This window comes from Drosophila ananassae, chromosome 3R (genome assembly GCF_017639315.1).
Source record: "Drosophila ananassae strain 14024-0371.13 chromosome 3R, ASM1763931v2, whole genome shotgun sequence".
Classification (NCBI taxonomy): domain Eukaryota; kingdom Metazoa; phylum Arthropoda; class Insecta; order Diptera; family Drosophilidae; genus Drosophila; species Drosophila ananassae.
Genome location: NC_057930.1, coordinates 12,473,098 through 12,527,753, shown reverse-complemented (window position 1 = coordinate 12,527,753; position 54,656 = coordinate 12,473,098). Strand labels below are relative to the sequence as shown.

At 40.0% G+C, this 54,656-nt stretch overlaps 4 protein-coding genes across 4 annotated transcripts; 1 reads left to right on the top strand and 3 right to left on the bottom strand.

The window, feature by feature from the left end:
* Positions 1–3,666: 3,666 nt before the first annotated feature.
* LOC123257412 (chitinase-like protein Idgf3) lies at positions 3,667–5,604 on the bottom strand. Its single transcript, XM_044716361.1, has 3 exons — positions 5,342–5,604; positions 4,723–5,274; positions 3,667–4,496 (listed from the first exon to the last, which is right to left on the bottom strand). The coding sequence occupies exons 1-3, from the start codon at positions 5,457–5,459 to the stop codon at positions 3,841–3,843; spliced, it is 1,326 nt and encodes a 441-aa protein (XP_044572296.1). The 5' UTR covers positions 5,460–5,604; the 3' UTR covers positions 3,667–3,840.
* A 660-nt stretch (positions 5,605–6,264) lies between these two features.
* LOC6496822 (chitinase-like protein Idgf2) lies at positions 6,265–9,266 on the bottom strand. Its single transcript, XM_001963293.4, has 3 exons — positions 9,018–9,266; positions 7,047–7,604; positions 6,265–6,989 (listed from the first exon to the last, which is right to left on the bottom strand). Exons 1-3 carry the CDS (start codon positions 9,124–9,126, stop codon positions 6,334–6,336), a joined length of 1,323 nt encoding a protein of 440 aa, XP_001963329.3. The 5' UTR covers positions 9,127–9,266; the 3' UTR covers positions 6,265–6,333.
* Positions 7,805–54,434, top strand: LOC6498687. Its single transcript, XM_014906759.3, has 4 exons — positions 7,805–8,269; positions 49,362–50,381; positions 50,441–50,799; positions 54,301–54,434. Coding segments are annotated over exons 2-4 (1,350 nt in total). The 5' UTR covers positions 7,805–8,269; positions 49,362–49,392; the 3' UTR covers positions 54,303–54,434.
* Positions 9,595–11,109, bottom strand: LOC6496821 (chitinase-like protein Idgf1). Its single transcript, XM_001963294.4, has 2 exons — positions 10,398–11,109; positions 9,595–10,339 (listed from the first exon to the last, which is right to left on the bottom strand). Exons 1-2 carry the CDS (start codon positions 11,056–11,058, stop codon positions 9,681–9,683), a joined length of 1,320 nt encoding a protein of 439 aa, XP_001963330.1. The 5' UTR covers positions 11,059–11,109; the 3' UTR covers positions 9,595–9,680.
* Positions 54,435–54,656: the final 222 nt, after the last annotated feature.

The window sequence follows — 54,656 nt, the reverse complement described above, 5'->3', positions numbered from 1 at the left end:
TCATTTAATAAGTTTAATAAAAGATATTTATGATATAAACTCATAATTATTTAGAGGGAGAATACCCAGTACCTGCGTAGTAATGCCTTCTAAAATATTTTAAATATTCCCCACTTATAGCATTAACATATCAACCTCCTCCAACAGTGTTGGCTCTCATATAATTCATAGAGCCACACACGTTTCTTCATTAAATTCCACGTGTTTATTTGTTTAAACTAACCTTTTATGAGGCAGTGGCGCTACAGTTAGCCGCAGACACACACAGATACATGGCGTCGGGTTATCTATCAGATACATATAGATATATATACATATATAGAACCATAGAGGCGACTGCTGCTGACAGCTAATTGAATTTAATTGGTGTGAACAAAAATTTACAGAAAATATAAACAAAACTTTCTTGTTCTCCCTGCAGTTGTTGCTATATTTTTTTTGGTGTAGCATAATTTTATGAGTTGTTTATTTCGTTAAACAAGAATAACCTTAACTTGTTATGGCACATTTTTATTGTCGCTTGTTTATGAATAAAATTCGAACCGAAAAGATTTGAACTGAAAAGGCTAAAGAACTCGAAATCTTTCTTCTCTGGCATTTAAAATAATTGTGGTCAGACGAATTCACGATCGGGGCGTTAAAAATCTATAAAAACTGCAAGATGCAGCATCGCAGAATATCTCTGATACTCTATTAGAGAGGATGGTTATGTTTAAGAAGGATTTAGAAATAAATACAATCATATTAAATATTAACTGTAAGCTTAAAAACATCCTCAAAGAGAATAGATTCAGATTTCTATTCATATCTGAAGTAATCAGAATCTTCCATCAAATGAAATCTATCTTTAAAATCCAGCCCAGAATTTTAATTTTATTTTTTTACATTTTTTAGAGCATTGAAAAGTCTTTTTATTAATGTCCATCTTGGTATTATGGCCAACTGCTCCCACAAGAATCACTCTTGGCCAACTCTCGGTTGTTGTGGCGCCACTTGGCCAAGGTCCGTCCCAGTGATCGTCATCTGTAAATCATTTTGTGTGACAACCCGCTGACAATTGAACGAGACTGATCCTTCTCCGTCTGAAAAGAAGTAGACAGCTCAATTCGGATTGCTCAGAAGGTTGGAGCTCAGTTCTCTAACGAAGTTCCTTTAACGAGGACAGCAGACTTGTGCGAACGTAAAGTCGCGTGGCTTATTTAAAATTAACAAAGCAATAAAAATGCAAACTCAAGGCAAGCAAAGCGATAACAATGTGGGAGAAAAGATGGTAGAGCCGAGGCAGGGATAGCCTCCAGTAAAACAAGTTCATTGTGTGGGAATAACAGAGTTAAGAGTCATTCAGGGCTCTAAGCCCTTCTTCTAATCCCGACCCCCGATTAAAAAGATGGAAATTAAATAAAGTATAGCAACTTCCATGGAAATCTTTATCGGTGGGGCAGCTTATCAAATCGGCAGCCAACATACCCAAATCCCTGACCAGTCCACATGCATTTTCTTATCGCCATCATCGCCGCGTTTCGACCTGGCCAAAACAATGCAACGCGCAATCAGCGACACTTCATCGGCCACCGAAAAAATAAGCCAAAAAAGTCAGCAAATAAACAAAAGGACTCGGCGCGTAATGAGGGCGAAAATATCTTTATTTAAAAAGTCACTGGCCACAGACTTGCCTTAACTTTTGCTTCCTTGGAAGACAACAGCAGTCTGGGCTCTCGAGCTTGGGACTTGGGAGTCTGAGGACTGGTACCTGAGACTCAGGGGGCTTGGGGATTTCGAGTCCCGCCAGCATATTTGTCATTCGCCGGCAGGCTACTGGCAGCGATATAACCATGGGGCAATAATCATGAACAGATCTTGCAGACGCCGCCGTGGACCAAATGCTCCTTAATTAGATGAGGCGACAAGCCAAATCCAGGAGCTTGCAAAGCCTCGTCCTAGGAGCACTGCGAACACGATCAACGATATTTTTTTAATGCAGCTTACACTCGAAAAATTATAAAGATTGAAGTGTTTATGGAATGTCTTAGTCCTCTAGTCAACAAATACCTTTTACCTTTTTAGGTTAATACATTTTCCCAAGTGCATTTAGTTTAGTTTCTGTTTTGGTATATATATTAGGGAACAGTGGCCAAAACAATGCCGTGTTTACAACTTGTAAGCTATGCAAGTGGCATGCTCATACCCATTGCCATTGCCAGCCATCTCCTTCCTCCTCAAGACCCGAAAACCCACATCCAAACCAATGGCCTAAACCATGCCCTTAGGGCCCTTAAGTCGCAAAGTCTGGGAAGCTGTTCGGTTGGCCAAGTCTCGACTTCTGCCACTAATGGCATATTTTGCATTCCAATAAGGCATTGCGCCAATTGCAAATAATTTCCGAGTGTATAGGCCCCGGCTTAATAAGATCACGATTCCCCAGATAAGCCGCCTAGATAGCAACTAGAACTTTGGCTCAGACTCCTCCAAGGGCTTTTCGGTTTGGACTTTTGGTTAGAGTAAGTGTGGGAGAAATAAACATAAACAGGCGAAAAATTTTCATATCTAAGGACATTCTCAGTCAGGTTCACGATTATTAGATTAAAATATATAAGAGTATAAAGGTTAATTAAAATTGTAAATAGTAATATTAGAAAATAAATATTTTTAATGGTAGAAAATAAGTATAGACCATTGATATTGTATAATAAAATATATTTTAAAGATATTTTTCGTATAATGATTATAGAGTTTCAGGTTCGAACTTCTCTAAAATGCTTTAATGTTTATAGAAACACTATGAAGAGTGTTAATAATGGAAATTATTTCCTTGGTAAGATTAGGTAAAATAGATATAAATTACTAGTATGCTGGAGTTGATCTTTTTTCTAAAAAAATATCAATTTCTAAACTTTCATTTTTATTAGGAATTATAATTTTTGTAGAGTACCCAAATATCGACTAACAACAAAATAGCTAAGCCCGGGAACAATAACTTAATTTAGTTGTCTTACATCGTGTCGTTGTCGTCGCCAGTGGAGGCAGTCGATACTGTCCGTCCCGTCCGTCCAGACACCCTCGGTCCTCGTGGCCACAGTGTTCACTGTGGTTGTTCGAGTGGCAACCTTTTGCCTGGTGGTATGTCAACAATTCTGTAAACGACGACCCGGCCATTACGGGGTACGCATATGGATCGCGGATCGAGCTTTTGGATGTCGCGTATGTAGCGCCAATTACATAAGTCGACTTCTCCAGCTCTCTGTGGCGAAATCTGTAAATCTAAACCGAACAAAAAGAGTGGAAAATCGGCAAAAGCCACCAAAAAAAAAAAAGCCAACAAAATGCCATTTGACCAAGAGATGGGCCAAGAACGATAAAGCCAGCAGAGTTGGCCCAGACGTGGGCGCCAAACAATTCAATGCTAAAGAGGCAATTAAACCAGTGAGATGGAAGCCAAGACACTGAGAAAAAATAAACTAACTTCATCTTTAAGACTAATATTTAAATTAATATCCAATTTAAATACATCCTTTTAATATCTTGAAGGCTAATCATAATCCCAAAGATTTAACTTTGGAAATGTACATTATTTTTAAATAAAAACTTATGCTTTTCAGTGTACTTGTCCTTTCCCTTCCCTCCATTCCCCACTCAGTGACCAAGCCCATCGAATTAATTTGCGGTGCATTTTAGTTTACAACTTTGTAATTAATTTGCAAAAAGGGACAGACACAGAAGGAGACCTTAGGCCGCCGATTGGGTGACATTTGTCCCCCTCCACTGATCCTTATAAATATATTTTTTTTTCAACATTTCCTTGCTTGCTTGTGACATTTAGTTGGTAATATATCTTTATAATCCTTAGAGAAGTCGGTATTTGATGGCACGGAGCATGGGGAAGCGATCGTTGGTGCACTGGCCGCGGAAATCGTCTTGGGTAATGTCGAAGAGGGCCACTCCGCCCAGATTCTTGACTCTGGCATACTGAGCCTTGCTGGAAGCCGAGTCCGGGTCATCGTAGCTAATCCACAAGCCATGGTCGCCATTGTCGTCGGCCGGGCGGAAGGCATAGCTTCCATAGCGCTTTGTGGGATCCAGAACCCTCTTGACTGGGGCGTTTGGTCCTTGGGCATTCCTGTTGCTCGGGTTCGGCATCAGTTGGCATATCTCAGCCCAGTTGAGCAGGCCAGCCTTTTTGCTCTGGGCTCCTGCAGTGGCGGGTCCTTCGGTGGAGTGGACCACCGGATCACCCGAGTCCCCGGAATCCTTGGTCATTTTCCAGGCCCTGCCATAGGTGGCAATACCAATATTCAGCTTATTGGCCGGGACGCGTTGGAGCAGCCAGTGTTCCATCTGAAAGTTGACGTTGTAGTGGCCCAATCGGTTCTGGCCAAAAGCCTCGTACAGTGGTGCGGAGAAGTCAGCTTCCTCGGGGTTTCGTTCGGGAGTCAGAAAATCGAAAGTTCCCAGGTTAATAAAGTCCAAGCTGTTAGCGATTGAAGGGGCATCGTAATACCCTGTAATGGATTAGAGGTTAATAGGTAATACTAATAGTTATCACATTATAAGTATGTAAAAGTCGAATATAGATCTAGGTACATCTGTGTATCATATAACCGATTTTACTTTGTTAAGTCAGCTGTTATAACATATTTGCAAAATCATCGCTTTTATGACTCACAAAAGCAAAAACGAATTAGTGAAAATAATTAATCTGACTTTCTAAGTGTGGAGTGTACTTACAGCTTGAGTTAACATTGGGAAGAACCGTGAGACTGACAAGCAGGTTGTTTTGCTGGAAGGCAGCACTCAAGTCCCTGATCAGGCCCGTCATTTGTGCCTTATGGGTTTCCGAATCTTGGTCCACAATAAAGTCCCCGGTGAAGAACTTCTTGAAGCTCTTCCAGGCCGATCCGACATCGCCGTGAACCTTACGCGGCTTATTCCTGGGAAGCTGGAAGGCCAAATCCAAGCCATCGAAATTAAAACGCCTCACAATGTCGCGGGCCGATTCGATGAATCGCTTGTGACCTTGTTGGCCCGATTCGAGGAGATGAATGTATTGATTTCCCTCGTTGGTGTCGGCATCGCCACCCACACTCAACAGGAACTTGATGTGTGGGTAGGACTCCTTTAATTGGGCCACTTGAGCCAGGTGACGTTGCTCGAAATCGAGACGTTTGTTGATGCTCTGCAATTCAAAGTTATCGGCATTTACTCCGGCATACCCGTAGATCAAATGGGTGCAGAACTGCAGGGCCAACTGCATGTCCGTCATGGTGAATTGGGCCAGGCCTTATCAGTTTTATTAATTAGTTCAAAAATAGATAACAAAGATAGTGATTAGGGGGTCAACACTCACCCTGACGCTCGTAGCCCCGAGAGTCATAGAAACAAACGAGATTGGGAGCCGCGTTCACTGGGAATTGATTTAAGAGCACTAAGCTCAGGCTCAAGCTGAGCCACAGAGAACTGGTCATTTTTTTGTATATATTTTTTTAGAGAGTTATATTCAGAGAGAGCTCCAGCAGATACTCTGAGAAATAAACAAAACAATAGCAACCTTCACAGGTAGTATTTACAAGTGGACCGCCGCCGGCGAGGAGCGAAACTAAACTGAAACTGAATTCGAAATGATACTGTGGGCAATGGAAATGTCGAGCTTTATTATTTGTATTGTAGAAAACGTCCCCGGCTTTGGATTCCCCGAAACGAACAATACGTGGGGCTTGGGGCTTATTATCAACAAAATTGTTTGTCTCAAGTGACAGCCGACATCCGAGTTCAATGAGATCACTCTCCCCTAGACAAGGAAACTTTCGTATGTCCACCAAAGACTCATAGTTTAAATAGACAAATCTTAAAATCTAGTGATAAGTCTGCACTTTATAAGACTCTACTCTACTCAGAGGCGTTGGGGAATTAACAACAAGGCCGCTACTGTACGAGTCATATCCAAAAATATTATGTAAATATTTTGGCAGAAAATCGTAAAGTTTTACGGGGGAGCTTGCCATATTTATGGGCAGATTATAAATAATGTCGTTTCAAGGTTTACTTAAATTACTTAGCGAATAAGTGTAAAATAAACAAACCGAGTAAATTATTAATGTTTGTTTAAAAAGCTTTTTAAGTTTTTCATCAAGTTTCTTAAATTTTAAATCCATTTTTTTAAATATTCTCCCGAAAAGAAAAGTAACCCAGACTCTGAATTCTTATCTTAATTTTTTTATTTCCACTTTTTGTACTAATTTTATAAAAAACAACGATAAGAAAACCACAATCTTTTATACTCAAAATCATTTATAATTTATTAAAATTTTTATTTTTTTTTTTATTTTATAAAACATTCATTCAGAGACGATATTTCACGGCCCGTAGAATGGGATACCTGTCGTTGGTGCATTGGCCGCGGAAATCATCGTAAGCCAGGTCGAAGAGTGCCACGCCTCCGAGGTTCTTGGCACGGGCGTAGGCCGCCTTATTGGATGCAGAGTCCGGATCTTCGTAGCTCACCCAAATACCCTCAGTGATGGCTCCATCCACTGGCCGATAGGCAATGGTTCCGAATCTCTTGGTGGGATCGGAAATCCTCCTGAGCGGAGAGTCATTTCCCTTGAGATACTGATTCTGGGGATTGCTAAGCTTGCCACAGATTTCTGCATAGCTCAAGAGTCCGGGCTTCTGGGACTGAACGCCTTCGGGGGCAGCACCCTCAGTATGTGCAATCACTGGCACACCCTCAAGTCCCGAATCCGAAGTCAGCTTCCAGGCGTTTCCATAGGTGGCGACACCAAGATTCAGTTTAGTGGATGGGAAGCCCTGTTTAAGCCAGTAATCCACTTGGAAGTCGGCATTATAGTGTGCCAGGCGATCCTTGGATCCATCTGGGTGGTAAATGGGAGCGGTGTAATCAGCCTCTTCGGGATTGCGGGCGGGAGTGACAAAGTCAAAGGCAGCCAGGTTGACAAAGTCCACCAGGCCATTCAGGGATGGGATGTCGAAGTACCCTGTAGGAAAGTGAATTTTAAAACATTAAAGTTCAAAAGTAAACCAATTTCACTTACAGGTGGAGTTCACATTGGGCAGGACAGTCAAACTGAGCAGGAATCCATCGTTTCTCAGCGAATCCTTGACGTCCCGGACGAAGGCTGTGAACTGCTCTTTGTGGAGCGCCGACTCGGGATCCACGATAAAATCTCCGGTGAACAGTTTCTTGATGCTCTTCCAGGCAGAGGCAATTTCGCCGTGCACCTTCCTGGGCTTGTTCCGGGGGAACTGATAGGCCAGATCGAGGCCATCGAAGCCGTAGTTCTTTACCAACGCATACGCCGACTGGATGAATCCAGCTTGACGCACCTTCTCGCCCTCCAGGAGCTCGATATACTTGTTCGGATGCTCCACATCGATGTCACGATCACCGCCCACACTGAGCAGGACCTTGAGGTGGGGGTACTTGCGCTTCAGGGCGGTCACCTCGGAGAACTGGTGCTTGTAGATGTCCAGGTTCTCGTTGAGACTGTGAGCCTGGTAATTATCGCCCCGGATTCCAGCATATCCATAGACCAAATGGGTGCAGAATTGCACACCAATTTCCAGATCGGGGTTTAGTAGCTTGCCCAGGCCTGGAATATTCCCCAATAAAGATATATAAGTTTTATGTACGTCGGAGCTGAGTCCCCAAAACCCGAACTGCATTCGAATGACAAATAATCGCCAAAGGGGGAGAGCAGATCGCCAGACACTATCTGAGAATTTTGATCCAAACATCATTACTCTCACTCTCAGTTAAGCCACTGAAGAGAAGATCGCGGTTGTGATCCACCCCCTCACCGCCTCCCTCAGTGAGTGATCCATTGTCTCGCCCGCTGCCGTCAGTGGCTTAATTGAACGCCAACAGTGTGAGCCCAGCGAGCGGTTTATTGTTACTCGGCCTGGGTGGGGAGCACAGTGGGTGGAGGTTGTTTGAAATGTCATAAAAATTATATTAAAATTAAAGACTTTTAAGCCATATCTTTGGGTAGGAATCATAATCAAAAGAGCCTTGCTAGTAGATTTTTTTTTTTAAAGTTATCTTGTGAAGAGGACACTGTGCTCCTCTGCTGAGTCACTTGATGGGCTCTGCTTGCCACTTGCTCCGATCGCTTTTGGTGCGGAGTCTGCTGGTGGGCAGTTGTCGCTCTGGACTCACTCTGTGTTGAACGCTCTAGTTATCGTTTTTAATGCGTGGATCAACCCGATTAAAGTCATCCCCAGCCACTTATTAAACACTAATATTACCTTAATCTTGGTAAGTTAACTCTGCTCTAATTAGCTACTTAATTCGGTCAACAAAGCCACCAGAAAAATCTCAGCTGGAGGGGTAATATCGCTCTTTGTCACAATGCCTCTGTTTGTGGAAGCTTGTCCGATAAGCCACTGACCTCCCCGCCTCGATTTCCGAGGCTTAGAACTAGCTTTAGTTCTCTCTTTATCGCACAGTCTGTTGGCCTCTCTTTCGCACTCTTTCGAAGCGATAAGTGACTTGAATTAAATCCGAGTTTTGTTTTGAATACACAAGTGATTATGTAACTCGATTAGCAGTTTTTTTTTTGTTTTTGCGTTTTGTTATTTTATTTCATTTGTTTGACTCGGTTTTGATTTGGAAATTTGGCACAAGCTAATCAAGGCCTGTGCTAGTTTTGGGGCCTTACAGATTACTAAATAAAGTCATTTTTATAAAATTTAATATTATTCTCAAGGTATTAGGGTTTAAAATGGGGTTAGTTCTAGACGATGTAGACAAGTAATTCCAGTTCTAGAGGCTCTAGAACACATCAATAATTCAGTTAAACTTTGGTTAGTAAAGCCTTTTCTATAAAAAAACTTCCCGAACCTCCTAACTTAATCGAAACTTAGACCAATTCCTTTTATTTATTTTAAGAAATACCCCTATGTTCTAATAGTTCTCCATGAAGTCTTTTAAAGCCGAAAATATCCACAATTTTCCCTTCACTTTTTCCACTTTTTTGAAGAACTTTTTCCATTTATTTACTTACCTTCTCTGGTATAACTCGAAGAATCATAGTAACACACTAAGTTCGAGGCGGCTTCTGTGCCAGCCGCGTAAAGGCACGCAACGAATCCAAGCCAAAGCCACTGGTTCATTCTCACTGATTTCCTCTGAAATAAACACAACCGCAGCTCAGATCAAATGAAATCGAACTGAAGCTGAGTCTGTATATGAAATGGAAACCGAACTCGAAACCCCCACAACAACAGAAAAAAAATAAATAGCCGACGACAAAAAGCTTGGCCAGAGCTTTGTGGGGGGAGAAGAATAATGAAACCAGACCAGAGTCGAATTGAAACCAAGTCTCGGCTTCACTTATTCCCGCAATGACTTAATTGTGTACACACATCTTAATGTTAATGACGACGGGACGACAGACACAGGGTCAAGTTTGAGAGGTCATCAAATATATAAAAAAAAGTAAAAACAATCGCATAACATTGAAACGCGCTCGCTGATTAGAATGAATAATTTTTTAGTAAGAATTAAATTTGTATTAAAATATGGAATAGTGGGGGGAAATACCCATGAGGGAGGAACTATAAAATAAAACTATATTCTGATTAGTATTCATCAAAGGAGACTATATTGTAGGACAAAAATAAATTTTATACTTCTAGAGAACACCTAAAAAAACTCTTTTATTTATTTAACCCATAAAATATTTAATAGATCGTATAGTTGGAAACTTCTGACCGGTACACAGGCCCCGGAAATCATCGTAAGTCACATCGAAAATAGCCATTCCGCCCAGGCCCTTACCCTTGGCATATGCCGCCTTGATTCCAGCAAAGTCCGGATCATCGAAGCTCAGCCACATGCCGTGCTCTCCCTCCTCGTTAGCCGGACGGAGGGCATAGTTTCCATACTTCTGGGTGAGATCTGTCACTTTCCTAAGTGGGGCATTTTCACCACGATATACAGCCGACGAGTTCTTGGCCAGTTTCGCACAAATCTCCGGCCAACTGAACAAACCCTCCACACTTGCGATCTGTAGTCCTCCGGGAGCTGGGCCATAGGTTCCAGGAACCACTGGCAGGCCACTAAGTCCCGAATCGGTGGTCAATTTCCAGCCTCGGCCATAACTGGCAATGCCCAGATTTAATTTGTTGGCAGGACAGTGGTTCTGAAGCCAGTAATTGATCTGGAATTCCACATTTAAATGGGGCAGGCGGTTTTGTTCGTCTAGGAAGAAAATCGGAGCCGTATAGTCGGCTTCCTCGGGATTTCTCAGAGGAGTGTTAAAATCAAAGGCAGCCAGGTTGATGTAGTCGACTTGGGGATGTAGTTTGTTGACATTGAAGTACCCTAAACCCGGATTGGTATTATAATTATATTATTATGTTGGTATTACAATCATACTTACATGTGGAGTTAACATTGGGCAACACAGTCAGGGTCAACATGAGATTGGCTGTCCGGAAGGCGTTCTTCAGATTTCCCACCAGATCCGTGAACTGTGTCTTGTGCTGCTCCGCTTGAGGATCCACTATATAGTCGCCCGTGAACAGCTTCTTGAACTTTTTCCAGACACTGCCAATGGAGCCATGAACTTTCCTCGGCTTGTTTTTCGGAAACTGGAAGGCCAAGTCGAGACCGTCGAAACCATTACGTTTCAGTAGAATCATACTACTGTCTATGAAGTTCTGCTGGACCGTGCGATTTGCTTCCAGAAACTCAATATACTTATTAGGATGGGCATCGTCGACATCGTGATCTCCTCCAACGCTCAGCAGGATCTTGAGATGGGGAAACTTCTGATGCAGGGATGTGATTTCCTTGTAATGGAACATATCCAAGTCCACGTTTAGACTGAACAACTCGTAGGTTCCGGCTTTCATGCCAGCGTATCCGTAGACCAAGTGAGTACAGAATTCCAGGGCCAGTTCGAGGTCACTCTTGAACATTTTGGCCAGACCTTGGCGCAAATACGAGGCCGAGTCATAGTAACAAATTAAATTTTGGGCTGCACTTGTGTAACTTAGTGCACTGAGCAGACCCAGAAAGGGCAACAGTTGGAGTTTCATCTTTTCGTCGAGAATACGTCCTGTCTTTATGGTTGATAATTAGCAACTGTTTTGTTGAAATCTCATTGGTGAGCTTTCAAGCTTCATTCTCTACGGGTCTTGCTCTTTATTTGAATGCTTATCTCACTGTTTTGACGATGATGCCATTATCAGGTTCTCAGGCATTACGTCGGAGGTTCCTGTCAATGTTTTCCTATTTTATTGCGTACTTGTCGGTTAATATTTAACACTGTAGTCACTCATGACTCAACTTTTCAGGGAATTTTTAAGAAATTGTGGCCATGATAATAGGTAGTGATTAAAATTAGTAACTTGAAAAGTCAACAGAATAAAAATAAATAATATTATGCATGATTTACGACAAAGTTTAGTGCTTATTTGACTATTATTTTTTGAAAAATTTTAATAATTAAACCATTTTTTGATGATGCTAATTTAAAAATCAATAAACTTAATTTTTATAGACTAAAAATTACGCATAAAAGGTAGCTGTTGAGGTACCTGGAGTTTTGCCTTTCTTCCCTGACATTTGTGATTTATTTGCGCAATTTCGGATCAAATGATGGATATATGTAGTTCGTAGACGAAGGTGAAAGACTTTCAATTACCTCAAAAAAAAAAAGAGTCTTGAAGGACAACCTGCTGGGCTACTGAAATCTTTGGCAGATGTAGGGGATTCTTTCTTTATTTTGTTGGGGTCCGCGGTGAGGTACTTAAATCAGAAATCAATCGAAGCATTAAATACCCCAAACAAAGCATCGCAAAGAAGTCGAAACAGCACCGCTAATGGCAACAGTCACAACAAAGGACGACGATGGCATCCTCGGCATATATGTGACACAACCAATTAGACAAAGGACATGGCGGGTCCTAGCAGATGAATGCGAAATAATCCTCACACGCTGCTTAGAGCGTTGACAATGAAAATAAAGGAAAAATCTCGAGGCAGGCGGGACAGAAAGGCGTGTTCGTGTTGAGAGGCGGTATTATCCTCGAATGTCCTCTGATATCGAGTGGATTCCCTTTATGTTTGTTGGTCTTATGTGTGAGAGTGTGTGTGTGTTTGTTATCCGTATCTGTGTCTCTCTCATTGTTGTTTGATTTATATCAGTTGCCCGGCTCATCATCATCTCATTGTTTACTCACACCCTCCCCTCGTTTAGGCTATATATGCCCCAGATAATACGACCTCAAACACTCCAAAAACCCATGCCGGTTTAGTGTCCACTAAACTACATTTCCATCTCTCCGTTTCTGTGTTTTGGGGGAAAACTATTTGCTTTGGTCATTTTGTTAGATTTTTGTGTGTTCATTTGGCCAGTATTCGATGCCATCAATCAGTCAATCATTGGCATTGGTGGTTGGCAAATAGAAATCAAAGCCAAATAGCCTAATGTGTGAATTAATGTGAGCCATTTGGGAGGATTGTATTACATTTATGAGCTTTGCTTGTTTGCCTTTCATTTAAGCTGCCAATAAAATAAACTTTTATAAACATTGTGAGATTAGGGAATTTCATAATTATTTTTTTTTGAAACCCCTTTTTGGAACATCCCCCATCCAGTTGGAAAAACTTCCAAATTGGTTACCATTATTTCGCATTCTTTGCCTCACAACTCGACTTAACTTGGCTACAATTAAGTCAAATAATAATTTAAGAAAATACCTTTTGGTTACCATTATTTCGCATTCTTTGCCTCACAACTCGACTTAACTTGGCTACAATTAAGTCAAATAATAATTTAAGAAAATACCTTTTCCAATTTGAAACAGGTTCCTTCTTTCTCGGTATCCATTCACCTTCAGCCTCATTATCTCTGGCAGCAGGTGCAGAAAACCACAAAACATTTGCCTTATTTCATATTTCTAATTAGACAGACGCCGCTACCGCTGCTCCTCCCACTGTCGTTTTTTGGCCAAAACTTTCTTGTAACCGGGCGGAAAAAGGAAAATTCAATTTTCACAAAACAATTGCCATTAGACAAAGGTTTCTCCTTACCGAATTGATGTGCCTAATCAGTTTATCTAAAGCACTTTCTGTGGCCTTCCGGGGGTGGCTTGGCCCAAAGCAAATTCATCATTGTCAAATGTGCGGCTTGACATTATTTTTTCTTTTTTTTTTGTAGGAGGGGGTGCTCTGAAAAAATGTAAACTTTTTTGAGGAAACTTTTGGCTTTTTTTTCGCTTGGGTCATTCCTTTTTTAGAGGGGTTGCCTTTGGCAAGAGCAATATAATTAGAAATTCATAATGAATTTTATTTGCTTTGGCCACAGACCAGAAAAAACGACAACGAATGACAACAAACAGAAATTACAGGGCAACGTCGCCTTGTCCAAACGCATTTTTTCGGTTATATTGACGCGCATTTTTGTGCAAATAAAATTAAAGCACCCCCATACCATCATTATCCCAATGATGATGAAGAACCCACCAAATAAACAGGCCCAAGCCATATCAAATTATCAGCCAAGGGCCGGGCAGTAGTCAGTCACTCATTCAGTCAGTCCATCAGTTAGAAACTCGGGGTCGAGTTTTGAAATTTTTTGTCCAAATTTTTGTATTTGTTTGAAGGTGTGGGGCTATGGGGGTGTTAATGCGATGTGCAGGTATCAAAGCGACGGTTGAAAAATGAAATTAAAAATTGTTGTTGATTTTAGCTCAGAAAGGAAATGGATAGAACCGAAAAAATTAAGCTACAAAGACATAGAAAAGGTCTAAAAACGAATCAAAGATACTCTACTTTATATCGAAAGGTATTAGAGGTATAGAGGTAGAGCATACAGTTCTGCATTGGTTTCTTTCTTACTTGAATGCTTCTTAAATATTTATTTACAATAAATCAAGTCAAACTTCAAAGTCAGCTTACCCCATTTCTACCTATTTTATAGAGTATCACCCCAAGAAAAATATAGCTCGTCTCAAATTCTAATTTTTTAATGAGTCAAAGAGCTTCTATCCTGTGCAAAGGACCCGAGGTGCATTCCTTAGAGCCAGTCAGTCCTGAAATTCCCCTCACTCTCCATCATTGAGAATTGTCATTCATTAAGCAAGGACACTGTGTTGCCGTCTTCATTAGACCCAGCTTCAAAGAAGATTTTTCTAGCCATCCTGTCCAGTCTAGGAATTGGCCAGGGAGCTTGTTGCCAGGTCCGGAAATTGCTTTGGTTTTTGCGGATGACAACGTGGCGCCACATGTCACCAAAACCAGAACCAGAACCAAAACCAAATCCAACATGAAAAAACAATGGGAACCTTGAAGGACTTCACTTTGGTCAAAAGGATGACCTTCGGCGTGTTGCTCATATTCATTATAAGCCCAAATAACTGTTGTTCGAGTGGCAAGTGTCAAAATACCATGGCCCAAAAGGATTGCTTCCCTGAATGTCACTCCTTTGCTCTTCGCTGGCGCCTTCTGGTTTTCTGCTCAATTTGTTCTGGCGTCGATTTTGCCAAGATATTCGCCCCCCTTCTGGTTCCTGGTATTTTTCCCATTTCAGGGTTCAAGTTACCAGTTGCAGCTAACTGAGTGCTTATTGGCCCGGTCTCGGTCCGTGCTGGCTTTTGGCTCATGTGATTTAGCGAGGTTCTTCTTCTGCTCAAGTGTCAGCCAAAAGGGAAACCTTAGTGGCGACTGGTGACTGGCGACAGTTGGCCCTGGCTTATTATTAGTGCCACATTTCCACTAACTGTTCTTGTAAATCAATACCATCGCTTTGTGGTCAATCAAAAAATGATTTTGAGTGATGTTTTTAAACAACAAAGAAGTAAAGAATTAAGTTTAAAAACTAAAAAAGTGGAATAAGAAATTTTAATCATTCTCTACACTCATTAATTAATTTTTATAATATATGAAATGGTGTTTAAAACAAAGAAAAGTCGTTACGGCATTAATTCATTGAAAAATATCATAAAAATTGAATGACAATAACAATGTCATAAATAATAATTAATGCCACTTAATATAGACTATTTAAAAAAAAGAGAAGCGGAAAACCCAACACTGAGATGCAAAAAAATGATATTATAAATAAAAATAAAAAAAACCAGAACATAAATCTGTGGAAAGAGTGAAAGCAGAGACAGACAGTTGTCCATAAAAATGGTTTATAAGTCTATAAAAACCAATTGTTTGCATTGTTCGTAATTGCATTAAAAACGCAGTTCCCGGCGAAAACTCCAATAAATATTGATGGGGCTATATGGCCACAAAAAAAAAGAGTCTCTGAAATCGAAGCACATACATTTTTAATTTCAGACTTAATGCAGCATATAGAATGTAATTAAAACAGAATCTGATTAAATAAAAACAAATTAAGTGGTTTGTAAATAAATTGAAAACCTAGTCGGTAAACAACAAAAAAATCGGATAAATAAATTTTGTGGCTTTTGTTATTGTTACATATAATGCGTAGAGGTATCCCCCATTTTTTTTTAATGAATTTTCATCAAACAATACATTAATAACATAAACCCGATGGCTAATATGATGAAGCAATGAACTTTTTGCGGAAACTGAAACACGACAGATAAAATTTTAAAACTTCCAGGGCACTTTTACTTAGGGCCAAAGTTAAAATAATATTATGAGAGGAATACCCAGTCTCAGTCTCAGGCTTTTTCCCGCTGCAGGCAAAATTCACAGACTATTTTCCTATGCAAATCGAACTGGAAAAGTGGAAACGGAAGACCCAAGGGTGTAAACCTGAAGAAGAACTCTCCTCCGAACAGTCCGGAAATCGTACAACCCTTAGAGCATTATAGCGTAAATCCAAAAATGTTTTCTTAAGCTTTGCTCATTTTTTAATTGTTAAGTTTTTATTTGGATCTCAACCCTTTTTTGTATTTTGGCCCACAAGTCCAAATCTCTTTTCAGTCTTCTCGGTACGACTGCCAAAAAGTTCAACGAAGTGTGTAAAGTTTTTCTTACAGCCTCTTACCAAAGAGGGTGGAGGGAGATGAGTGCCAGAGAGCTGCTTTTGCATTAAATTTGTGTAAATGGATTTTGCTAATGGATCCAATAATTCATTTACAGTTTTACTTTTTAGCCTGGCAAATGTTATTTGCGCCAAGGTAAATAGCAGCCAAGACAACTTCGCCGCACTTTTCTGCGGTCTTTGAAAGTGGTTAAGGGTGGTGTGCTCTAGATGGTGGTGGTAGAAGTGGTTCTCTAAGCTTAAATATACTTTCATGATTTAAGAAATAAATCTTTTCATCTGAAAAACCGTATCATCCTTGATTATTATTTATAATTACCATAGATTATGCATTTCCTCTATAATAAGTATAATCTTTCAATAAATTATTCAATAATTTTCCCACCTGGATCTGATGAAAGCTTTATCTGGACTCTACGCCCTTTAATCCTATACCCCTGCTAAGTATATAGCTTCGGGTCTTTGGTAACCTTTAGCCCGGAAAACAATTCCAAACACACAATTAAATATAATTTTTTACGCCCAATAAATTTGTTAAAAAATGTATGGGTCTACGTGAGGTCCTTTTTGTAAGCCAGTGTGTGTGAGAGTGTGGCTGCTGTCTGCTTAACAATATGAAAAATAAAGCTGACCATTTTTTCACACGCCAGACACGCAAAAGAGGGGTTTCGGGCGGATAAAGGAACCCAAAGAGTTGTGGACAGCGCGTGCTGAGGACCAAAAAATATATATATATAAAAATATATATGAAAGCCAGGACCCACAACAATGAACCTGAACGTCACTTTGTCTTTTTGTTGACACACACACACACACACATATTCACACCCAGCTGGACACTCCATGGAGTGTGACCCTAAGTGTGTGTGTGTGTGTGAAAAATCACTGCCGCATAACGAAGGTCCTTTATTATTGTTGTTGGTGTTGTTGCACCATTATTTTGCTTAATTATTTACATGAGTAAACAGTTGAGAGTTCAGTTCAGTTGAGTTGCGGCCAGGATGAGCTGCGGAAGTAATTTTTTTCGCCAACATGTCCACAGAAATGCACTAAACAGAAATACAATAAAGAGCCTGCAATAACTTATTTTTTTATGAAATAACAAACTATTTTTAAACCCTATTTTGAACCTCATTTGAGCTTAGATTTAGTAACTTTTTAATATAAATTAATGGCTTATTTTTCCTCAGTGCAGGCATGTGTAAATAACCGCAAGCAAGGCGTTTAAAAATTGGTCAAAAGCCCGCTTAATGGATAGCTCATTGTGTTTTTCTTCGGAGAATGAGTTTTCCCCGGGAAAATGCAGTGAAAGGGCTCTGATAAAAATTAAAAAAAATTAAACCTTTCATATGTGTGGGTTGCAACTCTCACCTCTCAAATGGGGGAAAAAAAAATTTTGTAAATCGGGCTACGCCTTCGACATTCTTGATTTCCCTCCTTTTCTGCTAATGTCTTTTTCTGCAGCGAATCAAATCGAAAAGAGCTGAAAGCCAAGCCATGCCACAAACTTTGAAGAAACTTCCAATCAGACTCAATTTGTTCCAACAACAACAAGAACAAGAGAAGAAGTAGAAGATTGTGTTTGGGGCAAGAACATGGCTCACATGAAGCTCCTTGTCTCACCTCATCCTTTCAACCTACCTACTTTTTCGCCGCCTTGGCAATAATAATTTCAAAATTACAAATTCACAAAACGTACGCGAAATTATGCGCAATGTCTGCACTTCGTTTCATGCCCCGCATGGCCTCAAAAAAAAAAATATAATCCCCCCTCTTTTCAGTGTATACTTCAGCCGCCTCCTTTGGTGCCTGCCCTCGTGTATCTTTGTATCTTAGTATCTTTGCATCTTTCAGCTGCCATCTGCCGCTGCTTCTGCTGCTGGAAAAAGCTGTGCCGCGCCTAAAGCACTTTTTATATTATATATATTCGCGTATATATTTGTGGCCATCTATATATATTTATGTATCTGTGGATGTGGTGTATATGTATCTTTTAGTATATGTGCCGACATGCCGCATCAAGGATTACATGTTGCGCAAGCATGGCCACATCCTCACCTCAGTATGAGGAACAGTGGATGAGTTATATATCTTTATAAAATAGAAAATGTTAAAATAAATAGTTGAAAATATTTTAAAAAAATATTTCAAGCAATATTTGAGCTTCTATTTACTCTAAAAACAAATAACTTCAAAGTCTTACCTATAAAATCTCATCTTAAACTTCTCTCTATAGTTAGTAAGCCCTATAAACTTTCTAACCACTGTGCCAAGTCTCCATTTTCATCTTGTATAAAATGCATAAAATTCACATTTAGATGTTGCTCTGCAGCCTGAAACTTGCGACTGCCGGCTTTCTTGGGGTTCAACTCCCCGCCGCCTTTTTCCGATCGAAAAATAAAGAAGGTTGAGGAACTGACTGACTATAACCTGGCATTCATCATTCATTCATTGCCTCGACTTGAACTGAACCCAAGCTCCAGCTCTGTTCCTCAGACTGCGATTTTTCATAGCAAATATGGCGAAGTTGCAGAACGCGAATCGCGAATGGCGAATCGAGAGTTGCCTGTGCGGCTTTTTCGCGTCTGCCAGTCTTCGAGTCAATCAAATGCCTCAAGTTCATTACGAACTGCCGGAGTGGTTGGGTGAGTAATAAGTGTCGGCTCTAGTCTTCATAATAGTTCAGGCTGTCTATCTGAAGAGTGCACTGAAAGAAAATGCAAGACAATAGGGAGATGTCTTCTAAGGAAGTCTATAAATGGCATTGGATAGGAGAAACAGGTCCTGCCATCATGGTTCTTTACAAATATTATTAAATTATAAGATCCTTATTTTATAAATATTTCCTCCAGTGTTATAGACTTGGCCAACTCATGGGCATAGATCAGGTTCGTCCATTTTCGGCTGCTACTTTGTTGGATGTTGGCTATTGGCCGGGTCTTGAGTTGTGGCTGCTGCTGCTTCTGCTGTTTGGTAGTGATGGGGATGTTGATGGGCTTGATGCATGTTGTGTTAGCTTCTGTTGTTGATTCGGAATGCAGTTTGGCGGTATAGCCGGGGGCCATATTTCCTGCTCCTGCTCCTGCCGCATCCGCCACTCCGCATTTTGATTACTTTTTTCTCGGCCGACAGTTGGAAGTTTCGATTTAGTTTTTGTGGTTATATCAAAATAGAAGGAGAGTATGAGGGATTCAGATGTTGATGTGGTAGATATGTTTTCTATAGTTCAAAATTTTCCCTGGGCCATCAAAAGGAACCGAAAATTCAGCACTTTGCCAACAATTGGCCAAAAAGGGAAACTTTTCGACTAACTTTTTAATGGCCACGAAGAGGGAGAGCTTTTAACTGTAATTAGGAAACGGGTGATGCAAAAAAAACACTTTAAAAAATTACCATTAAAAAGGATAAAATTTACCATCATATGACAAACAATTCTATTAATTTTTTTGCTCTGTGTAGTAGGTACGTATCTTTTATGAATAACCAAAAATAATAAGGAAAAATGTATCTCAATTTTCGTGAGTTCCGCTTGGCATGCAATTTGAAAATTTTCGCAATTTGGCTTCTGGTTGCTGTTGCTGTTTTTATCCATTTTTTTTTTTCGTAGTTGGTAGTTGGTGTTTCGAGCAATGACATAAATTTTTTTGGGTTTCTCGTGTTCGTTCGGTAGTTGAGAGTGCAGAGAAGTTGATGCCACAAAATGGCGTCTGGTCGGTGGAAATTGTTGCATGCATTTGCATATTTTCTGCATCGGCTTGGCCCGCAAAAGAGCGAGTGCGCGACATTTTATTCGGAAAAGTGCAGGCCCTTCCTTCTCTTCACCCCCAAAAAACCCCACCAGCACCACATAAAACATCGAAAGCCCTGTGTGCCAACATGGCCAAAATGGCGTTGGGGAAAATGTCAACCATGTGCAAAAAGGCAAACATCACTGGAAGAGGGTCGCCACCAGTAGCCAAGTACCAACCGGTTGAACTACGACTAGTGCTCCAAGGAACATTGGAACAGGGAATTTTTTTCAAGGAATTTTTAGGATATATATTAGGGATAATATAGGGAGTGTTCTCAAAGGATACTCACTTCTATCTACTTCTATGCTACTTTTCCTGTATCGATCCCAGGACTTCATTCTTACTTTAAATAGTTCTAGAATTCTTATAAAATTTTTAAAAAATTAAAACACTCTCTAGAACTATTATTTTTTTTGTTTGCTCTCTAACAACTAACTTAAATAATCTTCATAATTAATTTAGTTTCATTTGCCAAGATCGCGATCTTGTGACCACTGTGGGAATTGGGCGGGCATTCAGCCAACCAAAACGACGGCCATGCGATGTCCAATGCCCAGGCCACCAAGTCTGCTCCTCCTCTGCCACTGCCCCCTGTCTCCACCGCCACACCTCTCTACCCTCCCCCTATCCCCGGTCCAACCCCTTGTTCCGAGTAGAACCCGCAATTATGCTGTAGACCAAAGCAAAATAATTACTTTGATCGTCAAATGATATTATTTTGTCGGCCATGCGGTGTCTGTGGTGCAGAAAAGGGGCTGACGGAGTGGGGTGGTGGTAGGGCGGCGTAGTAGGCAGCCGCCACCCTATGGTGGCTAGTTTTGGGTGGAAAAAAAGGGGGAGGCAGGGCCGGGCCGCCCAAGTGGGCCGAGAGGGAGGCGTGGCTGGGTTTGCATGCAATTGAGCTGGTTGTGCTAATAAATGTTGCTGTGTGTGAGAGTGTGTGTCTAGGCAATGGCCGACGTAAAAACAGTGGTTTAAATGCAAAAAAAATATATAAAAATTAATTTAAAATAGTATATTTTAGTATTCGAAATTTATAAGAAATTTTAAGCCTATCATTTTAAAAAAAAGGGTTTTAAAACAATACTTTTTGAAAGAAAACTTTGGAGATTTTTTGATTGTTATGTTTTATAAAACTATATTATTATTTTAAGGAAACTACAATTTTAAATACTTCGAATATATTTAATTGCTCAAATGATTAATTCTTGTTTTTTAGTGAAATATTATACATTTCTCCATTATTTTTAAAGCACACTTCGTGGCATATTTTTCTTTCCATTAACTCAATTAAAACTATTTTTTCTTTCCAAATAAAAAACATCTAATGATTATAATTACGTTTAATTACAATGGAGTACCATTTGATGCATTAATTTCAATATTTTATTCCACCGTCCGCCATTGGCCGGCCATGATGACGTCGACAATGGCCGCCATTAGCCGAAAGTGCAATGTGCATTTGGCTAAAATTTGCATTCGTTGGCCGGCAGGCCAAACACTAGGAACTATCAAACACCCGTCATAAGCCCCCAACAGCCCTCTAAGCCCCACGTGCCTTAAGCCCCCAACCTTTCCCGCAGTGGGCCCAACCCCACCAGTTAATTACTTTTTCGTACATTTTCGATGGTAAGCTTCGCACTGAAAATTTCCGTCTTTTTTTTTCCTCGTCTTTATTTATTTCACTGCAAATGAAGCCTCCGCCTGGACAGGATGCCTCCAACCCACCTACCCCCTACTGACCATCCCTGAAACCGAAGCTACAGCTCCATTTGCAGTCGCAGCTCCCATTCCACATCCACATCCACATCCATATCCGCGTCCTGCATTTCGCTCCTCCTTTCGGTCGTTGTTAGTTTGAATGCGTTTTCGCATTTATATGCAAATTTTTTGGTTTGCATGCAGAAAATATTGCTTTCGACAAATGGCCGGTGAATGAAGAACGTAGTGAGCACTCCGAGGGTAAGAGGAGTTTTTTTTTTTTTACCCAGTTTTTGGACTGGTGTCCGGGAAAATGTTGATGGAATGAGTGTGGCGGAGGGGCCACGGAATTGGTCGGCGAAATTGCATCGACTGACCAATGGGCGGCATCATCATCATCAGCATGAACTCAAATGGGCACAAGCGCAAAATTCGGAATGGAATTCAGAACCAGGATATATGTATGTTCTTTATATTCCATAAGGGGTTAGCCCACAATATGAGAATTTGTGGTGTGTATTTTGTAGGGAAATGGTTGTCAGTAAATTAGGGAGTCTTTAAAATGGAGGATATATTTTAGTAACATTTTATTAATACATTTAACAGATTAAATCATCAATTTAAAGATTAAATAGAAGCTAATCTCAAGATTAATTTTTGCTAAAAAAAACAATTAAGAAAACCAAACAACATTTATTTCCAATCTCTTGGTCAGATCTAATAATTCTTTTTGTTTTTCCTTCAAATAATGAATAATTTATTTTATTTAATATATTTTTTTTTACCAAGAATTCTTAGCATGTAAGGGATTCTCACACATTAAATTTAACCTTTTGTCGAGTTGCAACCTCCTTTGGCAAATTAATAAAAAGGAAAATGTTTCAAATGAGCTGCAGATTTATGGCGGTTAGAAAATGTGCAATTAATGCGTGTATAAATTACTGCCGACAATTAAATGGCTCTGGGTACACAGACCTTCTAAAAAGAAATTTGTGTTGCCCTCCTCAGATACAAAGATACACAGATATTACACATACGCCGCATGGGCGTCGACATTGCGTGCTTAGGAAGGGTGATTTATTTTTGGGAGAATTGTCTGGAATTGTTGTCTGGTAGAATGTCAGACTAAACATTCATATGAATGAATGTGTTTATAATGAAGTTCCAATGAAAGTAGAGACTAATTATGCCGTAGGAATGGTAGGAAATTCTTGGAAAAAAATAAAATGGTAGAAAAAGTGTGAAAAAGTTTCATGATCTCTATAAAAATAATTCCTAAATAATTTTATATAAAAACTTAAAACCCAAAACCATGCTTTCTAAATCCCCTAAAAACCTGGGTTAGCTGCGTAATCTACAAAACGCAAATTGAGTTGTCTATGTGCAATGGACAAACAGCCCTCAAACCCTACGAAACAGAGCCCCCAACCTACATACCACATCCGACTGTTCCTGCTGCAATGCAATTCATAAATTTCAACAATGATAATCGAGCAACTGAGTTTGAAGAGGGCGTTGCAAGATTGCTGACTGCAGTGCCCGGGGAGGATAACATGCCGGGAGTGGGTGGTAGTGGTGGTGGTGGTGGTGGTGGTGGGATTGGTTATATCTACCAGCATCCAACATCCAGTCAGCAAGTGTAACATATTGCACATGCACACTCTGGAACTCACACTCTCGTATGCACATGTGTGCATTGGTCCTTTTCGAGCAGGACAACGTTGGTCGATTGCGATGCCGATGCCATCGTCGCCACCCAAACAAACACTCGACGCTTTTGTCCCTGCTGATGGAATTATTTGTTCGCACATTGTCAACTTGCCACTCCCCCGAAGGGCTTGGTCCTGCCCTGCCCCCTTTACCCTTAAAATTTCTGTCCTATCTGAGAGTGTGAATACAGTGCAAAAAATATTATTGAATTTTGGGGCAACATCCTCTATGATCTTGTTATTCAATATACATTTTTATGGGACTTGGAGTGATCATCTTTTTATCCCCAAGACTTCTTCTATCATTATACTTAAAATTTACTAATTTAATCATTTTTCCTTGTGCATCTGTGACATCGGAGGCTGGTGTTTCCCATTGCAAAATGCAATTTGCCGCCATACCACACCATCGAATCACCACCACCCACTCCCCCTTTGAGGTCTTATCTTTGCTTTCATTTCATAAACTCCTAGAGCTGCCCCTTTCGCATCTCGCCCCCTGTGGCAGTCACAGTTTGCAACACTTTTCGACCACAAAACGAACTCAAAACTGAAACAATGAAGAGACGAAGCGACCCGTTGCTGCAACTGCAATCTGAGCGAAGTGAGTGAGTGTTTGGGTGTTGTGGCACACAGCAGACTGCAGTTGCTGCCACAATGTATCATCAGTTGAACTTTTGTGCGGCTGTCACAGGCAGAAATTGGTTGCATGCCTTTGCTGTTGCCAAAAAAAGCCAGAAAGCCCTTGCAACTTGATTTGCAACTTCATTTGCAATGCTTCAGGATATCTAGATAGATAGAGCTATCCAGGGAAAAGCCCTATAAATCAAATACAATTTTTTTTCTTTTTTTTCTCTGCCACGACAATGTGATTGGATTCGATTCAGAGTTTCTGATAAAATCTTAGGGCTTGTTCGAAACAAGGTGGATAAATAGATTCGGGGTTATTAGAGTTAATGGAGTTTTTGGTGCCTGGGAAAGTTTTCAAAATCTATTTATTCAGAGGTAATACTTTTAAGAATATAATTCAATTCCCGGAGAGTTCATATTTTCTCATGCCTAAATTTGAGGATCGCCTCGGGCCAGAAATAAAGTTGGCCAACATCTCTATATAACTTTTTCCACAGTTTATTTTTATGTTCTGCTGCAATTTAGTAGAACACCATGGCCCCGGGGAGGTAGGTGGTGGCAGTGGATGATTCTTTTGCCAGCCAGAAGACGGCGGCTAATTGAAGACTCTCAACACCTTGGCTGAACGGAACAAACTGAAAACTGTGAGATAGACTCGTCCTCCACGTCATAATCTCCTCCACCTGGGCCTTAATTAATTTCTCACCCATCCAGAGCCAGTGCCAGTGCCAGTGCCAGAGCCAGGGCGGCGCAAACTACGCAGCTTATTTAAATGTTTATTAAAATGTGTTACCCATCCCCGATAGTTTTATTCTTCTCCCCAGTTGCCTCTCCGGACATTGTTGCGCCTAATTTCGTATAATATATATTTTATATAGTTGTGTATAATACTTATATTTACGGACAGAGTTATGGCAAAGGCAGTCGATTCACTAACAACGCGCCAACATGCAAATTGGCAATTTAGTTTTAATTTTTTAATCGCTGCAAAGGAAAACTCAACACGTTTCGTTGATTGTTATACTGAAATGGTTACATATATATATTGTATTTTGTTTAAAATACAAAAAAAAAAAAAAGAGCCACGGCCATCGTAGAAATATATACATAGGAAAATAGTTTCTTTTCTCGACATTTTATGAATTATTTTCGTGTGCAATTTCCTTCCATAATTTTTAATTGCGAAATGCAGAATATTTTCCAGTCATGGGGAGGAAGGAGGGCCCTCGTAATTGTTGTTGTTTTTGAACAATATCATGTCAAGCAGACATTTCAATTCAATTAAATTTTGTTTCGCCTCTTATCGAAAAACTTTTGCCTTCCCCTTAAAACGGCAACCACTTTCCAAAAGCGCATAAATTAATTAACCAAAAAACTGAAGAGTCAATGGGTGAATTCCATCTTCTTAAAACCCCTATACCATATTTTCTAAAAAAAAACTGCGGAACAGGATCTGTGAATGAAGGAAAACAAAGGCATAAATCGATTAAAATTGCTGTCATTTTAAATTTGACACATGAAACAAAATGCGTTGAAATTTCCCCAACCGCTCTTTTACACCGAAAGAAAAAAATATATAATACGAGAGAAGGGGGGAGTTTGTTCCTGTCACATGTAGCTGGGTGTGAAAACAACAACCAGAGGGGGTAACATACGTTTGAAAAGCTTTTCAGATTTTTCCCGACAGTGGGGGGGTTTTCACTTGGAAAAGGGGAGGAAAGGGTTAAGGCTTGGAGGGTGTACAAATGGGCGTGGGTGGGGGCTTTCAGGGTGCGCGACGTTTATGCAAATTGTCAGCCGTTTGACTGTGAAAACATTGTGTAGCCATTTGAACTTTCGGGGCAACAAAGAGCTGTCAGGCTTGGTCCTCACCAAAGAGAGTTGCTGGTGTGAATACTTAAATTTAATTTTAATTATTAAACAAAGAGAATTCTTAGACCTTTTGAATTCAAATCCTATAACTAGTAAGTACTTCTTTAATGACTCTTATTACTTCCTGTTCAAGTCATCTTCTACCTTAGAACACCATTGTTTTCCCTTGAAAGACTCTTCACTTATTAGCTGAATGCTGGAGAGAAAAATTTCAATTACAAGTGGAACGCGTTTCCGAGTTGTGTAGGGCGGCACCGGCCAATAAATATGCGTCTTCGGGGCCACAGCCTACAACTTACAACTCTGGCTTTAACACTTGCGACAACTTAATTCGCGCCAAACATGCGAGAAGTTCAAACCAATGGCGGACTCCTCCTCTCGGGCAACCCTGGGAGACCCAATTTAAATTAATCAAGATCCAGGGCCTCCTCCGCCCACAACCACTCCTCCTGACCCGCCGATAACCTCAGTGGCTCAGTGGCTCAGAAGCCTCAACGTTGTTGCGTGTTCCTGGCTAATTTTCATGTGCGTTTCTAATGAACTTTTAATTGTTTTCTGGAAGCAACACGGCTGAGATTCCATCGAAAGACATTCCCAATTGAAAAGGTGGAAAAGATAAGGTGTTCTTAATAAAATTCTATAAGGTATATATAGAGAATTCTGTTAGAAACATTCCCATATGCATTTCACTTCATTAGAAATTGCCAAAAAGTAATCCTAATTCGATTTTTCACTTCCGAGTGGCGGACCACACAAAGCCCACATAAATAAATTGCCGGCAATTACGGCGTTAACAAGTTTTATTGACTGACTAAATGCGCAAAGCCCCCCATGGCCCCACACCCTTTTTTTTCCCGGGTCTCAGTCCCCCCAACTTTTCACCCGTAACTCCGCCAACAACTCCCCCACATATCGGCATTGGAGTAAAGTCCAGAGATTTTTTCCCCACGGTCCGAACCCTCCTATTTTTCTGTCTTTTTTGGGCAAGGACATTTCAGGGGGCTTGTAGAAACGTTTAACCGACTGTCTGCCACCCACCCCCTGGGCGCCTCCACCCTCTTGGGGGGGGGGTAAATTTATTTGCGCTTCGTGGTCGTCTGGTCAAGTTTTTGTTTCGGACCAAAATGAAGGGGAGTTCTGTGCCGAGGGAGAACAATGAATAATGTCCGCAGTCAGCCAGGCGCAATCGCTTGTTTCCACTTGCCACCAGCCGCCAGCCACCAGGTCCCCACCCACCATTTTACCCCCACTTGGACGCCCATTCATTCCGCTAGATCAATCTTCGTTGCACTTCTGTTAGAAAAGGCCCCACTCTCCTGGCAGTATTTTTTTTCTGTGTCCATGTCTGTCTATCGATTCGACACTTTGTTGCATTTGAAATTTATTAGCCAACTACCTTCTATTCACAGAAAAAAATAGATTTTTAAATGGGATTATTTTGATAACAGTTGTAAAGGATAATTTTAATATATTTCAAATAAAAGGAGTATATAAAATAAATATTTTTTACTTATTTAACGGTTCTTAAAAAAAGATCTTGAAAGGTTTTAAGGTAGATTTAATAAAAACAGGTTTAAAATAGTAGTACCTATGTTATAAGAAATTATTCCAATTCAAAATAGATCTACAACTAAACTAATTTATGAAATATTTATTTAACTAAAGTATTCCCTTTTCTGTACTCTTAGAATAAATTTATTTTTATTTCTCTCTGTCTAGTCCCCCTAATGGAAATCTCCTTTTGGCTTTCCCCAACATATTTTCTCACATTATAAATGTCAGTCGAAAATTTACCTTTCGAGCTGAGTATAAAAAATGGCTCATACGCAAAAAAAAAAATAATCATAATACGACATTGATTCTGGGCCCCGGCTTTTTTTGGGAATGGCAGCCAATAAAAAGATAAAGCCACCAAAGCATATCGTCTGAAGGGAGGTTATAGCCACGGCCATGTGTCTCGGTCTCGGGTGGTTCGTGCCTCTTGGGAGGGGGCTGGCTGGGGTGGCAGTTTGGCAGGAGGTTGGGGGGGTTAGGCGCTATCAGCATATGCGGTTTAAGTTGCGGTTGACATTTATTTCACGCACCATTGCACAAATAAATGCGTTGCGGCTTGCCGATTCGATTGGGGGAGGGGCTCTAGGGTTATATATGGTATAATGTGAATGGGTTTTGGGTAATGTACTGCAGTATGTGAGCTTTCGGAACTTGATATATTTAATTTTGTTTCCTTTTTAAAGGTTTATGAACTCCCTTTTGGCTCTTACTCTTACAAACTCCATTTAAATGCATCGTTTCTTGGTCGATTCCTCCATTCATGTTTACTTTTAATCGATCATCCGTTTAGGTATCTCATATCAATTCATTTATCTATCACATCTTCAATTAGTGGCCGAACAGTGAATCATTTTTGAAACCCTAGACTCTAACTAATTTAGACGGACACAGATCATCTCCATCTAAAAGAGTTTTTTTTTTTGTGTTGCTGGTGTGCTGTGGCACAGACCCTTTAACCCTTTTCTGTTGTTGGTGCAACTTGTGGGCCACGCCCCTAAGAAAGGGTCTCGGGGTCATCACAGCCTACATATTTCCTCCACACTTGTGTTTCAATATCGTTTAGGATTGCTGTTGCTTTGGTGTGTTGTCTTTTGCCTTTTTGGGCTTTTTTAATTTTACGCTTCGAAATTTTATAATTTCCACACTTTGTGGCAAAGTCTCTCTACCTCTCTCTCTATCTCCGTCTCCCCTAGTGGTAGGTTCTTCTGGCCTCTTGTCTTGAGGTTCAAACATCAAAAGTAAAGTTTTATTTTTCGACCTCGTCTCTTGTCTTGTATTTTTGCTTAGCCACACAAAAAATTCTTGTCACGTACACAAAATTTTAATTGATGCCATTAAAAGGTTTTGCCCAATAAAAAAATATAACATAGGGATATAAAAAAATGATAGAAAAATAAAAATAAAAGCCAAGCGCCAGGAATAAATTTTGCCAAGATGAGAAATAAAATTTAAATGTTCGTTTCAGACTTCAATTAGTTGAATGATTTGGCGAATTTCGGTGAAGTGGCTCATGAAAGTCACAGATAAGTCAAATCCTTTCTCTATTTTATCCCCTCTGACGTTAATTAATGGAACAACTCTATTCACACAAACACATACATATACATAGGAGTTACAGGACATGCAGGATAATACTAAATGGCTGCTAACTTTTATGCTGTGCAAGTGAGAATTTTAATTGCACACACTCCCACATCGTGTGTTGACTTTAGTTGTGTGAAAAAGCAAAAACATTCTAATTTACAAAGCTGCGCGAAAAAGGATGCAGGATATGTGAGCTGTTAAGTTTCATACTCCAGTGTGTGTTCGTGTGTGTGAGTTTGGAATGTGATAGTGTAATTATGATGCGGTTTTGGTTTCGGTTTCTGGTCCCTTTTTACTCTCTCCCCCTACACCCTATAAACAATTGCACCCAAAGATTAGACAGCTTAGTCCTCTGAATGCACGCCCTCTTTGCTGATTTTCCCTCTGATTTTTTTTCCTCTAATATCCCTGGCCATGTGTGACACGTTTCGAGTCCTTTTTGCATACTCCTGCCGGCTCTCAGTCGGACAATGGCAAATGTACTTTATGCAACGCGCCATTGTTTGCCATTGTAATTAAGTTGACAATCCATCATCATACATCATCATCAGAGGGAATATTTCTCCAAAAATTTATTTGAGGTTTCTCCGATTGCGATTGTCCTGTGGCGCTAGTCTAAAATCCGTTTGTGTCCTTTTCGGCTAATTTGTTTAATGAATGCATATGGAAAAACAAATTTGAAACGGTTGGCACGTGATGAGTGATGGAAGAGTTTAAAAAATATAAAAAAGGGGTTGGTTATTATTTATTTTTTTAAATAATATAGAAGCTGAAATAATATTTGCAAGGCGATAGGGAATCGTTTCTCTTAATTATGTCACTATCAATTTAGTTAGCAACTTGGCAGCTAATCACTTAAACTTAAAGGAAGCGAAGCCACCTCCTCCCGGGCCAAAGTCAAACCACAAGCTGTCTGTCAATCGCAGTCAGGAATATAGAAAATAAAGGAAAAAAATACTTACCCTTCTCGGGCATAGCCTCGCCCATAATACAAATAAGACAAAAGTTGAACAACAAAAAATATAGGAAGCCAAAGAAAAATATATATGTGTGTGTGAAACTGTGTTTAAACTCAATTAGCATAAAATGCAATCCATCATGGAAAATGTCAAAAACTGCTGAGCAAAGTTGCCACAAGTCGGAGCATAAAAAAATATAACAAGAGAAGAAAAATCAGGGGTTGCAAAATAAACCACAAAAAAAAAACGATAGAAAAAAATATGGGAAAAGAAAATATGTGGAAAAAAATGTCTAATATATTAAACAAATATGATAATAAAGTTAGTTGGGATGTGAAATGGGGGAGTGGCCAGGATGGCATTGCCAAATGCAGGAAACTATAAAAAACCAAAGGACGCCGATAGGGAAAAGAAAGTTGAAAACTTTTTCGGCCAAGGATTTGCTCAGCCACTCAGGTATTTACGATCTAACCAAATGCGATAAAATGTCACAACCATAGGAAGAATATATAAAATAGTATTCAAAAATGTAGAAGTTGGCCTAGTTATGCAGAGAGAGAAATTTAAACAGTGTGTAATATTTTATAAAATTATAAAAGAAAGATATTCCCAAAGAATAATTTCTTGATTCCTTGTTGTTATTTAGATATTTGATATTTCATTTATCCTTAAAGATAAATCTTTCTAGAAGTGTTTCTATTGTTAAGGGTCAAGTACTGGTCCCTGGATGGAGACTGGGTTAAGGAGCACGGACTGGTCATAAATTTGCAGGTGCTGCTGGCTTTTGTCCTGGCCTGCCTGAATTATTGTCACTGGCAACAATGATGTGGCGGCATCAGGAGCAGCCCAAGTTGGCCGCACGAGACGTAGGAAGTCCATAAACCATAGGCTGAAGGAACTTTTCCCAGGCCAGCAAAGGACCTTCCCTCCATTTTCGCGCACACGACGAGGACAAGGACAAAGTATTATCGAAGTGGGGTAATAAAAAATAGGAAAATATGCTTAGGATTCAGAGAGCTTTCGGTTCATATCTAAATTACGCTCATCCGCAGCCATATCCGGCTGGGAAAAAAGCATAATATTCGAAAATCCTTCGGTGCGATTAAAAATGGTAACTTTGTACAATTTTTGTAGCATACTTTGGGGCGTCGACTGGGTGGGGAGTTTCGGGGAAAAACCCCAAGAAAGGAAGACAACGCAACGAACGTCCTCGTTCTTTTTTTTTATTTCTCTGCGGATTTTCCAACTCCCAATTAGGGGCGTGGCTTCGGTCTATCATGGCACACCGCAAAGATACTGGCGACCACATAAATCCTGCAGGACATCTTGGGCTGGCGATGGGGGAATGGGAAAATGCAATGCCATGGCACAAGGAATTAAAACGACAAGCTGCAAAAGGGAGGAATGATACAGCAGGAGCAAGAAACTACAAAAGAAACGAAAGAAGGCAGGCGGAAATTTTCGCTTGCCAGCCAAAAGGGAAAATTGCATTACGCAGATGTTGCCAATTTTTTGGGGGAAGAGCGCGGGGTCGGGGAAGGTCGGGGGAAAATGCAGGAAGAAAGAAGACCAGGAATTTCCTTTTGTCTGTGTAGGTGTGGCTGAGTCAACCCATCCCGCCCCCAAGAAGTGCTAAAGAAAAAGTCATAAAATGCAAGCAAGAAAAGAAAATTGCAAATGAAATGTCGAGAGTTTTGCGAGCTTTTCCGGGAGCTCCAAAGGGAAGAATGGAGTGTGGGTGGTGGGGGGTGTTTGGAAAAAGCAATAAAATGGCGGATATAAAAAGAAAAGAGAAGCCCAGCAGGACGAAGCCGAATGCCAGGCACGACTTCTACCCAAAGTACATACCAACACACACACACACACACAAACACATACATAAATCGAAATATATAAAGTCCTCTTCTTCGAATAAAGAGATTTAAAGGAAGAAAGGCAAGAAAATGGTGGAAAATACAATGAAAATGGCTTGGCTGGGCTGGGAAATTATTTTTGCATTTCATTCGCAATTAATCTTTCAATTTTCAAACACCAGAAGATAATGGAGGAAAATTGCTTGCCTGGAAAATTAATTTGGAAAAACTGAAGAAGATTTTAATTTGATTATGAGAGCAAAACTATAATAGCTTTAAGGGAAATTTTATTATAAAAACACAATAATATAAAGAGAAATTTAGGTGGTAAGTTAAAGTTTCTTATTTAATAATTATATTTAAAATAACTTAAAACAGAACTGCAGAAACAGTCCGCCTTCAAGGCTCCAGACTTCCTTTGATATAAATTCTTTATGAAGAAATTTAGATTCCGCAAAAGTTCTATAAATACAACCAGAGTGACCTCCTTAACCCACCTCCAGATGTCACTGCTGGGGCAGAAACCTTAACCCCACCATTGCCATCATCGTTCCATCATCATCGTAAAGTTGGCACAACGTCGTCGAAAACTACAAGCGCCAAAATTAAATTGCCCAACCAAATTTGAAAAACATAAATTTTAAATTAGTAGAGGCCAAAGGATCCGACGAACTCGTAACCCTACACCGCCAACGCCCCACCCCGCCCACACCCTAGCCTCTGCTTAGCCCCCCCACCGGTGGGGCCGTCTAAAAATTAAGCAGAGACTAAAACCAAAATATTGTTTTTACCTTGTAAGTAAAATATTTATTCAATATAACAATATTCAGTGATGGAGGGATGAAGAAAGGCTAGAGGGATGATAGGGAGCGAGAGTGCGCAGTGCCGAAATGTTCGGAGACAGGACCTCCACAAAGGAAATGCCTTTAAATTGCAAAACGAGACGCATAAACAAATGCACAAGCACACCAACAAAGGCACTTGAGTAAATAATAAAGCCAAAAACACATTCCAAATCAAAGCCAAAGGCAAAGGCAAAAAAAGTCAATAGCAAAGACAATCCAAAAGCAAACCCCCACGTACATAGCGGAATGAGATGGAATCGAAACACTGCGCAGGGAAACGCTTTTGGGGGCGGAGCTTCTTTGACGATGGAAATGAAATCGCAATCTGAATTGAATTGGAAACAATTGAAATGAAACAGAGAGAGAGCGACGGTGAGAGCAGGACAGACCAATAGTCAGAAACAACTGCGCTGCTCTGTCGGCGTCTACGTCGGCGTCGACTGCGCTGCTCCGGTGCTCTCTCGTCTCCTGCGGAATTGTTATTGTGTCCCTGCATTTGTATTTGTGCAGTAGAAATCCTCGAAACGTGCTTCAAAACAAATAAAACAAATTATAATCAAGCGTAAAAAAAAAAATACAATAAAAATAAATACAAATCAAAACGAGGAATGTTTTTGAAAAATTTCAAAAATTCTTACCAATTTGATTAGAAACATTCTGGAAGCCAAGTTAACTGGCCATATGTGAGCAATTCTTTAAGTTACCAGCTTCTTGACTTAAAAATTTTTCTTTTTTCAAGCTCCGACGGCATTTAAGATCCTTTTTATTTAATTCTTAATAAATTCTATATGAATTAATAAATATATAATACAATTTTCATTAAATTATAACTACTTCCTTATTAAACTTTTTCTCACCATAATAAGAATATAAAAATAACCTATACCATTAAGTAATATAAAGAATAATACTGTCAGTTTCTTGGGGGCTTACATTGTTTCTGTAAAGATAATTAGCCCCGCCTCTCTCGGCCCCCCTAACCACTCCAATTTTTCCTGTACAACTCCGGCGAGGTTGGGCCCCTCATTGCCCGGGACCGTGCATAAAATTATCAGCCGCAAAAATTATAGCAAAATGCTACAAGTTTTTTGTTGGTTAATTTGCATCTGGTTTTGTATCAGACGTTTTAATTACAAAATGCTACAACAACAGGTTCGTCGTTCGTCGTTTTGATGTTTCAGTCGAGTTGTTTAATTACATTTGATTGCCGGTCTTTGATGGTATGAGAACTATTTGATACGAATATATTATAATTTATTCAATTTTTATTGAAAAATTCTTGAGATCAGCCCCAAATAGTATGCTTACTAAATTCCAAATATAAACGTAATTTATTTTTATTCATATTTTTTTCTTTGTTATCTTGCACATTAACTTGCACCCGAAAAGTCCATAAATTTTAAAACCAATTACCGTTAGTCGACTGACCATACCACACCCGAGTCGCAGGACTCTTTCGAAGAAAGGACCCTCAAGGTACTGCTGCTACTGCACTGCCCATTTGCAATTCCAGGAGCAACCATGTTAGCTTCCATTTTTCCTTCCATACCGTAGTGGGATATGCGAGTGGGGTCCCAAAACCCACGAAAACGAAATTGAGTTGAAAATGCTTTCTTACAACTAAATCAAATGTTTTGATAAATTGCCCGCCACACGCAAACATATCGTTCGGACAAAATGGCCAAAACCTCACAGTGAGTGAAAGAGTGAGAGCTCAAAAAAGTCGATGCTTATCTGGCCATTAAAATAAGGCCAAGACATTGCACTTACCTTACAGAAAGAAGGAGAAAAAAAAAATAACAATTGCGTGTCTTTTAATGCGAATTTAGCATTTCGCATAAAAAATAATCTCTCCCTTGCAATTTTGTTACACTTTAATTTTTTATATAAATATTTTACATTTTGTGTGGGTTGCAGTTGTCAACACAATTGAGCAATTAAATGAAGGGAATCTCTGACCAAATCTTCCCATGACTTATCTGGAAAATAGGGATTCTTCTTCCCACCAACAAAAAAAAATTAAAAAATGAAAAAAAAAAAAGAAAAACACCAAGAGGCGCGCGATTTGCGAACTTCCTCTGCCTAGCAATTTTCATTTCAATTTCTGCGCACGCGCAACATTTCAGCCTCCACAAGCTCACGTTCCCCCTTTTAGTTTTTTTCTCTGATTTTTTTTTTGTAGTTTTCAAGTTTTTTGCCCCCCTTGAAGTCTATAAGTTGTACAATTTATCTGTGATTCCATGTGATTCCATCTTGGTCTTGGGCAATTTTTCCTGTCATGAGCTACTCGCTTGAATGTTTTAGGGTTGTCATCGTCTCTCCGTATTTATGATTATTGTTATTACTATTTCATCTTCTTGTACTGTACTAGCCTCCTCCTCGTCTCGTCGTGAGCTTTGAACTTGCCAGCCAACTAAAATCCATAAGAAAATTATTGAATTCGAGGTGGAGGTTAGCCGGCGAAGGTAAAATTGTTTGTAATTCAACTGGACTTGCATATGAATTTTTATCGTGAAACTAGTTAACAATTTCTACAGTCTTAACCCCTTCTAATGATTTTTCCCTAATGGGTTAAAGCCCTTAGATAGGCCTATGATTCTGTTTTTCTCTCGCGGCGCTTTCTATTTTTATATGGCGCGTGTGTGGAATCAATGAAATGGAAGATAATTGCACACACCCAGCATTTCCATTAATATTAACATTAACATGAGCAACAAGGACAAGTGGTCAGATGGGGAGAAGGAGGGTGTAAGTGGGGCGGCAATGGGTGGCAAGCAGGTGTAGCAGTAGCAAGCAAGCAACACGTGTGAAAATCAAATTCCATGGCATCACCTACGCAAATTACAGAATGAACACACGCAGCCCAAGGGGGTAGGGGCTCAGTAAGAGGGGAGGCCTAGCGCATGCCTGAGCAGCAATGGGTTAACCTCGTTAATGATTTTAAGTATTGGCCGGCCACAGCTTTTTCCAGAGTTGCCAGAGTCCATTAAAAGTAAAGGAAAAACATAGACAAAATATGGTTTAAAAAATGTGCTTTATATTTTACCATTAAGTGAGTTTTTCATAATTTTTAATTTATTATTAATTAATTTTTAACTTATATATTGTTCTGACAACCCTTTCGAGTCCCTCTTAATATCACTTTTCTCTTTCTTCTTCTCTGACTCTCATCCTTTTCCCATTTATCGATGATTATTGCGTTAATTATTATCCTGCATCCTGGTTCCTGTTTTCAGAAGTTCCATGGGGTTATTTCCAAGGCATACTTGTGCGTAAACTTCAAAAGGAATCTCTGCTATTTTCGTATGAGGTGCGAGAGCTGCCCGGCTTAACCCTTTCGTCGCCCTCACCTTGCGAGAGGTCTTTGTCCTGACCGGTTGCCTTCGGCGGCGTTTCTGTCCAGCTGCTGCCACCTGCCCCGCCCCACTTTTCCGGTCGCCACCAGCCCCCAGCACCCCCATTTTCCCGCACCCTCTCCTCTGGCCCTGTCAGCAGCAACTGACCTAATAATCATTTTCAAAGCGAAAAATTGCTACTGCCTCGGTGGATGGGCCAACTTATTTCATTCACACTCTGTGGCTGGGCAGCCAGGAGTCAGAGGTTCGAAATCCAACTGGTGTTAAGCGCTCTGGGAAAACATTTTCCGTTTTTAGCCTTTGTTGGGGCTATGTGTATGAGTGGGTGTAATGGGCAGGGGCTTTCCAGAAATGAATTTTCGGCATTGGCCTAATTTAGACGGCTTTGGGAAACTTTTTGGATGGGGTTGATTAAACAAATTTTAATGGGAAATAAGGCCCTAAAAAAATATAAAATTTATAAATAAAATCGTTTGATTTTAAGCCTCTCACTTTGTATGATAAAACCATTTCCAATCACATTTCAAATTCCCACATCTTTTCATTTAAAATCAATCCAAGCTTGACACTAATAGACCCACCTGAGGCCATTTCTCATGGGTTAATCAGTGGCCTGGCCAAGAGCAAAACCAGAAGCGGATACCATCCGGAATTCATTAGAAGATTTCCCAGCACCTTTCGAAGACAATAAAATCATCAATCAACAAAAATATATATCAATCGAAAGGTGACTGTAAAGTTCATAATGAAGTTATTCAGCTGCAACTTTTTTAAGACCAAAAAAAAAAAAAGAACCTTAAGGAAACCTCATAAATTTAATAATTAAGGTGGAGAGCATTCGATCTACTCTGTTCAATTATTTTTGCCGGCACATCCCATCCAAGTGCCAATTAGGCATTTTGTACATTTTTCGTGGTTTTTCAGGCTTCCCTTTTGTTTTTTGGGCTTTTTGGTAAGGCGACAATTACCAATGTCAAAAGTATTGACCACGAAACATTTGCCTTTTCAGACCACATTCGAAAATGCATTTATCGTTTTATTTGTTTGTCTCTGAAGTTCTCGGCGGTGGCGACTAATCGAAATTAAATGACGTGTGAATGTTGGCAGCTGTTGGCTGTTCCCTAGTTGCTGTCTCCTGATCGGTTGTTATTATTATTGCATAGCTTTCGATTGCTGTCAGTCAGTCTGCCAGCTCCCAGGTATCATTTCTGGTTCCTGGTCCCCCAATTGCCACTGGAAATACTCTAATTGAAAAGGGATTGTGGGTTAAAGGGAGTTATGCTACGAGTAAAATAAATTTCATAAAATATGGTATAACTTTCATCAATTTATTTAAGCCTTAAATTTTATATATTTCTTTTTATATCCTATATATATATATTTTTTTTAAGGGTATCCCCAATCCTACTTATCCTTAAACCCTTCACAATCTGCTCCTGTTCAGTTGATTGTCGTCTGTCGCTTTTTTTGTGGTTTTTATCAATTTAGTTGTTATGTTCTTTGGCTATTTGTGTTAACCAAAAGCAGACCATAAGGAGCCATAAATTATTACGATTGTCACTGGATGATTGTAATTGCAATTGTGATCGCGATTACGTTTATATGACGAGGCTATCGATGATTACCAACTGCCGTTCAGCGTTGTGGCAGCTTTCATAAATTTTGTTTCAGACTTTCACGCCTGATATTTGTGCTACTTCATTCCCATGTTGAACACATAATTAATGTTTAAATAAACCCTGCGAGATGGCTTCTTCTATCTACCAATTCAAATATTGCCTCGAGTGATTTGTGGATCAAAAATAAACTGTGAGAAAATTGGGAAAAATACCAGTCGATCATTGGAGCAGTCTTGAAGTATTATTATTTTTTTTTTGTCGGTCGTGCTACTTATGTTTGATTAAAATTTGTTTAATTTATGATGTCTGATCAAAGTTGAACTTGTCCATAAATTGCTGAATTTTATGCCTGATTTGTTATGCCTGAAATCTAAATGGAATCTGATCATCTTCATCAAATTGTTGGCGTGATTTTAATCGATCTTTCGTTGAGTTGAGGAGCTCATATCGTGGCAGTTTCTTGCAACTGTCATCAAATTGCACTCAGACTGTCATTATTTACAGCTTTGTGCTAATAGTTTCATTCGGCAGATGGAGATGTGCTTCTTAGGGCCTTTTCCCAGTCAGAGTTGGCTAATTTACATATAAATTAAAACTAGAAAAAAAGTGAGTGCACAGCCACATACACACGGAGCTTGGTTTGTAAGCCAAACGAAGTTTGTTAACCTCATCTTGTCGTTTCGGTATTAGTTGTCTGCTCATCTTTTGCTCGGGATGTTGGATGTTGGAAGTGGGGGATGCGCTTCTCAGGCTTTTCAAGTTGCCCGTCCCGAAATTCCGTACAGAATTTCATAAATGCCAGGCAATAAGCGACCCAAAACGGCACGAAGGATGTGCTGGATAAATCCCGGCCGGGTGGATATCCATGTAAAAAAGTCGAGCCACATATGCGACACTTTGCTGCACATGTCCTGCCATAGGACAAAAGGCATCTCATGCACAAAAAACCGCAAAATACTTAAATGTCTTTGATGGCGACCGTCCTCATACCAATACCCAATCCCTCCTCCATTTTCAACAACAAATTTTAGTTTTTGGTTTGGCATTTTGTGCGCTCCAAAGAATTTGAACGGTTCGGTTCGGTTTTGGTTCGAATTCGAAATATTTTCCCTCTTCAGATTGTAATTTGTATAGATTTTTACATGATGGCAAAATGTTTTCATCTTTCATTCCTCCGTTCGACCTCTTTGATCCGCTAACCGATTGATATATCAGATCATTAATTATTTTATGGTTTTCAACTTTTTCCAATCTCTTTTGGATTTTTTGTTTTTTTTTTTTTTTCAGGCGCCTACTTTCTTGGCCATATTATTTGTTCAATTTCACGGTAAACATACTTAGTAATACACTTTTTTATGTTCTCCGTTTCGATTCGCTTTGGCCACTCAGCTGAAAACATTTGAATTATCATTTTGTGGCACTGCCTAATGATGATTGTTTCGCATTTAATTGGTTTTCAAATCGGCTGGTGGGGAATGACTGGCAAAAGAGGCTACTACTTAGTTGTAGAAGTTGTCGGACCAAATCATTATAAAGAGTGTAAATAATGATAGGAATTGTGTGTTGGATACAAATCGTTGGGGCCTAATATGTTTTGCTTCATTGACATTCCGCCTAACCGGCTCTATCTAATTTTTATTCGTTTCATCTTTAGGCAAATTCATATCCTAAGCCAGTCTAATGGATTCTGAAAACCTCGCCAAGAACATGGATTGCCTATTTAAGTCAACCCAATCCCAATCACCCCCCTCTAACATGCCCTCTAATTGCCATAATCCATTTATAAGGTAACATAGTCGCACAATGCACAACAACGACCTCCCCGAGGGAAATGGCTGGAAAAGCTAAAGAAAAAAAAGGAAAAATAAACAAAAAAGAAAGCCAGACGAGAGTTGCAATATGACAAGGCTAGTAAATAAAATAAAGCCAAGGCACCAGAACTCGGAACTCAGACTGTCCGTCGCCTTGGACCCCCTGTCGTTGGCAGTAAAATGATACAAAGAAATGCGAGACGAGACTTTGGTTCGCATTCGGGGAAAATCCTTTTTATTAGTGCGATAAAAGCCGGCGAAATATGGAAAAATGTTCTGTTCTGAAACGCAAGAAGGAAAAACATGGAACGGACAGCGATTTGCATTGCCTACTTTGCGGCGTCTTTTATTTATGAATTCCTTTTTTTTTGTTATTTGTTCGAAGAAAAGCTGTGCTTATTATAATTTCCCTTTTGTACAACCCCCAAACCCTGCCTGTCTGCTACCCACTGTGCACAGTGGGCCTAATGGATGTTCTCTGTCACAGACCGATGTTCGTTTTTTTCTTACGATTTGTAAGTGCAATCAGTTGTACGAATGCAAATCCCCCATTGCTCTGGAGTGAGTATTTTTTTTCGAAGGCTCAAAGTCAACTCTAAGTCGTTTAATATTTTTTAATAAGATTTCGCGGTATTTCCCCGCACGTGTTGCTTTAATAATTCAGCAGCTTCAACCACCCGAACAAATTACCCCAAAAATCTCAAGAATTTTCTACGCATTTTTTTGTTTTTCCGCATTTTTACTCCCATTTGTATAATTTTTTTCCGGTTTGTTTTTCCTTCTTCGAAGTTTCAGTTTCATTTCGGGCTTATGATTTTGATTTGTGTGTTTATCTTTTGAATTTTGATTAGCAAATAAGTTAGCCATCCCCGGGAGTACGAGGGAAAATTAAAATGAGCGGAAATTATGGGAAATAAATATCCGCCGACAATAAGAAACACGGACATCTGTTTTGAGGCAAATTGCAATTTAATCATAGGACTTTTCCACTTTTTTTTTTATTGTGTTTCGAATTTCAGTACAGCTGTCCGTTTGAAGCATTTGGTAAATAGAGACAAAAGTTGGAGACTGATAAAGGGCACAAATTGATAGAATTGTTTACAATGTTGTAGCTAGATTTGTCAACTAGTCGCTGTTTGCCTTTGGCTAAATATGGAAACATGTGTGCAATCCGTAGCTTATCGTCTGTCCCCAATCACCCACCCATCCACCCACTTCCACTTCCACTCAATAAAATAATGCGAGATATGTGTCTGTCTGGGACATACATATACCTACTCTTTCGGGCTATAATAGTTTTTGGTTGGGTGTGATTTTGCTTCCGCAACAAAGTCTCTCCTGGCTGACTGACTCTTTGAAGTGGCCCGACCAGAGCGGGCCTTTCAATTAGCTTTACACCTTTCCCGACTTCCAAGTTAAGTCAAGGAGAGGCCGCACACAAAGCCACCTTCAGGGATTGAGTTCCAAAGAAACAGAATTATGAGTATTTTCGTGAGTTATTGTCAGGGATGTGAGCGTGAAGTTATAATATTATAAAAGCTTAAGTTTAAAAACCTTTATTTTTCAGGGTTTAATATTTTGAAACTTTAGTTCCTGAGAATAAATATTTAAAAATTTCTCACCTTTCGATAGTTTGCTTCTACTGTGCTCATTTATTGATCGTTAAAAATGATTTAGACCTGACAATGAGACATTGTTAAGGCCGACAAGGAGCTCGTAAAACTTTGCGGTTTTCGGGTCTCTTCTTTTCAGTTGAAAGAAACAAAAATAAAAATACAAAAATAAGTTGTGGCAAGTGGAGAACAAAATACTCAAATTAAATAATTTTTGTTATTGTCTGCCGCAGCTACTGTTCTTGGCCTCAAGAGTTTTGCGGTTAAGGGGATCCATCCACTTTCCTACCGAACCACAGCAACATGTTGCTGGCCGCAAAGCGAATTCCCAACATGTTGCTATTGGCCCGGGAGACAACAACAAATTAATGTTGTCGAAACACGAGAAAAGCTTGTAAACTGTCGGCCGTAGAGGAAGAGTCCCTTTTTGATTTTTGGCAGGAGAACGGAGCTGGAGCTGGAGCTGGAGCTGGAACGGAACGAAGAAAGAGAAGCCCGCAGAAGAAGAGTCTCTGGGAAAGAAGCTGCCAAAGGAAGCTACACACGCACAGCAACAAAAAGTTAAAATAAAACAACAAAAATCATCTCGGCGGCCTTTGACTTTGGCCTTTGCATGTAGACTTCACTTTGTTTTTTTTAGCTTTTTTTTGGTTTTTAGCCGGCTTTGTTGATTTTGTTATTGTTGTTGTATTTGTTGCACGCTTAAATGTCTTCTAAGTGGCGTAAATCTTAAATTGTTGCCCCAGGCCATAATCGGCTCGTTGCTGTTTTTATGGTTTCAGGACTTTGATTTGCTTTGGCAATCGTCGCAGATTTCGGGGATTAGTTTTAGTTTTTGGCGATTTGCCAGAGATTTCTCCTTTTTTTCGGGTTTATTTTTGTGTTTAATATGCAAATTTTTGATGAGAGTTTTGGTCTAAGTTTATAAGGAAAAAATTATACACTTAATGATGAGTTTTTGGCCAGACATCTCGAGTCGGTTTGTCTGGCAATTTGTTTCGGTTATTTTTATAAAGTGACTTAAGGAAAAAGTAGTATCTTAAAAAAGAAAAAAGTAATAATTTAAAAAAAAAAAAATTAAATTTTATTAGAATCTCCTTAAGTAAGTCACTTAAAGCCCCTTGACTTAGTATCCCCTAACTTTTATTTACCTTCACACAATTGTTAGTCTGCAAAGGACTTTCAGCACTTCCCCCTAAAATATATGTTTATTGAGAATATCAAAAATGATTGATTGTTGTCACTGGAAAGCTTCCAAAGAAATTAGCAGTTCAAGTGTGCCATAACTCGCTTGTCACCCCCATTCCTCCTTCACCTCTCGAGAATCGATCCACCTCGCAGCTGTCAAAGTCGAAACATCATATAAATGACATAAAACAGTCGAATAGAAGGCGGAAAAAAAAAAGTCGAGCTAGAAGCATTTTTGTCACGCAGCCAAATCGATGACGTCGCAGCAGACGGCGGTGTAATCAGTTCCGCTTAGCCAAGTCAAAAGTCACAAAAATTTCGGAGGATAAGTCGCAACTATGGGGCATCGCGGGCCTATCTGGAGGACTGATGATGCTGCCTGGGCTCTACTGATGATGATGACAACCGCGTGTGATTGACAAGGATTTATGATTGTTGCCTAAGCAGTTGCAATTTTGTAAAATATCCTTAAAGGAATTTACATCCTGGAAGAGGGTTTGGGACAGACCTGCCCAAGTGAATGACCTGCTTGCATTCTGTCTGTTCGTGTTGATGGCTAAACAAACAAAAGGCCTACACATTCATTCATTCATTCACTCATTCACTCGAATGCTGTGAAAATTGCATATTATGTGGGGAGACAGTGGACACTCGATAGAAGTTCTCAACAAGTTAACAGGATACTCCAAAGTCAGTAAAGGTTTCTACTTCCTACTTTCTACTACAAAGTTTAATACAATGATTAAATTTATTTATTTATTAAACATTGTTTAATCTAGCTTTTGAATTGACATCCTTTTTATCCTTTTCTTGAGTCTTCACTGTACTAAAAGTCACATATCCTTTTTGGTTCAACCACCTCGCCCGCCTTGTGTAAACACTTTTTGCGGGAAAATTTTTCAATGCGCATTGCATTTCATCTCTAAACGAGATACGGCCACCAGGACGAGGACGAGGACGCGGACGCGAGTCCTTTTCAAGATGTTGCTCTAGAACGAGTAAAGGAGATGGATGCAGGACCCAAGGACTAAAGTAAAACAGAGACAGAGAGATGGATAGAAGTGTCTGCTGTGTGCATGAATATTCATACCTTGTTTATGCATATTTGCGTGTCAAGTGATGTCCCCTTACTCCTTGGTCCTAGTAATACCCATTTCTCTGCTCATTGCTCTCATTCGTCGTCTCCTTCTTCGCTGTCTTCGTCTTCTCCACAGCTTTCACGTGCAGCGTACAACGCGACGTATGCGCAATGTTTCCGCTTCTGCTTTACGGTTTGCTTTTCAAGTTTGTTTACCATTTGCAGGAGACGCCCAAAGGACGAACTCACACACACCATCTATATGAGTGTGGTGTGTATGTGTGTGTGTGAAAAATTTTCTGTTTATGCTCACATTTCATTTGAACGTGAGTTTGTTTGTTTGCCAATTTGAAGTGCTAAAAAGTCGGTGGCTTGAACTGGGAACTGGGAAATGGGAAAGGGGCAACTTTGATTGCAATTTGTGCTGAGTGTGCGGAAAGGAACTGTCTGAAAGGAGGTTGCATTGCTGCACTTGCCACTGAGACAGTAAAGGGATTAGGATTTATAAAGGTAATAGAACTAGGAGTTATGGATAAAATTTTTATAGATCAGAGATGGATATGAGATATATATATAGTAAGATTTTATCGCCATTTTTTTACAGTCTCTTTTTCGCTGAGTTTGTTCCTGTTTTAACCCATTTATTAACTGGAAAAAAATAAATCGAAAACAACCTCGAAAAATATATGTTCACATCAGTCTGATTTCGCCTGGCACGTCCATGACAATTGCCCAGTCAAAATGGGGCGTAACCGGGCATGCTGCACCAATGGCTCGAACTGGGAATTTGCCATGGCCCAGACAAAGAATGGAACGATGATGATGATGCTGATGGAGATGAAGATGAAGTTGGGATTTGGCCAGAGAGATCCGAGCTCAACGAACACGACCAGAACAAAATCTGTATGGCCGAATTGCCCTTGAGTGATCTATGCAAAACAAAAAGGCGGATCGATCGACGGGGCCCAAAGATCGTTGATCGTGGTTATGCGGTTGGTTACAGCCAAATGAAAGGTAGCCGTTGCCAGTAGCTCCCTGGTAGCCGACTAGTCATCAAAACTGGGAAATTAGCATAGACAGTTTCCAAGACAGCCATTGCCAAAGTGCGTAGAAAATCATGAAAATGGCTACTGGAGTGGCCAACAAGCAGAAGAACTCGAAGATGAACACAGAAAACAATTTAGAAGAGTTTTTAAAATATTTAAATATATTTTAAATATTATAATAGTCGAAACTTTTATACAAAAAACTATTTTAAAGTTTTCTGTTTTATAATAATCCCTTTTTTTTGTTCTGTGCAGAAGAGTCTGTCTCAAAGCCAGCGGCATTAATTTCATACAATTAATGGAAATTATATGAAATTATGAGTGGAACATTGAAATTCCTTGTGAACATCACCCGGGACAACAACAAACCAGACAAAATTGTCTACTAGCTCCCCATCAAACAAAAAAAAAAAAAAGAAACTCGGGCTACAACTACTACCAGCCTGGGTGGCAGGCAATACCCATTTGGAACGCAGCGCCAAATGAAAGAAAATTAAATTCTCCACTGTCTTCTTAATTGAAACATTAGCCAAAACATTTTAGCCATCCCCACCAGCCAGGACTCTCTCTCTACTCCACTCTTCTCTGTTCATTTACATTCAAATTAACTCGTAATGAAAACGAGTCAAGAAACTTTGACTTTGACTTTGTCTGTGTCTATCTGTTGTTGTCTTCTGTGGGGGTTGTGGCATTTAATTAGTTACTCCGATTGTTGGTCTATGGGTCTACTTTATTGCTATTATCTGGCCATTTCTTTTCGACTTAACACAGTGAAATTATCCCCCACCGATGTTACGATACACTGGGTTAATGATTCTGTTTGTTTTGTCACTCGTTTGATGTTTGTTGGCTGTCATTTGATTTGATTTGGCAATTACCAGCTCGATTTATAGTACAATAGAATATTATATAGTTTTTGCATAATAGTCTATAACATTTCAGGGTTTTCATTACACTTGCCGCAACCCATTTTCCCACCCCTACCTCTTGTTTAAATAGAACTTATACCACACCTCGCAGTCCCACCTCCCATAGCAGAGTTTTTCAAAACAACATTATCAATTTCTTCGGGCGCAATGTTGCCTTGGCAAAAAGAAAACAAGAAAACAGCAACACGTGCCCCTTTTAATTAAAATAAATAAATAGGCGCAAACACATAAATAAACAAGACACCGACCCGCCCAACGAGAAACTCATCAAATAACTACAATTCCAAATAGAGATGATGGAGACGTTTTCAGTTTCTCGGTTTCCCGGTTGCTTGGACTTCCTATTTGCTACTTGCTACTCCCACCTCCCAACTGAAGAATCATGTCAAAAAATTGTTGGCCTGATGGGTCTGGTATTCAATTTCATGCATTTATTTGCGAGAGCGGGTTGCGCCCCGGGGCTCTGGCTCTGGCTCCGGCCCCGGCTCGGGCAAGGGGTGAGTTCAACCCCCAGTAGCAGAAAGTAGCTTATGAATTGGGGCGCCTTGAGCTATGCTACGGCTTTTTTGGTAGTACACTCGATTGTATTCTTTGGGAAACGTGCGCATTTGAATCCAAGGCGAATTATTATTATTTAGTCAATGCGAGAGGCAAAAAACGTTTCTGGGAAATAAAACGCTTCCAACAACTTAATTTTTATATGTATACCGCAATTTGCATGTGGAATAAATCAAATGCAAAAACGCAGATGCACCCCCCAATCGGCCCAGACATGAGTTATGGGTTAAGGTGGGCCAAGCCAAGTACCCGGGAACAGTAGGAACAGCCGGTAGTGCCAGCCTTTGTCTGGCCAGGATTATGACCATTTATTTACCTCCTGTCCTGTCCTTAAAACGGTAAATACTCTTGCCGGGATGTGGAGGGGCGGTCAGTCGGTCGGCCAGAAAAAGTTTCAGCCTAAGGCGATTTTCCTTGGTACAAGAAATCCAAATCAATGAAGATTTCGAGGTACAATAATAGAAAATGTTTTGGGGCTTCGACTTTTGAGTTTTGTGGGGCCAACAGTTATTCTGGCTTCTTAAACTTTCCGGACGCGCCCTTTCATGGATTATGCATTGCTTAGCTCCTTTTTGGAGAAAAGTTTTCAACCAACTTGAAAGTAAATTATTTATTACTAATTGAAAGAGTCACAGCGAGGACTTCCCTAACAATTCTAATTCGATTATATTGTATTTTTCGGTAAGCATTTTCCACAAATTTCAATTTGTCAAAGTTAATTAAATCGAGCTAAGAACTTTATTGAGCATTTCCTGCTCGCAACAAATGAAAACCAATCAAACTTAATGCGAATCTACCTCGGGTGGTATGTGGTGGGGGGATAAATGGAGTTCAGAAAATATTTCTGGTCCCGGCCATTGGGCAAGACATAATAATAATTTATGTTATGGCAGCGCCAGAAGATCTGCAAACGATATATATGTACAATGCATGTTCACCGACATTTTTTTCATACCCTTACTTTATAGTAGGATATATTGATTTTTCTAATAGAATATAGTACAATAGATCTTTAAGACTACTTTTACTTTATAAGAAACATAATACTTTATAAGACGAATTCTAAAAAAATGTTTCCATTTAATATTCATACTTTGAGTCTCTAAAAGATCTCAAAACTTGCTTATAACTTCAAAGTTCTCATAGAAAAAGAGTATTTGATCTCCACTATCCAGATCCTTGCAACTCCTTAATACTTTTCATATAAATGCACAAGCTTTTGATTGATTCAATCAAAACGAAGCAAAACGCAAACGGCGATCAAGAAGTGGACTCGGAGCTAAAGCCACAGCCAAGTTGGAGGCATCAGGTTTTCTGCATGCCTGTCACGTAATTTATTGATTTAGCTCTTGGGAATACGAGAGACTGCTCGTGGATCGTGAAAAATGAAATGTTTGCCACTGCCAGCAGCAGAAGCAGCAGCTCAAAACTACACACCGAAAAATAATTAATATATGTTGAATAAAAGTACATAAATAAATATTTAAATAATTTATCGAATTTTTATCATTTTCGCTCGAATTTCTACTGCCTGTGGGTTTGGATTATGCCTCCTCTTGAGGGCTTCTCGTACCCTTACCTGATGTCTTTTTTGAGTTTCTATATAATATTCATGATTTTTCAGAAAGTTTTTCAGAAAAGCTATCTCTGACTCAAATATCAAAGGCGACTCTTTGAATTTATTATCTGACAAGAGCTTCTCAAAGGAAATCTGTGTTCCATCCATCTCTCGTATTGGATCCTCAAAGTCTTGTTTCCTTTGAATCTCCAGATTATCTATTGTTTCATTTACAAAATCTTGGATTATGGTAAACTGGGCCTTAGCTTCATAGGACTGGCGAGCCTTCCTCGCTTTTCCTTCGCCAAGGTATCTGAATAATATTTCTCCTGTTTTAACATACTCCACTGATTCCGTCTGCGCCTTATCATTTCGATACGATCCTTTTCGAATCTATTTTTTAAAAGTATAATCCTAGCATAAAAATCTGGCTTTAGTAATTTCTTAATTTCATCTGGTATTTTAGATAAGAATTCTTCCTCAGCGAGCTTGAATTCTCCTTTTTCATCTTCAATTTCTTCAGGCAGCTTTTCTGGTATTACATCGAGTTGTTTGGAAAACTCTTTCTACGAGAAGGGAAAGGAATATGGGTATCTTTAGAAGGATCCTCATTCTTCTTCTTCTTAAGAATACTTGAATTGCTTAAAATTATCAGAATTGATGACTGATAACAGACTTATATTATTGAATGATTAAATGTTGCTTTATAGAAATAAAACCATAATTAACTACTCTTTTGTTTCTTTGAGTGTAAATGAGGCAGACTGGTAAACTGGCATGATGGCTGACCGAACTGGATTGGGGCTGATTGGTTGTCGATCGATTTGGCTGCCGGCCAGACAAATTCAAATGCATTGGCCCCGATCTGTGAATGCAACTGCTCCGCCAGGAAACAAGGGGGGCCTCCAGATCGAGGGGGGGCGATCAAAGGCACTTACGCATGTACGCCCCAAACGATACACAAAACATGATCATCGGCGGCCACAGCGATCATCGATCAACAGACAGACATACATCCCATCCCATCGCAGTCCATCCTGAGACTGCGAGTTAATGGCCGTCTTGCCATTTTGCATTTTTGCATTTGTAATGAAACTGAAAACCAGAATGAATTGTAATTTGTTCGAAATCAAGCCATGCCTCCTCGGTCAGCCGGTCTACAGTTTTTTTTTTTCTTGTATTTTTTTTTTTAAAGATACGAGATCAACAGCAAAGTCAGACTAAAATTGCAATTCAGGATATTCAGGAATGGGGTTGGGGGTAAAATGTTGCAGATGAGGTGGGAAGACTTCGATAGCATTGAACTTGAGTTGGTGGGACAGTGGTTCTTGGATATTAAGTTGTATTTTATTTTTTTTGGATTTAATAGAAATCAAATAGAAATCAGAGTTGTATTACCTATGAACTATTAGATATATAAAATTGAAGATAGTAATAAACAAGAAAAACGATGAAGTCTTAAACATTTTTCTCTTTGTCTCAAACCAATGTAACTCATTCCATTTAAGTTGAAGATTGCCTCCATTCGCTTCTTCATCTCTGTCTGGGGACTCGTATGTAAAATCGAGCATCTTCAACTGTTATCAGAGCCACTTGGACAGACTCTTGCCGCTGCTTCTTACATACAGATCATCTTGCAACAAAAACCCCACCGAAGGCAGCCCCAAATGGCAATTTAAGTCATTTTGTTTGCAGCTTTTTGCGTTCAATTTCGCATGATTTTTTTTTTCTTTTCTTCGATTTTTCGATTTTTGTTGCAAGGCGAATTCAAAATGGTTTAATATTATGCACAAATCGGCCAAGTTGCGTAGTAAATTATGGGCCATTAAACGAGCAGGTAAAGCGAAAATCGAGAGACGGCCAGGAGGCAGGGAGTTTAGTTTACCTGGCCCGGCCCCGGGTAATCAAATTTGTGTAAAAATGGCAGTCGGCCTTTGGGTGTAAAATGGGGGGCGGTATCTGCAGCTTGAAAAATGCGAAAAAAAAGAGAAGATGGAAAAACTTGGCACTTCCAGGGAAATGCGTGAGCTACCTGAAGGAAATTCAGAAAGAGATAGAGCAGCTGCTGCTGGATCATAAAAACTAATTTAAAAATCTTCTGCTTCTGCCTTTCAGCGATCAGTCTTGTGGTGGATATAGCCTCAGGATGTTGCCAGTGCTTCTTCTGTTGGCCGTGATTGCTCCCTCCTGGCAGAAAAATGCCACAACAGTGAGCACCATTAGCTACGTTACAAAGGCGGGTTGCGAGGCTTTGATCAAGGATTCGAATCTGTGCGAGTGCCAGGATCAAGAGATCAAGTGCGACAACCTGCAGCTTCACAGCAACAACGAGCAGTTGTACGGAATTAGTTGCAGTATCTTTGATGCCCGGGGATACGGATATATCCCGCCCCTAAAAGCCGGAAATATTGGTCCTTTGAACATTCAGAATTGTGCCATTCCGAATGCCGAGAGTGTCAAGTATCTGATTAGTAAGTTGGGCATCTACAACTACACTGAACTGGAGATCCTCAACTATTTCGACCCGAAGAAAACCGATCGGGGCGAGGTCCTGCAGCAGTACTACAGCGATCATGAGAATTTGAAGAAGGTCTCCATTATTGGTTTTAAGTCCACTCTGCCAGCCAACTTCCTGCAGCGACTGCCGGCCCTGAAACATCTCTCCTTGAAGGGAAGCAGTGATCTTCCGCCCACAATTCTGCATCCCTTGGGCAATCTCACCCACCTGAACATTGTCATCAAGAACTTGGGCAAAGTCTCTGGCCAGATCTTGGCCAAACAGTCGAAGCTACGACACCTGATGATCGACTGTGATGCCAAGAACAGTAGCGTGGAAATGTCTGCTTTCGGGCCCAAAGAATTCTGGCACATGGCCGAACTCCAATCCGTCGAGATATTCAACTGCGGCGACAATGTGCCCACGGAGTTGTTTTGGAAATCTGAACAGTTGGCCTATTTGGGCATCAGAAGCAATATAAGCTACATCAGCCGGGAGTTCCTCAAGGCCCAGAAGAATCTCCTCACTCTGAGATTGGAGAGAAATAATATTGCTCGTCTACCAGATCAGTTGTTCCACAATACCCCCTTGATGTTGGAAATTCACTTGGCCTACAACAACTTGGATCGTATTCAGAAGTAAGATTTAATTGCCAGAAGTTGTTTTTAATAAACTACTTTTTTATTTCTTATACCAGCGGTCTCTTTGACAAGTTAAAGAACCTTCAGGTGCTGAATTTGGAGCACAATCCGATAACCACAATCGCTCCGAATGCCTTCGTTCCGATACCCACGGCCCATATCTATGTGGGCAAGCTGTTCAATTTGGCCAAAACGAATGCCGTCTGGGCCCGGTCCACGAATGCCACCATCTGCGAGGAGGAGTTCATCTACGGGGTGTGCATGTACTGCAAGCGGGACGAGTACTTGGATCACTTTTCTGAAACAGAAAACTGCAATAAGCCGACACCAAAGGCCAAGGATGTCCTGGCCCGCAAGGCCTATGAAAATCAGCTAAAAGTTATGTCTGAACACGTCTGGAAACGGAGCAAGAACTGTGAGTATATCTCGGTGATTTTCTGCCAATAATTTATATTAAATTTGACATGCGACCAGGACCCAGATCCGGACGGTTTCCTGACTAAATTGAAAACGAAATAAAAAGCAGAAAGCGTATGAAATACAAACAATATTAATATTTGTTGCTCGCTTTCAACGGCGGTGATAAGAAAGGAAAAAGTTAGGAGCAGAAACAGGGGATGGGTTGTTGGTGGTGCGAAGTCAACGAAACATTTTTATATATAAATCATGAACGAAAACAATTTATCTTTTGATTTGTAGCCAGGGGTGGCGGGGTGACTACCAAAAATGAAAGAAAAACTTTGCCAGGGAGCAACATGTCAAATGTAATAAGGCCTAATGTTGTCTTCCTTTATTTCTGCGAGGGTCTCAAATGGATTGTGTGGATTGTAAGTGAAAGTCAGATGAGGAAAATCAAGTGAATTATGCGGGTTGTGAGGGGAAAGCACATTTCAGATTGCTATCATTTATGATAAAAGTGAAAAAAACACACAGTCTCACTGACAGAAGCAACAGGGAAGTTACTGAACAACAAAAAAAAACTCATAAGGAATGTTTCAATGTTATGCAAATCATATTTGACATTTGTTATTGTTGATATAACATGCTTCCTTACAGAGGACATAGTAGAGTGGGGGACCCACAGGGCCAACAACTCATAACTGTCAAGGATATCACATGTTGAACTCTGTGGGTTGTCAGTGATCAAAGTAGATAGGACAGTAATCGAATGTAAATTGCTCGAAAAGGAGCCAGAGTCCTTAGGGGTGCCACATCCCGAACTCTAAGTACTGCTAAGCGATCTAAATGGGCGCTTAAATTAATAAAGAGGATAAAAATAGTACACTCTTTAGAGAGAACCCATGGCTTGAAACTTCCATTTTGAGCCACCTAATGGTTGGACTATTTCGGAGACCATCCACCGTATTTTACGCATTTTTCCATTTGCCCACTTTGATGCGCTTTAATGCAGGCCATAACTCATGGCCTCGTCGGCGGCCTTCTAATCTCAATTTGCTGTTTGAGTTGCCACTAATAAAACGCACGACAATCTGACACCACCGTGCACCCCTTTGAACTAAACCACTGAGCCACTCTCGGCATCACCGATCCACACATGCATTTGTGCTGCCGCGGATACACGATTTTGGATTTGGGTTTCTCCTCGTTTTATTTTCTGCGGCTTTCTGTGTTTCCGATAGACATAATTTGTCGGGCGTGAGGTGACACTGACATAACGACATGAAGCCAAAGGACATGAGGCGATTGACGTTCTAGAGATGGTAGATCTTAAGGTAGAGCTTAAAGTCTATTAAGATATTACTTTTAAAACTAGATCTGAAAAAGTATCATTAGAAACAATACAAATATTGTAAGCCTTAAAAACCTAATTTTTAAAATGCAATTCCATTGGAAAACCATCACATTTGCTCCATACTATTTGCCCCAAAACCCATGAACACTCCGCTCTAGAGGAGCCACAAAACAACTGACCAGGCTGGCGACTGGCTCTCCACAAATGCTGCTTTTGTACTACTCGTATCTGGCGGATACATTTCAAAGCAATGCCAACTGGACTGCGTTTATCGCTTGGTAGCCCCCCAGACAAAAAGACAAACGGACGTCCAGCCGACGGAGGAGTTTCGCCGTATGCGAAATTTATGGGCATCAACGTTGAATTTGAAGCGGGATCCCAGATCCCAAAATAAAAACCAAACAAAAAACCTGGTCTCCTCGACTCCGAAGTCCGGACTCAGAGCTTTGGCAGTGAAGTGGACTAGGTCCAGTGGCTGGCTTGGCATTTGTAATGCCTAAATGCTTTGGCGAATTGATTTTTGGTGTAAACGATGTGCAATTTTAATGGATTGTGCTGCCAGATAAGCCAAAGGAGGTGGTGGTATCCAATGGATACTCTGTTTATACACTCTGGCCCCTATACGATCCATGGCTTGTCGTGTGTCGTTTAATTGAATTTGTTTTGATTAGTTTCTCCTCATCGGTCCTCTGATCGGTTTCTGGTCCAAATGCAGCCTTTAAAGACCTTTCTTCTACCTTTCGGAATTTTAAACATCCAAAACGCGACAAACGAGGAGAAAAAAAAAAAAGAGAACACCTCGAGCCTTGAGGCGAGTTACCCGCCCAGCAAAAATTGACATTGTTCATAGTCATAACATGACGGAAAAATGTCAATTTAAATATTTGCAAATATTTTAACAAGGTATGCGACCCCAGCAGCGCTAATTTCGCATGTGCGAAATAAAAATTTTGCACATTTTTCCCCTCAAAATAACACAAAAAAGTGGACACTTTTATGTAAGAGAACCCAAAAAAGGTGCAACCACTTTTTAATTAATTAAAAGTATAATAAAAAGGTGGATAGATGGGGAAGAGTTTGCTTCAGGCATACTCGTACAAAAATATTATGCAAAAATTGTCCAAAATACTGTTCCAAAAAAAGAATGTGGAATATTTTTCATACGAAAAAGGGTCAACTCCATTTTAAATAGACTAATTCCTGAAGGAAATTTAAAGCCTCCCTCATCCTTGGACCAAATGCATGTCCATTTCCCATTCAGAAGTCAATTAGACAGTGAGAAACCAAACACTGAATGGCATATTGCCCCCTGGGGGGCCAATTGCTGAATCCAATTTGAATGACAGCCAGAATGCAGTTAACTTGTTGATTTTGGGTCCAAAAAAAGGGGTAAGGGTTGTTACTGGACCATTCCTGGGAGAGGAATTTAAGTCCGAACCGGAAATCTGGCCAGAATTTCATTTGTTTATGCGTAAAAGGCAATTTGCAAAAGCGAAACCCAAGTCGTGCCGGGCCTGTGTATGCATTTCAATTAGAATAAGATTGACAGCCGAGCTGGGGGAGTGGAAGTTTTGGTTTCAGAAAATAACAATGGGGCACAGGCTTGGCACTTGGACTTGCACTTGCACTGACCGATAAGGTTAAGCGCCATCCGATGGGGGCAGCTTGCACTTGGCTTGTGGTTATTCGAATTTAATTGAATTTAATTGATTTGGTACCGAAACCTAGGAGGAGGGGACTCAGACCCAACTTTAGGGTGGCTCTCAGTTGGGTTGGCCAGCTTTAAAGTCCAACTTTAGTTGGCCAAGTGTTGCATGACTTCCAGAAAGTAGCAGTGAAAAATTGCAGCTGTCAGCGTTGGCCAGAAAAATGATTTGTTGATTTTGTTTCTCGGTTTTTTCGAGGAGGTGCTCGGGGTGGTTGCATAAATCATAAAACGCTTTACATATTGCATACATATTGGTTGCATTATTCTGCTGCCCATACACCACCGACTACGAATACGACTCTGCCAGTATATGTAATTAAACTTAATATAAATGTCTAGTAATTATTGTGTCTACCTCTACAGATGGTTGCATGTGGGGGCCCAAAGCGTCTTAACTCTATAATTGTCTCAACAAGCTTGCCAAAATCTTAACTAACTTCACAATCTTATTGCAGAAACCGACCAAAAGACGCAGAGGGTGGACTAAGCTCTAATTGAAATTTTACGCATCGCTACAACATATGAAATTCTTATGTATTCATAAATAATGAGATTAAAATAAACATAAAACTAAATTAGTTTAAGAGAATATTTTTAGTTTTATTTTCAAGGTGGGGTCATACCATACCATACCATACCTATTATAACAGATCTCTATAAATTACTAGTATTATGGATATCCCCACCGAAACTAAAGCTATTAGCCCTACAGGAAAGCAAACGAAATACAATAGCATTCCATTTGCCATCGAAGAGCGGCTGGGATATGGAACTAATATTTGCCAAAAATGCCAAAACAAAACGACTGGCA

Coding starts and splice junctions, on each gene's coding strand:
- LOC123257412 (XM_044716361.1), bottom strand. CDS start 5,459: ATGACCAGTTCTCTGTGGCTCAGCTTGAGCCTGAGCTTAGTGCTCTTA. Junction 5,275..5,341: donor TCGGGGCTACGAGCGTCAGG/GTGAGTGTTGAC, acceptor AAAACTGATAAG/GCCTGGCCCAATTCACCATG. Junction 4,497..4,722: donor TCCCAATGTTAACTCAAGCT/GTAAGTACACTC, acceptor AATCCATTACAG/GGTATTACGATGCCCCTTCA.
- LOC6496822 (XM_001963293.4), bottom strand. CDS start 9,126: ATGAACCAGTGGCTTTGGCTTGGATTCGTTGCGTGCCTTTACGCGGCT. Junction 7,605..9,017: donor TTCGAGTTATACCAGAGAAG/GTAAGTAAATAA, acceptor GGAATATTCCAG/GCCTGGGCAAGCTACTAAAC. Junction 6,990..7,046: donor GCCCAATGTGAACTCCACCT/GTAAGTGAAATT, acceptor ACTTTCCTACAG/GGTACTTCGACATCCCATCC.
- LOC6496821 (XM_001963294.4), bottom strand. CDS start 11,058: ATGAAACTCCAACTGTTGCCCTTTCTGGGTCTGCTCAGTGCACTAAGT. Junction 10,340..10,397: donor GCCCAATGTTAACTCCACAT/GTAAGTATGATT, acceptor ATCCGGGTTTAG/GGTACTTCAATGTCAACAAA.
- LOC6498687 (XM_014906759.3), top strand. CDS start 49,393: ATGTTGCCAGTGCTTCTTCTGTTGGCCGTGATTGCTCCCTCCTGGCAG. Junction 50,382..50,440: donor AACTTGGATCGTATTCAGAA/GTAAGATTTAAT, acceptor TTCTTATACCAG/CGGTCTCTTTGACAAGTTAA.